The sequence below is a fragment of the Bicyclus anynana genome, chromosome 2, assembly GCF_947172395.1.
Source record: "Bicyclus anynana chromosome 2, ilBicAnyn1.1, whole genome shotgun sequence".
NCBI classification, from domain to species: Eukaryota; Metazoa; Arthropoda; class Insecta; order Lepidoptera; family Nymphalidae; genus Bicyclus; species Bicyclus anynana.
In genome coordinates this window covers 9,538,676-9,610,764 of record NC_069084.1, presented here as the reverse complement: position 1 = coordinate 9,610,764, position 72,089 = coordinate 9,538,676, and the positions used below count along the sequence as shown (strand labels likewise).

Below are 72,089 nucleotides of genomic sequence, written 5' to 3'. Positions count from 1 at the left end.
GAAAGTCTGTTTGCCTAAACCATTGAGTCGCTTTGAATGAAATTTGGTATGGAAATAAATTATTTATATATATTTTTTAAGACAAATATTTGCCATATCTTTGATATATGTCCAATATTTATCCATTCCCTTCCATCTAGTCCGGAAAGGCTCTATTAAGCGTGGGTACGACAATAGACCAACAGGGTGGGGATCGAACAACCACCCCTCGGTGATGAGTCCGACCGCTCTTGCCGTTAAGCTATGGAGGCTCTTTTTTTAAATTAGACATAAGAAGCAAGCAGACCATAGGTTACTTTTTATCCCAGAAAAACCGACGGCGGGATTTTTAAAAAAACTGATTTTACGCGAACGGATTAATGGGCGTCCGCTAGTTTCTTATAATCACTTCGTTGGAATAACGAAATGCGTTTTCTTCTGTGAATTTTGATAAGGTTTTGTTTCTAAGTAGGGTTTCAGGTAGCGTGGAATAATAAGACCAGTTATTGACATTCATTTATTTTTATGATTGTTAGTAAAAGCCTTGAATTATGTTTTTTTTTTTTGCTTTGGGCGATGATGATAAACTTGATAATGGCCATATAACTATAGTATTATTTTATGTTTTTCGCCATTCACAATTTCAGGTACGACAGACATCGTCAGAAGTATGTGATAGATCACTCCAAACTGAACGCAATAGAACCGGTAGACACTCCGTACTGCAGTGCTCATGAACTATACAGGTATGAAACCAAATTATTTAAAAACAAGTCACAGAATAATACAGAATGAGTCTTTACAATCCACGCAGCAAAGCTGATGAAACACATAAAAAAACAAACGTCACGCATACGTCTCCTTGACATCCGCTTATTGTTGCTATCTACCATTTAAACAAACTTTTTTCATAATTTGTATCTAACTAACAACAATTACGTAAATTAATATCAAAATAGACTTATAATAATTAATAACTATCTATAAAAAAATACTCCATCTTATTTTTGTAACCAGTTATTAAAATATTTAAAAACACAAGACGCCATTTTTCTTGATTTTTATATTGAAAATCACTCATGCGACGCTTTGGGTCGTACTGACTCGAGAAGTATTAGTTTTTGAATTTGTATTTGGAATGTCTGCATCATTGCCGTGCTCCGTGCGTTCTATCTGTCTATTATTCTTTAATCTGTGAAACAAGTATAATCAGCAAGTGATACGTACCTTACCACTATATTCGGATTACCTGGAATATATTGACAATAACTATACTATACTTAAGCCAAACTCGCTGTGGAATATTTATCAACAAACAAATTAAAAATGAGGGTACAAATTATTGGTCATTTTACTCCTAATAAAAGTTCCGACTAAGCAACGAAAAGAAAAAGAAGTTTTGAAATCACGCGCGAGATTATTTACGCACAATCCATTGCTAGGTGTACTAATTAACACGAATTAGCAAACTAATCATTAAGTCCCAAAACTGTTTTACACCAATTAGTTAGGTACACTAAAATAGAAGAAAATTTATGCTGTGAAAAGAGACCGACCATTTTGGGCCCAGCACGTTACAGAAAAAAAAATACATGACGGAAAATTCTTCATTTAATCATCAAAATCTCCAAAAATAATTAGAATTGATAGTTGCTTATATTTTTTGAAAATGTGTGTGTTTTTGAAATCGTGCATTTTATAATGCAGACATATCTTGATTATGCAACTTTCAATAACACTGAAATTAAACCAGTCTAAAACTGATATTATTATTTATTAAATGATACTAATTTGGAAATTTCATTAAATTTGGACCGATTAATCTCCACAAAATTGAAAATAATTTAATTTTAAATCATGTATCAGTTATGATTTTGAATTCTTTCAGGATATCCGGTTCTCAAAAAGAAAAGTCGGATCCACCTGGCACCCCTGGAAGTTTTAGCGAAAAAGTCTCTACCTTCCAGATTGAGAGAACTTCATCTTTTAAGAGAAAAGATAAAAGGATGTAAATGAAATTTTTAATTAGTTATATATTATATATTTGGGGTTGGGAAGAAAGAAAATATACTTATGTGTATCAGAAATTAAAATTTTAATATATTTTGTCAGTAAACAGTATTATTAAAGGTTAAACATAAATTTGTGTTTTATTAAAAACACTAGCGGACGCCCGCGACTTCGTCCGCGTGAAAGTCGTTGTAAACTTTCAACTACCCCTATCCTACCCTACCCTACCTCTACCCTACCCTATCCCAAATCTACCCCTACCCTACCACTACCCTACCCCTGCCCTACTCCTACCCTACACTACCCCTACCCTACCCTACCCTACCCCTACCCTACTCATTAAGGCTGCACTTCTTTATTTATTACCCCCCCGCGCGAGTCGCGTCGAGCGCGGCAACCGTTACACAAAAATAATCCATATAGCATGAATTAGTATTCACGCGCGATGGCTTAGCGTATTTCTTGTATAACTTTGGTGTTTCTTTACCGATTTTTATGATTCTTTTTTTATTGAATAGGTAATAATGTTAACTTTTTTAGTTAGGGATGAGTGATGAGTGTTATAAACATAAGAGTTGCCAAATATAATTAGAAAGCTCCGAACTGCTAAGCTATCGGGAGTTACACGTGTTATTGTGAGTCAACCATAAAAGATAGACATATATATGCTGTTGTGTTTTTATAGATTATTTTAAGGAGAACATTTTCGTCATACATGATTTCTATGTAGCTTTAACCATTAAGGCTGTACATGCGACGGAAGCTTAAAAAATTGACTAACTTCTCCCGTTTTCTCAACATTTCTCTTCACTGCTCTGCTCCTATTGATCGTAGCGTAATGAAAAGTATACTATAACCTGCCCAGGAGTATGTAGAATAATTGTACCAAGTTTCGTTGAAATCCGTCCAGTAGTTTTTGTTTCTATAAAGAACATACAGACAGACAGACAGACAGACAGACAGACAAAAATTTTACTAATTGCATTTTTGGCATCAGTATCGATCACTAATCACCCCCTGATAGTTATTTCGGAAATATATTTCATGTACAGAATTGACCTCTCTACAGATTTATTATAAGTATAGATTATGATGTATTTACCTGTTATATGGAATCAAGCTAATTTTATAGTCAATATTGGAATGAGCTATAATGAGTACTCGAAAATATTGCGATCATTAAAGTGGATGGGAATACGTAATCGTAAGTATAATAAGTGTAGAACCTACCAATATATTTTTATTTTATTTATTTTTTATTTATTATTCAACAAAAAACACATTTAAATTAAGCCTAACCATAGTGCAACACAAACATATTGTAGTATGAAAAAGGTAAAATCTATATAGTTAAATGTATATGAAATTATATAGATACAATAATAGACACTATACTATAGCCTTTCTTGATGAGTACTGTTTACCAACAAAGAAATTAGAAATGAAGGTAGAAAAGGCATGTCATTTCATAACTTATTTATTTTAAATTCTGAATGGATCGTTTATAAAACCTTATATAAAACATATTAACCATATCTAATTGTTCTAAGCTTATTAATCAGATTTATTTTCATTAATTTAAGAACAAGTTAATTATAATATAATTATTATTAGGTGTGTAATGACTAGTGATTTATACCCTCATTTTTGATTTGTTTGTTGGTAAATAGTACTCATCAAGAAAGGCTGAAGTATAGTAATATTACTAGAACATGGCTGGCAAAATCCACGCTAAACAAATAAGAAATGCGGGTATATTTGAACTCTGTGCAAACCTAGATTCTAGGCCATGGGTATTGATTGAAACGTTGCTTTATCAACAAATATTTCTTATCTTATTGGATTTAGGTGTTATCTTGACGGAACGTAGATAGCTTGACTTAGTTGTAACACGGCTCTTTGAAAATATATACCTGCGTTTAATTTTCTGTAAAGTGCTCGTAAAGAAACAATTAAAATTAACAAAACTCAAAAGTGAACGTAGTGATTAACATTAATCTACAATTGAGTTGCAATATTTGAAATCGAAATCATTGATTAGATAGTTTTGAAAAACTTCGTCGGAAGTACTCAATGTAATCTGATAATAGTAGTTTTCAATCACAGGAAATAGCAACTCCTTAAAATGAAATAAACAAAGAAACTATAAATTACGTTTTCAGTGAAAATATATCAATAATGGAAAATAGAGAATATGAAAGGAGAGGTAGTAAGCCACGAGCTTTTGAAAGATCCTTTAGCTACTCCGCAGCAATTGGCAATGGCTCTGAAAGGTCCTCTATTGAAATACCGACCATGTCAAACACTGAAGTGTACACAAATGAAGATATAAAGAAACATTACAGAATTTCGCAAACATATGTAGAAGGTAAAGAAATTGTTTTTCCCTTTATTGCGTCAAACCAAGATACAGAAGACGGTAACATAAATAAATATGACGAACAATACAGTTCACAATATTCAAGTGAAGACGAGATCACTGACGGAGGTCTGGTTATGACGATAGATGTTGAAACAGAGTCTCCTAAAAGCTCCGAAAAAAGAAATATATCAGATGCGTCAACGCAGCCTGTAGTGGATTCTGTGAATTCAACTGAAATTTATGATACAATTGAAATGATTGAAAGTATTGACAACGACACTGACACCATACCTACTACTGCCTACTATAATTATTCCTCTCCATACACTAGTAGAAGGCGTAAAAAAGGTAAAAAAGTTAGGTAAGATATAATTCAATTTAAGAAGATGATAAAAATAAATTAGCTCTTTGGCACCTATGGCTTTAGATTATCCTTTGTTTAACACGTCACCTACTAAAGTTGGATGCAGTAAATTAAATAAATATTAGGTACAATATAATTGATGAGCTAAGCAATGTTTATCATTTTGTTTTAAATGATAATCCTACCTTGAAAATTGCATTCATGTACCCTTAAAATTGTCGAATTAAATCCGAAACCATTGAAACCGAATCTCAATACTCATTCGTTACGAACAATATGTCTAACACAAATATTTTATCATAAATTTTGATAAGATAACACCCAAATAACATATTCGAGAATCACGCCAACCTTAATATTTCGCACAAATATTTAAAGATGGTTGTTTACAATCGATTCAAAGCTTTTTATAAATGTTTATGTTGGCGCAACCGTATTAAAGCAATGTGTTCTAATCTTTTGTAAAAAAAAAAATAAACAAACACGCTGAACCAATATTGAAATAATCGAAAATTGAATTAACCTAAGCTTTTAAAACTCAATAAAAACTCTATTAATTACCTTTTCACGGCTAAGCCATTAAACCGATTTGAAAGAAATTTGGTATAGAGATTAAGTGAACTATATTATAGCCCGAATAATTTACGGTTAAAAATAAAAGAAGTTGTGGGCATCCGCTAGTTTAGTATATACATATTGATGTTAGCAAATTTTATTTGTTTAAATTAAATGAAAATTAAAACAATAATTATTATAGTTTAATTTATACAGATATCAGCCTGGTCGACCGATGCGTTCACGAAGAGTGGTTTACAAAAATGGCGAAGAAAATGTTCCCGTTAGGAGCAACATACCGTCTAAATCTATCAAATACATGAGGGACATTGTTAACACTGTGGTCGGTATAAATACATATAAATACAATTTATGTGTCCATCTGTGATTTCAAAATTTCGGTTGTTTTTCATAGACTTTTCAGTTGTGTGCATTTTAAGAAATTAAATATGATGTGTCTATCATATTTAATTCTGCTTGTGATTTTAAAATTTCAGTTGTTTTTCATAGACTTTTCAGTTGTGTGCATTTTAAGAAATTAAATATGATGTGTCTATCATATTTAATTCTGCTTGTGATTTTAAAATTTCAGTTGTTTTTCATAGACTTTTCAGTTGTGTGCATTTTAAGAAATTACCTATACATTTAAAAAATACTTATCATTAATATACGAGTAAAATAACGACTAAGAAACGACTTGTTTTAGGAAAAATCGGAAACAATCAATAGATCCCGCAGATACAAACAAGACTTATAGTTATTTCCTAGTAATTTTCATAATTAAATTACCCGTATGATAAGCATAGTTATGCTAACGAGCAATTTGTTATTTGCTTCGATGTCTAACAAAAAATTGAAAATTACCTTCACTAATATACGAGTATGTTCATTCTACAATGCTTTCAATTACTATTTTTAACACGCTTGTATTAGCTTCACTTGTGCTGGTTTTCGATTAGGATGAAATTTTCATCACACGCTCTGAGTTCTGATGACAATACATAGCTAAGAAACGTCTTTACAAACCCAATACGGCGGCCTCCCCAAAATGGCGGACTGATTGTTTGAAATCCACCCCCATGATAGATATCAAACGAAAGGGTTTGAAAAGAATACGACAATAAGTGCGTGCTAAAAGCGGGTTTTTAGTTTTCAAATTCTTTTAGAACCTATTTGATGAGTTTTATTTAACTGAGCAGTTCAACGGTTTATTTAATACTGTGTTGTTAAAACTGTAGAACGAGTTGTTCTTCCTAAGCTTATCGATTTGGACGTAGTTTCCCTGAAAAAACGCAAAAGTTAGTTACACCGACTGTTGAGTCTGCTAGAGTATCCATAGAACTCTACTCATATGTATTTAAAAATGAAAAAAAAAATACGACTGACTGTCGCGGTAAAGCTATTGCATTTAATTTTTTATTAAATTATTTATTTTATTTATGCAGTATTTATTTTTCTTTAGAAAATAATAAAAAATAAAAGAATATATAAAAAAAAACAAAAAATGTCTATACGTAGAGCTGAAATCGAACTCTGGTTAAGTTTTGCTCCTTAGTTTCACACCACTTGTCCAGTTGGGTCGATATCATAACGTCGAAATGTGTTAACTTGATGCACGGCTTGGGTGTTAGGTTTATTTTCGTTACGGAATTTCTTGATTCTGACGCCGCGCTCAAAGCCCGCGATAAAAGCTATGCAATAGCTTAAAAATATCTGAATCAATTAAAAACCAAAGCCAATATGATAATCGATAATACCTTTTTGATTCAACTTCTCCAAGATGTTTCTGTAGTTTTATTTTTTTTGTTTGTATTTCAGATAAATAGCAAATGGCGGTTCATAATTTTGTTGATATTCTGCTCATATTTCATCTTCTGGTTCATGTTTGCCGGGATCTGGTACGCTGTCACCTCTTCGTACCAGGATGACATAGGTGACGGTAAGCAACATTGCGTCACGGGCACTTCTTCGTTTGCTGGGCTCCTGATGATGGCGGTGGAGACACAGGTAAAAATATTTTTGAATTTATAGTAGGCTAGTTGATTGTTCATTATCATTCTATTAGATCATAAAAATATATTGAGTTTTTTTTTTAAACTTAAATACTCTCAAATTTAAATTTTAAATTATACGAGTACTTCTGGTTAAACGTCCGAAAACTCTGCCTCTTTAAGTTATCAGTACCATTGCGTAAAGCACGTTTTGTTTACTAGTTTCACCTTTCAGTTTTGTATTAAAAACCACGATCTTTAATATTTTCACTGGAAGTATAGTGTATTCTGAGGTATAAAACTTTCAAAAATCGGACATCTTTTAGTTTGACATGTACATGTTTACTAATACTATGACGTCATTAAATGGTCGACAGTATTTTTGACGTCACCGTCGTATAATTAAAAACTCAATATTTCGTAGCCCGATCGAAATCCGAAATTATTTTGTTGACAATTACTTTATTTAATGATTTTTTTTTAAGAGAGAATTAATTTAACCTAATTTTTAGATGACGATCGGATACGGAGTAAGATATCCGAATGAAGAATGCCCTGAAGCTATTATCATTATGGTATTGGAGGTAAGAGTTATTGAATTTTTAGTAATTGTTGCAATTTTGTTTTTACCTAGATGACCATTAAAAAGTTAAAGATTCAAATCTATATGTTGTCTCGTTAAAGCTCTAAAATAGCTTGACGAATTAAGAATTTTTCTTGTATTATTTTTGTTTGTTTAATCGAAACAAGTTCTTCTAAAAGATGTCTAATTGAGCCTTATCTAAGGAATCTTGCTAGAAAAAACCCAAAGCAATAGTCACAAAAAATCATCATCATCATTATAAACCCATATGCGGCTCACTGTTGAGCTTGAGTCTCCTCTCAGAATTAGAGAGTTTACACCACGCTGGCCCAATGCGGATTAGCAGACTTCACACACGCAGAGAATTGAGCAAATTATCTAGTATGCAGGTTTTCTCACGATGTTTATCCTTCACCGTTTTGAGACACGTGATATTTAATTTCTTAAAAAGCACACAACTGAAAAGTTGGATGTGCATGCCCCGGAGCGGATTAGAGCCCACACCCTCCGGAATCGGAGGCAGAGGTTATCCTCTGGGCTATCACGGCTCTTGATAATATTGTCTGTTATTCGCAGTGCTATGAAAGTTTTAGGTGGCTCAAAACCGTCGGGCTAGTGGAATAGTAAAACACATATGATTCTCAACACACATTCTCTATTCTCATAACACATTCTCTATTGCAGATAGTAGCAGGTACAGCTTTATCTGGTGGTCTCGCTGGTTTGCTCTTCATAAAACTGGTGCGCCCTAATAGACAAGGTGTGTCTATTGGATTCAGTAAGAAAGCCACTGTGGGTATCCATGATTCTTCATTATAGACTGAGCTTATTACAGTCAAATCTTCTTGATTTTATATAAACCGAAGATCGTAAAGGGATCTTTATAAACGGCAAAAAATCAGGCCTATTGTAGGGGAGCCGTTATTATAGCGGCAATAGATCATTTTTGAAAATTTCATTTGTCTAACTATCACCGTTCATGAGATACAGCCCGGTGACAGACGGACGGACATCGGAGTCTTAGTACCGTACCGTTTTGCCCTTTGGGTTCGGGACCCTTAAAAACTTTTATTGGTATTACTCTCGGCAGAAGAGATCCCCGCTAATTTGCCTTCGTGGCAGCCCTTTAAAAACACTGTTAAAAATCCAACTTTAAGGGACTTGAACGAAGAGTTGTCACGAAGCTAAAGTGTCTGGCGTCAGGGGAAATATTTTCTCTTGATATCCTGAAGGTCATATAAAAATCTACGTTGTACCATGTTCCGGTACCATGACGTGTAGATCCAAAACGGGTATGGATTTCCATCCATTCCCTCACAAGCACCCGCTTCCATCTAAGATATGATCATCATTTACCATCAGGTGAGATTGTAGTCAAAGGCTAACTCGTACCTAAAGAATAAAAAAATAACAAAAATTGCATGTCAGAATCGCAATCAGAATCAGAATAATTTATTTGCAGGAAACATTATATTTTATCATACAAAGATGTTCTTAAAATAATAAGTAACAATGTCTCACCTTTAATATGTACTACCTATACTAGATACGTATCTTATTATGAGCTGACAAACTTGAAAGCTATTTTATAATGACGAGGGAAGGACTACACGGACTGTCAAAGAGAAGCCACAGGGTATGGTGCGGCGCCGCACCGCAAACATTTTACCGCATCACTGTACACAAGGGCTACGCGGCGCCGCAATACGGCACCGTTGCGGTGCCGTAGCATAAAATGTACCTGCGGTAAGGCGCCGGAACGCACCGCGTGGCTTCTGCCTTAAAGCGGGGACACATGATGCGTTGCGGCGCCGCAACTTTGTTATGGCGCAACGACGCTGTAGCAGCGTTGGACAGTCTATTAATAAAGTAATGTTGTAACGCATAAACAACTGAACAGTGGTGCTTTGACGTCGCAAAGCAACCTCCCTGCCTCGTGACCGGTGCGGCGCCGCAACGCATCGTGTGCCCCCGCTCTTACCATTAGCAAAGCTCGAAACTATTTGTTTTATGTATAGAATTGATTACATCCAAACATTTTCAGGTATGTCTTCGCGATGGTGAACTATGTCTTCAGTTTAGAGTATGGGATCTATTAAACGTGCATTTAATTGGAAGCACTATAACTGCATACATGCTTAAGCCTATCAGGTTAGACGATTTATTTTGTTACTTTATTATACGTCGCTAACACCGTCAACTACATTTTATATTAATTACTTTAGCATTAAGTTAACGCTTACTACCTTTTCTAGTAGCAACTATTCTTTTATCTTTTTACCTACTGCGTAGTCACTGGTAAATATCGCTTAGAAAGATAAGTGTTTCCACTTTCTTTATCCATTTTTAGCAGAATTAAAACTAAAAAAAAAACTTTAAATAAAAAAATTAAATTCTTGTTTTTGTAACTTAATTTTTTTACATTTTTGGGGTTCCGAACGTATGAAGTACTAAAACGGAACCCTTATAATCTCACTCGCGCACATTTTAATGTCTGACTGTCTTTAATTCTTGTCCTGGATTAAAAATATATATATTAACTAAACTAAAATTAAGTTATCGATACTACCGTTTAATCTCTCTGTATTTTCTATTTCAGAACATTAGAAGGTGAAAGAGTACAAAATTACATACACCAGCTTGAACTGAAAGAAGGTCGAGCATTCCTCCTCTGGCCCATTACTGTGGTGCATGTAATTAACCACGAAAGCCCTCTCTATGATCTCACAGCGCAAGATATGATGGACTTCAGGTAGGTTCTTCACCCAATAATCCAATTTTGGAATCATCATCATCATCACCATCATCATCAACATCATCATCATCATCATCATCATCATCATCATCATCATCATCATCATAGTCATCATCATCATCATCATCATCATCATCATCATCATCATCATCATCATCATCATCATCATAATCATCATCATCATCATCATCATCATCATCATCATTAATAGCCTCTTTGAAAACTCTACACTATAACTGAATTGCATGGCTTTGTATCGACCACTACCATTAATATTATTTTGCTAGTCAAGAAGCTCAACGCTCGATATTAACAATTATTGCACGGTGCTATCGATTACTATAATTATCCGTTATTTCTTTTAGATTCGAGATAGTGGTCTGTCTAACAGGCTCGTCAAAGAACATGGGGACAGTGACACAAAGCAGAACGTCTTACCTTTCCAAGGAAATCATTTGGGGATACAGATTCAAAAATGTCTTACAGTAAGTATACCAGCAAGTATATTAGGTGCGATCCCGCACTAGAAAGCACAGTGTTGGCCGACCCCCCCACCAAAATGGATTGACGACATCAAGCGAGTGACAGGGATTCGCTGGATGCAGGCGGCTTACTATAGTGATGTTTGGAAGTCCCCACAAAAGCCCTATGTCCTGCAGTGGATGTCCATCGCTTGACATGATGATGATGATGATGATGATGATGATGATGACTTTTGTTGTAAAAATGTTGTAAAAGCAACGGTTTTACATGGCAATATTATATTTTATACCAAGTCTGTTTTATTATACCCCTTGACTGCGATCTCACCATGACGATAAAGCAATGAACGCTAACTGGTTGGATATACCAGTTTATGCTACCTACACCTCTGACGGTTTCTACGCGGCATCGTACCGGAACGCTAAATCACTTGGCGGTACGTTAAGGTGGTAACCACGATGCCTACCACCAGAAAGAAAAGTTCAACATTTGGGTTGTTTTCCTTGTAGATCTATGCGCCATCAGTTTTCTGCCCTTTAGATAGAAGCTGAAGATATTCATAGATTTATTAAGCACTTGAATGTTCCTTGATGATTATAACGATAAAATTCACAGTTCATTTGTTTTCAAGATAGACTTTTATATTTTTTAATTTTAATCTTAATTTATTTTTTAAATATTAATTTAAATTTAATTTTAATCGTAACTAGTTGTGACCATTAATTAGTTATGTCCACTGCAGGACATGGGCCTCCTGAAAAGATTTCCAAACACCACGTTTTCGAACAGCCTGCATCCAGCGGATACAACTTGAAATTGCCAGTTCACCTATAGGGGTCAAATTTATTTTGAAATTATGCCACACATCACAATATTTTCAGTACAAAAGTTCACCCCGGAAAATACCCTGCAATGTGTGGCATAACCCAGAAAATGGCCCCAGCTCATAATGCTACGTGACCATTTGAATTAGGACATATAGCGCTGATTTTCAGCTAGAACAACATATCTTAGGGCTATATCGGTAACTTTAGTTCATATGCAGATCTCCTCATTTCTGATTTATAAGTTAAGTCAAAAATGGTTCGCCCATCCGTTTACGACCGTATCTAACATGTATGTAACTTTTTAGCTGGTCAAAGAAACACGAAGCATACTCCATTGATGTAGAACACCTCGACTCTGTGGAACAAGTGGAAACACCGCTATGCAGCGCCAGCCAACTGAAAGAATTCGAAGAAGACATCAAATCTTCAGCACAGTTGCTATCAACCACTCCTCCTCACTTATCTCTTACACGCATGTCTTTGACTGATGAGGATATCACTCTATCCAAGGCTGAGGAGTCAGTGCCTTCTAGTCCAACTATAAATAGAACCTCCACCCGAAGAAGTTTTGGATGGAATTTTAGAAGATTTTATCCGGAAAGATATATGGCTCGTCAGACTGAAGGGTCAGCAAAGGTGTGAATTGTAACTAGTATTTATGTAATTTTCAGTACTTATTACGATAAAGTCCGATGATTCATGGGTATTCGTACGTAGATGAGATGATAATTTGTTATTTAAATTATTGTGTATTTGTAAGTTCTAATTAGAGTGTAAGTTTAATAATGCAGGTTTTAGAAATTAAAATATTTATTTGAAATATTTTCGTGTTTTATTTATATTTATTACTAGCAGAACCTTGCAGTTTCACCCGCGTAGTTCTCTTTACCGTGGGATTACGGGGATGAAATATAGCCTATGTTATTTTCTGATAATGTAGCTTTCTATAGGTAAAAGAATTATTAAAATCTATCCAGTAGTTTTCGAGTTCATTCACCCAGTACAAAAATACAAATCCGACCTTTTTACAAAATTAGTATATACTGGCAAACTCCCGCAACTTCGCGTAATTCAATTATACATAAAATCTCGCGGAAACCATTGTTTTTAGGGGTAAAAAATAGTCTATAAGTTGCTCAAAGACCTCCTCTATCTTCCAGTAAACGTCTCACTAAAATCGGTTAAACAGTTTTTGAAATTATTCCGAACAAAGAGAAAGACAGACAAAAAAAGGTTATTTCTATTTTGGAATCGTGTAAATAAGTACTTGAGAAAACAAAAACAGACACTTCGATTTAATTTGTAATTTATTCTATTACTTAGTGATTTCTATTCATACTCCTCAGTGCTCTTATCTCTATTTCATTTTAAATCTCTTTACATCACTTAATTCATACTCATCAATGCTATAATCTCTATCTCATTTTAAACTATGCAGTAGAGATTTTATATTGCTTAAAATTCAATGCTCTCCAAAACAAAGTTCGCAGACGAGAAATGATAAAAACGCTTATGGGCATTATCCATTGATCAATGGTCGATTACTCACTTGTATGAGTAATTACCATGATAATTGCAGGGCATTACTTGTTTCCGTGTACGATGCTGCGTCAGGTGATCGTGATGTTGTAGTCTGAGAGATGACCTTTTTATTGACCTCGCGAAATATACACGTTTTTTTTTTATTCTTTCCAAGTTAGCCCTTGACTACAATCTCACCTGATGTTAAATGATGATGATGGAAGAGGCCTTACTTTTTAGGAGGATGAAATCCACACTCCTTTCGGTTTCTACACGGCATTGTACCGGAACGCTAAATCGCTTGGCGGTACGTCTTTGCCGGTAGGGTGGTAACTAGCGACGGCCGAAGCCTCCCACCAGGCAGACCTGGACCAATTAAGATAACTCAATCGGCCCAGCCGGGGATCGAACCCAGGACCTCCGTCTTGTAAATCCACCGTGCATACCACTTAAAAATAAATAAAGTATATTCTGGTCTATGAAGATTATTAAACAGTATTTTAGAAAAACGAACATTTTTTTTTTGGAAAATGCAACCATACCATCAATATTTTTTATGACGTTGTAACGTTCAACTATCGTCAGTAAACCGACTTTACAGACAACCTGACTATTTTTGCCTTAAGAATTTTTTTCGTTCATTTTTTAATTTTGTTTCACTGGTAGATAGAGGAGATTATTGAGAAATATTCCGTGTTCCCGCAGGATTTGTTAAACTCACGCGGACAAAGTCACTGACAACTGCTAGTTTTTAATAACAATCAAGTATTTTCTATAAATACTTAAGAGGAATGGAGGTCAATTAGTATTTATAACAACTTCGTAATAATGTAGTAGAGATTTTTTTAACAGTAATTTATCACAGAGCTCATGCATCGAATATCAAAGTATTTTCAAAATTTTATTACAGAAAATTTGAATACAATAACGTCATAAAAATGCCGTTGGCATTTGAAAAATTCAAGACATTCAGGACAGGATAAATTATATTTAAATAAACATGTAAATTTTTTGCCAAAATTATGCAATCAGCTTACCTAAAAAGCGAAAAATGTTGAACCTCTCATGCAGAAGAGTTCCTCGACAGTGAAAAGGTCGACAGTGTACGAGGGATTTGAAATTTTATGATTATAATCCTCAGGCTTAAAAAAACGTTATTCAAAACTTTATATTATATGTAATTGTAAATCATAGTTAAACACTCTAAATATAGCGAATTTTTATATGTTTGCTCAACAAATAACTCTTTTTGCAAATATACAAAATTTTACAATTTTACAAAACCGTAGTTGCTAAGTTTATTTCAATTTTTTATGATATATGTGATGTTTGTATGTACAACAAGTGTGTTTGGAAAAAACATTGTAGCAAAAAAATAATGTTTGGACTGTATTTTTTTTTGTATTCCATCAATCAATTTTAATTTGGATTGAAAATTTACTAGTATTCCTAGTACAAGTTAAATTAAAAAGTTTATAATTTATAAACCGGTTTAAATTTGGTGAAATGGATGACTTTGGCAGTGGCTATTTACGACTCTACCTATTAGCAAAGATACACTAACAACTATTTAAATACGGATATAGTTATTGCTATAATCAACATAAAGGGTTTTTCGAGTATTAAATAATCACTACTTTGTAATTGAACTGCCGTATAAATATAAGGAAAAATTAAATTCGGTACTTTTGGATTAAATAGGTAAAGCTTAAGTATATAAGAAAAACTGATAACTTTCAAAACTACGACGTTTACATTGCAAACATTGTCAATAGTTTATCCTATACTACTATCATTTGTATGTTTAACTTCCATCTTATTTAGTTTATTGTTATATTTGCAGGGATTAGAAATATGGTTTTTAACAACATATAATTTATTATATAAGCCTGCAAATTCTGCGAATTATAGTTTTATAATAACATAATCGTAACACACAGTTATAAATCTACCTACGTGATATTATTACAGTGCAAACATGCTCTTTGATCCTCTTAATCTTTAGCAAAAGCTTAAAATATTCATCAACTAATATTTGATTAAACTTTCTTTTCATTAAAAATTTTTACATCTACCAATTTTAATTTTTTGTAATATTTTGCTATTTTTGTTTAACACCATTGATTACGTAGAACATAAATGACTACTAATATATGTCATTACACTTTAAATAATGATTATCTTTATTAAGAACTAGTGGATGTAAGTACTCTCACTAAAACGATAGTAGATTGTTATACAAGGGGCTAAAAAGACCCATTATATACGAGGTATTTTTAGGGCCCGAGACGAAGGCGAGGGCCGCCTAAATAGAAACCGAGTTTATAATGGGTTTAGCCCCACGTGTTACACTCTGCTTTTCACTACGATTGCGAGAAAATAAAATAGTTTAGTACAATATTCAATGATTTATTTTAATACAAAGTCTACAATTTTGGATATTAAGGGAGATGCTTTTACCCAGTAACATAATTTCCGATTACTGTGAAGATGAATAATAATAAGTATGTAAGATAAACGTGGGAGATAATATATAGTTTAAAAAAATCCTTTCGTAAGTGAATCCATTCGTTGTTGTTTTCTCCACTCATAAAATTTTTCGTAGGTAAGTACCTATTTAAGTAAATGCGTCTCGACTTTGATGGTAACAGATTGAAAATTTCATCCATCTCCAAATTAGGATCACCATTCTCACTAGATAAAGACAATAATAACAATTATTGTTGAAAAATATGTAAGTTACGGTCACAAATTGACAATGAATTTCTGAAAAAAATCAAGTGTGTATTATTCACGCCAATTGTTTTTTAAATTCTCGCTTTTTAATTTTATTTTTTTCACATGAGAAAGAGGCAAAGGTATTACCGTAAAGGATGTCCCGTGTCGTCAAATCTCACTCTATTCGCAACTCAATAAAAATTAAATAAAAAAATAAACGCATTCCACAGACAAAAACGCTGCATTTCATTCCAATTTAAAGTTTTTTATTTATTTTTCAAAACAATCAGTGCCTTACCTATAATGATTCTGTTTTCGAATAAAACCTCCTTCGTTTTATAGTAGGCTAGTACTTGGCTAGTACTCGTAACAGACAAGAATTAAAAAACAAAATTACTTTAGCCCCTAGAGGCTAATATGCTTGTTTAGCCCCGCTGTGGAGTGGTAATATGACAGTGTTTTTGAGCAAGAGTAGTGAAAAGTATATTGCTATACTTACTAGTGATTTTTTTTTAATCCGTTAGTTTTACGGAACATTAATGTGAATAGATAATAATAGCATAGGACAGAAAAACGAGCTAGAAAAAATATCTATCATTCTCCTATTTATTCTTCATTGCATTTTTTAAGACTCAATCTGCATCGAACTTCAACTTCACATTGAATTGTCTCTTAGTGTTTTTGCAAAGCTTAATAATAAGCTTTTTTTCACACTTCAGTGTCTAGTTGTTTTCTTTCTTCTTTCTTTTCTTCTTCTTCTTTAAGATTTTTAATTGGTATAATTAATATAGTAGTATATGTAGATGTAGAACGTTTTGGAGTTAGGTATGCAAATTTTCCAACCCTTAATTCGATTTGGATTTTAGATTTTTTTTTATTCTTTACAAGTTAGTCCTTGACGACAATCTCACCTGATGGTAGGTGACGATGCAGTCTAAGATGGAAGCAGACTAACTTGTTAGGAGGAGGATGAAACTCCACACCCCTTTTCGGTTTCTACACGACATCAAAATGTTTTCGTTGTTAACTTATCACTACTGCAGTTGTCAGCCAATAAAATAATAGCTTACACAGCGTTAGGTGTTCCGTACATTAACCAGTGCAATCTATTAAGTGGAATATACCCATTCATTAGTATCAATTTGCCTCTTGACGACTATTCCTCTATCTAATTGTTCTGTTTACATGAGCGGTCTGTATAGTGTTGCTATTATGACATTGATTTTTATTTCTCTACATTGCGCTATTATAAGACATGAGCACTGAGCAGGAATGACAGATTTTAATGAGCGCAAATGATTGAAACAGTCTTCTAAATGAAGCCATTTATCAACTTTTGCCTTCATTACAACAAGCTGCAGATACGCCTTTGCGAAAAGCACTGGCGTAACTGCAGTTTAATTAAGTTATGTAGTGTAAAGTTAGAAAGGTTCGAATAACTGCATCTCCAATGAAACGAAGCTGAAGAAATATAAATTTAGTTTCTTCGATAAGAAAAAGCACCATGTAGCTTCGTAATCTTGTACTTAAAATATTGTAGTTTATAATGAGTTGGTCATCATTGTTCATTATTAAATTAGTATACAAATATATATTATGAATGTAATAACCCACATACAACAGCCAATTACATGGCCAAGCCGGAAACGGCTCAGAATGAAGTATGCAATAAAATAAGTTTAGTAACACAATTTTTAACAGCAATGCGGCTGAGCAGATCTAGATGGAAATGGGCGCAGAGAAGAACCAATCAATCTTCTTCTTAGTTTGGTTCTTTGGACCAATTTGCTAATTTTAAATACCATTTAGCCCTATTTTATGAAGGAAAAGGATGGAAAAATGGATGGTAAATGGATCAATGCAGGTAAAACCGCAAGTGGTAATTTTATCCTAGTTTTTTTGTGTCGTAACTGCGTTTTGGTTAGAGTAGATTAAATAGCGTACATACATTTGGTTACATACTAAAATAAACATAATCTAACTTCAAAGGACCGACCGAGTTCACTAAAAATATTCGTTAAACCTACTTAAGTAAATACTTTTGTGATTTTGTTTACATAAAATTCCTACATATTGGGCGTAACTGTTTACCTTTGAATATGTATTCGGCGTCGTTTAAAAATCGATAAAACACTTGTTAATGTTTGAAATAGATCTGAAGGGCCGCTATTACCTTCCAACAGTGTATCTTGTGATCGCAATTAAATGGTATGGAATGGTAATTAAAATTGCAGAACACTCATGAATATTAGCGTGAATTTTTCTTTTTATTCAAAAAAGTTATTAAACTTAGTTGACATTTTTAAAGTGAAACTTGTTTATAATCGTATTATAAATTTTTGCATTGGTATACATATTATAAGTAAGCGATTGACTGCAAACCCGCCTGATGGTTAGCAATGATGCAGCCTATGGTGTTTACGAGTACCAAGAAGATGCCTATCCAATGTACACTGGAAGATTCCCAGGCAGTGCATTCCATAGAGGCGAAAATGTGTGTGCCTACTGACGCGATTTGGCTGAAATTTGGAACGGAAATAGATTTTTTCTCAATTAACACATAGGCTACTTTTCATCCCTGAAAAAATCGTGGTTCTCGCGGGATTTGTTAAAAACTGAATTCCACGCGTACGATAAAATAAATTAAAAAAATTCGGTTGCCTGTAAAGTCGGTTTACTGACGATAGTTAAACGTGACAATGTCAGAAAATACTGATGGAACGATTGCATTGCGAGATATAATTAATTTTTTGTAAAAAAAAGTTGGCTACCCTAGAGCGAGGGAACGACGCATGACGTCATCTTTTTTTTAGTTTGCATCTGGCTTCATCGAATTATATGACGTTGTGACGTCAAAAGTAATTATGGAAATTATGTTTATTTTACGCATAATTCTATCCGACTCGACAAGTCTTGATATCGCCTATACACAAAGTTCTAGCAGATGTATGTATTTTGTTTCTCCTATTCTCCTTTCTCCCGATTCCCAGATATCGTAATTTTGAATTGAATTTGAATCTAAGACTAAAGATTAAATCCGTTTTAACAACTGAGATATTGAGGTTCTGTACTAAACGATGATCAAAAACATTTCGATAATGGACACCGTGTATAGAATACACAAAAATATTCATTACTATTCCACGTGTGTGCAATGCTTAAAAAGATTCATATATGATAAAAGCTCGGTACACAGTAAACATTACAGAACAAACAATTCACATCACGTAGGTAAAATGATACGCAGGCTCTTGGTGTATGAAGCCTGCACGGAGTATTTATTGCAATGCGGATAGACTGAACGTTTGTAGTCGCGGACAGCCGTGCTTACTAAACACAGCGATCGTTCGATTTTCGTAAATGGCGGGAAATTGTCGTAATTTTTCGCGATAAAACTGTAAATTTAAAAATCGTAAATTTAAAATTAATTACTTATCATAGTGGAATAATAACTGTATTGTTTAGTTGTATATTGTTTTGATGTTTAGTTATTTTTTTAATTGTTGTTGAATTTGAAAAAAAAAATGTTGTTATTTTTGTTTTTTGTTTTGGTGTGCTGTGCAGTGAAATGCGATTATGTTAGGTATGTTATTATTTTTTTTAATATTCTAAATATTTTTTTATATTACGTAGCTACATATTTATAATATAGATAGTTTAAGGTAATTTTTAATTATTACTTAAAAGCTTTTAAAGCTTTCTTGTGTAGCAGTTATAGCAGTGTAATTACTAGTGACTGTTTGTTTATTATGTCCAGTGATTCGCCTGTGTTTTCGGATCACGAGGTCCTGGGTTAGAATCCTGGGTCTTTGATTATGAGATATTGAATATTCAGCTAAAATTTTCAGCCCCTAATTTGAAAGTTAGTGGTAATAAACCCCCTACAGGTCCAATTTGAAAAATTATTTCTGTGTTAGATAGCCCGTTTATCAAGGAAGGCTATAGGCTATATTATATATAGGCTATTTTATTCGCGTATTCCTACGGGAACGGGAATCACGGGTGTGAAATCGCGCGGTTCCTAGTCTATACTAATATTATAAAAAATTTATTGTTTGTTGGTTTGTTTGCATTGAATAGGCTTCGAAACTAAAGAACCGATTTAAAAATTCTTTCACTGTTTAGAAGACCCGAGTTATCCCCGAGTGCTAAATGCTATATTTTGTATATGGATGAGAAAAGTAAGCTTTTTTGCGAAATTTTAAATATAAGCCAACGATGTGACGTCAAAAGAAATAGACAAATGTCAACGATGAGCAGCGAAACCTGAAATATCGTTATCCCTTTCATTGCGTTGGGAAGAAACTGGACTGGGACTACTCCGCCGCCATTGGTTGACATTTTGTCTATTTCTCTCCACCAGATATGCCGTTGGTCGCTTTCTAGTCATACTGAAGTTGGGGATTTGATTGTTATACCCCGTTTGTAACAACCCGTTGTTTACTCCAAATCTCTCATATAAGGAGAGCCGTGATAGCCCAGTGGGTATGTCCTCTGCCTCCGATTCCGGAGGGTGTGGGTTCGAATCCGGACCGGGGCATATGGACCTCCAACTTTTCAGTTGTGTGCATTTTAAGAAATTAAATATCACGTGTCTCAAACGGTGAAGGAAAACATCGTAAGGAAACCTGCATACCAGAGAATTTTCTTAATTATCTGCATGTGTGAAGTCGTCCAATTCCAATCCGTCCAATTGGGCCAGCGTGGTGGTGGGAGGGAGGTTCGAATCTGGTCCGGGGTCTCAGACTTTTCTGTTATGTGCATTTTAAGAAATTAAATAAGTATCGTATCTCAAACGGTGAACAAATCTGCATACCTCAGAATTTTCTTAATTCTCTGCAAGTGTGAAGTCTGCCAATCCGCATTAGGACAGCGTAGTGGACTATTGGCCTAACCCCTCTCATTGTCAGAGTAGACTCGTGCTCAGCAATGAGCTTAATATAGAATGATGATGATGATAAGGAGGCAAACCTAGCCCTGTATAGCCATTCAAATACGCTGATGATGATTATGTTACATTATATATTCTCTAATGTTGTTGTTACAACAAACGTTGTCAGTCTCGTGGGTGTCACATAACATAACATCAATATCGTTTGTCAGGAAAACAAAAAACATAGATATCACGTTTATTATGTAAGTAAATACAAGAATGTGAATAACATGGTAATGGTAGGTCAGCAGTTTTAAAAATAATGTAGTAAACGTTATAGTATATCGGCCTTATTTATAAACATGGATTAGGATTTTTACTATAAATTTCTTCAAAGTGAAGTGAATTTTAAAAAGAGCGATTTGGTCTACTTTACTTTGAAGGAAATTGAGGTTTAAATCTCAAACTTTGTTAATGAATAAGAGGTTTATGAAGCCCAGACTTTTGTCATTTATACTGATATTATAAAGAGGAAAGATTTGATTTTCTTTCTTTGTATTGCATAAGCTCTAAAACTACTAGACTAATTTAAAAAATTCTATCAAGCTTCTATCTATTTACTTTTTTATTCTCTCAGTATACATAATATTTTATATTAAATTACATTATCAGGGAGTATATTTTATACATAAGCTATACTTTATCCCCGTATTCTTTTGTCTGGTGGGAGGCTTCGGCCGTGACTAGTTACCACCCTACCGACAAAAACATACCGCCAAGTGATTTAGCGTTCCGGTATGATGTCGTATAGAAACCGAAAGGGGTATGGATTTTCATCATCCTCCTAACAAGTTAGCCCTCTTCCATCTTAGATTGCATCATCACTTACCATCAGGTGAGATTGTATTCAAGGGGTAACTTGTTATGGATTAAAAATAACCGGGAACTAACTGTTATACTTTTAGAAACGTGTCCTATTTACAAAACAAAACATTTCTCATTTTTCGCTTTGTTTGTTATCACCTATTTTCTATCCATATTTTTCCATATAAAAGAGGAATAGCATTGGTTTGAATGACAGATTTACTAATATGTAGGGCATATTAGGCCTCATCTTCACAAATATAAAAATCACGATTATAGTGTAACTAAAACTCTTGCTGAGTCATCAGATTATACAAAACCGCGGACAGACGGACGGACAGACAGACATGGCGAAATTATAAGGATTCCTTCTGAAGTACGTAACCCAAAAAAAAGAGAAGTAGTAAAAATGATACGAGTGCGTCTCGGTATGCTCGACAAAAGTGATAACTTACCTGCTGCCGTATACGTGAGAGAAAGGGAAGCCAGACAGAGTGGCGCCGTATGCGTTACGTTACGAAGTGGTGTACACACATAAGAAGTTATCACTTCAAAAGGAGGAAAAAAATTCTTTATATATTTCTTAAAAAGAGGAGTAGGAAGAAATCCTAACTACAAAATATAAGTACTACCATAAAGCAGTCAGAGAACTTTTCCGTCTAACCATGGACAAGAAGAAGTTTAAGAAGCTCACCACCGATTTTCAGTAATGGTGAAATTAAGGTTTCAAATTAAGAACAGTGGTGTAGCTAGGTAAACAAGGACCCTGGTGCAAATATAAAAATGGGACCCCACACTATCTAATCTAGTTAGGTTAGGTTAGGTTAGGTAAATACTTCAAAAAGAGGATTTTTTTCTTAAAAAGAGGAGTAGGAAGAAGTCCTGGCTACAAAATCTAGGGACTAGCATAAAGACAGTCAGAGAACTTTTCCGTCTAGCCATGGAGAAGAAGAAGTTTAGGAAGCTGGTCGCTGACTTTTAGCAATGGAGATGCTCTTTAAGAAGGAATGTACTTAGGTTACATAAAGGTTTTACTGTAAAGGTTGTGTTACTTCAATTAACAAAGTGGTATTTATTTACAACTAGCAGAAAATGAAAAAATAAAAAAATTAAAAAATCTTTATTCAACTAAGTCTTTAGTCAACTAAGTCTTACAAACAAGTAGCAAGGGCCCCTGCACTAGGTGGAAAACCCGTATTACTGGGTGCCCCGCTCATTCACCACACAGAACAACCGTAGTTAACAAATAACAGAATTATAAATTATAATATATTTAGTGTGTGTGTATGTGCGAGTGTGTGTGTTTGTGTGTGTGCGTGTGTGTGTGTGTATGTGTGTGTGTATGTGTGTGTGAGTGCGTGTGTGTATTATCAGTTTGTGTTTTATTTGAAATAATTGCGTCCGTATTTAAGAAAAGTTATCTTATCTATCTAAGTAAAAGTTCAGTTTGTTCATAGTCTAGGGCCAGCAAGGTATCAGTTACCACCCGTTTCAATTTATTACGAGTCAAAGCATTAATTTTGTGACTTTTATTAAATTTGTTATAGAGAAAGAGCAGACGCTCGCGACTTAGTCCACGTGGAATTCAGTTTTTTACAAATCCCGCGGGAACCATGATTTTTTCCGGGATGAAAAGTAGGCTATGTGTTAATCCAGAGTAAAATCTATTTCCATTCCAAATTTCAGCCAATTCGCTTCAGTAGCCGCAGCACAAACAACAAACACTCCACATTCAGCTCCACACTCCAGATTGAAGTCTGCCAATCCACATTGGGCCAGCATAGTGGACTATTGACCTAACCCTTCTCATTCCGAGAGGAGACTCGTGCTCAGCAGTGAGCCGAATATGGGTTGGTAATGATGATGAAATGAGTACCTAATAATTGTCTGTGTTAAAAATTTTCATAAAGAAATATGTTGCTGTAACTAAAAAATACGAGAAGGAATGAGTTCATAGAAGTAGGGCGACAGAAATAAATATGGACGTGCTACTCATGCGAAGCCAGGACCTACCTACCTACCTACATAATATACATACAAACTTGTTCAGAAGTTAATCTTCTATAAATAAATATTCTAGTTAAATTAACTTTCGACTTTCAAAACAAATATTTATTTATTAACTTTCATTTCTATTTATAATTTGGAAGGTCAATCATTGATGGACAGAATAACAGATTAATCTAGAATTTCTAATCATAATTTTGTTTTGTAGACACCAAAGATGTGCTCTAATAAAAACAAGATTAAATCAAGATTTCAAACATGTTAACCGTCTATAGAAAAATAAAGAACCGGGTTAGGTCACATACTAATTATGAAGAATCGACGCCAGATAATAAATCAAAATGCACTTTTTATTTTGACTCAACGTGGTTTTTTTTGGATATCTTTTTTTCTTTAAACCGAATTTGATACCAGTCTACTACTAAGAAATTCTTGGAAGCGAGTTAAATCTAACCATTCATTATAATACCAAACCAATAGGCGTCTAATGGTCCACTACACATCTCATCCTCCCTCCCTCCTTTTAGGAACAATGGGGTTTGGACCCACCACGCTGCTCGAATGCTGGTTAGTGTGATAATATTAAATAGTGAAGCGACCACGACCGTGCTCAGAGACTTGGGAGTAACACAAGCCTGCAACTTCCCAACTTCGAGCTGAGATTTTACTGAGTTTCTTATAAGAAAGAAAGGTACATCTATTTCACAGCCAGATTTTTTTTTTAAATTTTTTATTTCAATTTTTATCTATCTGCCTGTCTTTTTGTCGATTGCGCATAACGCCAAAACTACTGAATGAATTCAAATAAACCTTGACACTTTTTATCGTGAAAATAAAAATGGGTGAAGAAAGATGGGTTGAAAGTTTGAATAAAAAGTTCTTAATTTTTCAAGGTTTATATATGAAAATTGGTAAGTGTAGAGCCAGAAAAATTTTAAAAAGACTGGACAATGGTTCGTCCGTAACGTAGCAGGTCATAATGATCAATAAAAATTTAGTCAAACTATTGTTGTACTATTAACAGTTTTTGGTAGGTTTTAAAAAGTTTTCAAATAAAATAACTTTTTTATCAGAAGATTTATTCACCAAAAAAAAGTGAATTTAATGTATACAGTTTTAGTTTTTCATTTTAATGGTATAAATATGGACTTATACCAAAACAGTCAGAGGTGGTTAGTATTACTAACCACTGAACATCGGTTGTCATTACACAGTCAGCAATATAAATTCTCCACTTTTCTCAATTCGCACGAATAAGGAAGCTCCAATACAAAGGGATTCTCGGTCGTTCACTTTTGGTATAAATTATGTGCCAACAAAGAGTTGCTGGCAAGAAGTATAAATAGCTGTCTCGCAATTTTGTCATCTCTTGTCTTGTCCCTCATCTCATTGTTCCGGAAATATTTCTGTAATGCCGCCACGTATAGTTAAACATCATGTTAGAGAACTTTCGTCATATAAGATGATTAAACGAACTCCCGAAAATAGGTAAAGTTTACCTATTATTTGAGGCGCTCTATTATCCTTTCGTCAAGTCATCACCCATTTTTGTTGTGGTCGTGGTCTTTTCTTTGCTATCTCTGAGGTACCAATACCAATAGGTATATATTTATGACCTCTTTGGACCATCCCTCTATAGAGGAGTATTTACTCAGTATAAAATATTGCTGCTAAAGATGCTGGACATTATCTTATTAAAAAAAAAATGCTCGTGTTGAGAAAATCGCGTCTCTATAACTACATATATGAATTAGTTGGAATTTACATTATTCAAAATATTTTTAAGGACGACTTTTCTATAAAGTAGACTTGTACTTGCATTCAATATTACTATACAAATGAGTTAAAATTACAGGTAACACGTGCAGAATCGAACCTGGAACCTCTTATTTACTATAAAGCAATAAGAACTTTACTAGAAACTGATAAGATCACAATGCTGAGCACTCAAAGCTCGTTCATATATTCCACAATATCAGATTCCCCCGATAACCGCCGAGTACAGTCGTGCCCTATATTTGATATCAATATAAATATTTACGTTTAATACACGTGACTGTACTGCGATAAATATTTTTGTACATGCTTTTATGGGTAACTAAAATTGATAACACCTGCATATTACTCTTTTTTTTATTCTTTACAAGTTAGCCCTTGACTACAATCTCACCTATGGTAATGGATGGTAAGTGATGATGCAGTCTAAGATGGAAGCGGGCTAACTTGTTAGGAGGTGGATGGAAAATCCACACCCCTTTCGGTTTCTACACGGCATCGTACCGGAACGCTAAAATACTTGGTGGTACGTCTTTGCCGGTAGGGTGGTAGCCACCAGCCAGACCTGGACCAATTAAGAAAAGAATCTCAATCTGCCCAGCCGGGGATCGAACCTAGGACCTCCGTTTTGTAAATCCACCGCGCATACCACTGCGCCACGGAGGCCGTCAAAACTCACATATAACTATAGTATTAGTAACGTTATAACTTAACAACTCTATTAGAAAATCAACTGTGATTTACATCTAAATTATTTTTACCTTAGTACATTATCAGTGCATATTGTTTATGAATGAACGTTTATGAATGAAGATGTTATTTTCAGTCACTTTTCAGCAAAGTTCTTTATATGATATTCTTGCTTTTCTCACTATTCAATGCAAATTCACATCTTTTGGTTTATACACACTACAGAATGAGTTTATGTGCGTTGAGTTGCCACTTAGAAATAATAATTTAATTCATAAAATTAGTATTTTTTTTTAAATATTAGTAGTTACAATAAGTCATAATTTTAGGACGTTTTATACTAAAAGAGATGGTCCATTTCAGATCCACTCTTGTACCCCGTATCATTTAAATTTAAAAAATACAAGGATTTTATTAAAATCTAAATAAGTGAATAAACCTAACTAAATAAAAAGAAATAAATAAAATGAAACCCCAAGTTTTTGAGTGATATCAAGATGACGCCCATAAAGCAACTATATCATGACAATTGACAGCAAACATCAAATCGACTACTGCATTGAAAACGTCATCAATCCGCCATTATTACCCATATTAGTGTTGCATTTCTTGGTAGAGAATGAATATTATTTCGAAAGAATTAATGTAAATTCGTAGATTTGTATAATCAAAATAGTTAAAAAAATCTTTTCTTTTATTTCTTCCAGGGTACAATGACTGATCCTGGGCTCCATACAATTGTAACCAATCTTCTAACCTTAGGTACAACAGACCAGTCAGCTTTTTGGTTTCGCGGGAAAATAGATGTTTCATATGTATTGAATCACACATCTTTATTGATTGCCTGCTTATTTACGCAAAAATGTTATTGTGGTTAACTGTACTTACGCAGAAGTATGAGAAAGATGTAAATATGAACCACTTCAGTGTGAATGATATCATAGCACTTTAAAGTATATTTGTTGTATGCGTACCTATCTAACTCGTTAGTGGTGATCAAAACGGTTTTTAGGGTTCCGTAATCAACAAGGATCTCTAATAGTTTCGCCATGTCCGCCTGCCTGTCTGTCTGTCCGCGGTTTCGCTCAGAGGCTATTACCACTAAAAGATAGATAGATATCTCCTTTTGTTTGTAAGTAAGTAATAACTAAGTTTAAGCTACTACATCATATCAATTTTATTTACTTATATTTTTCAATATTTATTCATTTATTTAATTTATGGCGACGCCGAAGTTAAATGCAGTCTTGTGATTGGTAGAACCTAATAGTTTAAAAATAAATACAACTGAAACTATTAATATGATACAGCTTATTTTCTTTTAATTTTTAAGGTAGGATACGGCCACCACTAGGCCGTAGGAGCCGTGATAGCCCAGTGGATATGACCTCTGCCTCCGATTCCGGAGGGTGTGGGTTCGAATCCGGTCCGGGGCATGCACCTCCAACTTTTCAGTTGTGTGCATTTTATATCACGTGTCTCAATCGGTGAAGGAAAACATCGCGAGGAAACCTGCATACCAGAGAATTATCTTAATACTCTGCGTGTGTGAAGTCTGCCAATCCGCATTGGGCCAGCGTGGTGGACTATTGGTCTAACCCCTCTCATTCTGAGAGGAGACTCGAGCTCAGCAGTGAGCCGAATATGGGTTGATGACGACGACGGCCACCACTTCCCTCAATATTTCTTTACTTAACTAAATATTTCATAAAATTACAGAAAACAAAAACTTAATATTTCATAGTCCGACCTTGGGTCAGACTATGAAATATTGAGTTTTTATTTATGAAATTTTATGAAATATTTAGTTAGAGTCTTGACTCTAACAACAACAACAACAAGTCGAATACATAATCAATAACAACACATATTGGCAGACTTTTCACACGCAGATAATTAAGAAAATTTTCATGTATGCGGGTTTCCTCACGATGTTTTCCACCGTTTGGTACACATAACTGAAAAGTTGTAGGTAAATTCTCCGAACGGGATAAGAAACTACGACCTCCGATCGAAAGCAAAAGTCTTATCCACTGGGCTATCGGTATCTCAGCGGTATACAAACTTGTAACTCAACTTTAAGCTTAAAAGTAGAGTTTTCTATAATTCTATTCGTAAGTTTAAGAAGTACGGTCAAAAGTAGGGTTCTCTGTAAGTACTATCTTGAATTTTGAAGTTAGAAATGATATTCCATATCTGATACTCTGATACTGGTCCGATTTGAATAATTCTTTCAGTGTTAGATAGCCTATTTATCGAAGAAGGCTATAGGCTATTATATTATCCCCATATTCCTACGGGAACGAGAACCACGCGGGTGAAACCGCGCGGCGTCAGCTAGTAGATAACACAGTAACACGACCTCCGCGTTATGATGTAACGTGGTCAATGAACTTGAGTTTATTCTTGAGATAGATACAATGTCAAGGTTAGACTTGGGTACGCTGTTTATAGGCCATTGAGGCAATACACGTTTATACTTCCACTGAAATAAATATTATTGTTTATAAGGTCATTGTAACATAATATTTATTCATTACATTCTTTATTCAAATAGGTATACGCGGCATCTTTGATATGCTCATGCAATACTACATATAAATAAAATTGAAGTCTATAGCAGGGGCCCATATTTTTGACGGCCTCCGTGGCGCAGTGGTATGCGCGGTGGATTTACAAGACGGAGGCCCTGGGTTAGATCCCCGGCTGGGCAGATTGAGATTTTCTTAATTTGTCCAGGTCTGGCTGGTGGGAGGCTTCGGCCGTGGCTAGTTACCACCCTACCGGCAAAGACGTACCGCCAAGCGATTTAGCGTTCCGGTACGATGCCGTGTTGAAACCGAAAGGGGTGTGGATTTTCATCCATTTCCTAACAAGTTAGCCCGCTTCCATCTTAGAATGCATCATCACCTACCATCAGGTGAGATTGTAGTCAAGGGCTAACTTGTAAAGAATAAAAAAAAGGGTCATAGCTGCCGCCGTATCAGCCGTATCTATAGTATTATACTAGCTGACGCCGCATAGTTTAACCCGCGTGGTTCCCGTTCCCGTAGGACTACGGAGATAATATATAGCCTATAGCCTTCCTCGATAAATGGGCTATCTAACACAGAAAGAATTTTTCAAATCGGACTAGTATTTTCTGAGATTAGCGCGTTCAATCAATCAAACAAACAAACTCTTCAGCTTTATAATATTAGTATAGATAAAGCTGAAGCTGTTTGCTTGAACGCGCTACTCTCAGGAACTACTGGTCCGATTTGAAAAATTATTTCAGTGTTAGATAGCCCATTTATCGAGGAAGGCTATAGGCTATATATTATCTCCGTACTCCTACGGGAACGCGGATCCACGCGGATGAAACCGCATCAGCTAGTCAAAGATACGAGGCCCCGGATTACAGAGGCCCCTTACGTGTGAAAGCAAAAATTAGTAAAATATAGGTAGGTATAATCTCTTTATCCCTGGTTACGCGTGCGCACAAAATTTGGAAACATCTTAAATAGGTTAAGTAACTGTCATATTTATTTAAAGCGAGCATTTTTGTTTCTTTTATGAAGAATCTTTAGCCTTCATTTGGGCCCCCAACTAATTTTAATACACCCTCTAGGCCCGCTACGCCACTGGTGTATATCTATCTGTGATTTTAAAATAACGATGTGTTTTCTCAAGCGCTAGTAGTAGTAGGGTGTAGGTTTATTTATATGACACTACTATCAAACTAATTTATAATTTTTCCTGTCCATCCTAATCTTTGATACGGCTGGACCCTTTTTAATGGGACTTTCAATAGAAGATAGAGGAGGTCATTGAGCAAAATATAGGCTACTTTTTAATCCGGATAATCTATGGGACTTTCACTGAAATCAAGTCATTGAACAACATATGGACTTTACGCGAATGAAGTCGAGGGCGTTGCTCTACAAAGTTTATGTTACACTTAATGCAGTGATCGATGGACTTTGTAATATAGAACGTTTACTAAGCAATAGTTATTTTTTTATTGACAAACATAAATAATAATATTATAGATTATTTATTTTTGTAAAAGAGCTATGTATTGTAAAGTAGTATTACTGATCTGGATATTTCTGATGCCTATATCTTTATAAATAAATAAATATACTTTATAAACATCTTTACCTACTATGCAGTGTAGAAACCGAAAGGAGTGGGGATTTCATCCTACTCCTAACAAGTTAGTCCGCTTCCATCTTAGATTGCATCATCACTTACCATCAGGTCAGATTGTAGTAAAGGGCTAACTTGTAAATAATAGTAAAAAAAAATAGGTACCTACTCGTAATACTTGTCGACCACCGCGGTTTCAAATAATTATACAAATAAACGGAAATAAATGGTCATAGGTTTGAATCCGATCAGGGACATGCACCTCCAGCATTTTAAGAAATTAAATATCACTAAACACCTGCACACTTGAGAATTTTCTGAATTCTCTACGTGTGTCAAGTCTGCCAGTCTATCAATGGGCCAGCATGGTGGACTATTAACTTAACCCTTATTATTCTGAGAGGAAACTCGTACTCAACAGTGAGCCAAATAAGGTTAAGGTGGAAGGGTGATGATGATTACGGAAATAATACGTAGTCTATTTTATTCGCTGATAATGTAACTAGGGCAGGGTAGGCGAACCTTTATGCATCAACGTGCCATTTTTTCTAAAAAATGTTTAATGGGGTCATTGGCGTGCCATCAAATAATTTTGACTTTCTGATTATTTGGAGAATAACAATAATAAATACTATCAAAACTCTTTATGAAATAAAGTAAACAAAAGAGGTACATTTTGGAATGTTTTTATTACACGCATAAATTAAATTATTGTAAAATTAGTGTGACTTCTGTTGCTGCAGGTTAGATGACAAATAATTTATGTCAAATACCTACTTTACACATGTTTTATGATCGGCGACGTGCCCAAAATATTGTGTCGCGTGCCATCAATGGCACGCGTGCCATTGGTTCGCCTACCCTGAACTAGGGTATATTTATAAAATATACCTACTTAGGTACATTTATTAGTTTTATTAATCATATAATTAATTTATCAATAATTTTTAAAATCGGTTGTGAAAGCGTAACAGACGTCTTTTTAAACAGTAGGCAAAATCATTGAATTTACAACCATTTAAATTATTTGTAGTATCGATACTTATTGTAGCAGTCTCTAAGAAATAACAGAAAAAAAAAATATCATGCCAAAAGCCAATAACTACTATGGTAAAAGAACTACCGGCTACATGGTGCCCAAAATATATAATAAAATTGAGTGGCTCAAAAAAGAAAGGGAGATCAGTGAAGGAGTCCTCAAGAAGAAATTAAAGAAAGTTTTCCTTGGGGACCCCATCACTGACAGATTTACTTTATAGAAATTGTTTTGCACCTTTTGTAATTTTTTTTTATTATTTAATTTTATAATATTAAATTCTTAGGTTACCTTAGTGTAATTATCTTATTAAAATTAGATTTAGCAATTACTTTTAAATAATAACTAGAATGATGAGCGTCAACTCGCCAACAAACTGCCTGTACAGTTTGGCGAGATGTTAAATAATTGTTATATCTTATCTGCCTTTTTCACAAGATTTTTGTGGACAAGAAAAAGTCCAAAAAAACATTTTACAACTTAAGAAAAGTCACGCAATATTTTCATTTGTTTTCAGCAACAACTACTACATCATCGAAATGCCAGAGGAGGAAGTTGCAAGAGACTACAACACTCCTTTCAAAGTGTACTGGAACGTGCCATCCAGACAATGTTTATCCAGGAACGTCGTATTTAACTTGACCAAATTCGGAATAATCCAAAACGATAATGACACATTCGAAGGAGGCAGAATCACAATAATGTACGACCCTGGCGTGTTTCCGGCAATATTTCAGAGTGACAGTGGGTCTTATAGATATAGAAATGGCGGCGTACCTCAACAGGGGAATTTGGAGTTACACTTGACCGTGTTTCGAGAGAGTCTCAATAAATCTATACCGAATCCAGATTTCAGCGGTAAGTCCAATTTCACATGTCTAAATAAACTAGCTGACGCGTTTTCCCTGTTCTCTTAGGAATATAGCCTTTCTCGATAAATGGGCTATCTAACACTGGAAGAATTTTTCAAATCGGACCAGTAGTTCCTGAGATTAGCGCGTTCAATCAAACAAACAATCTCTTCAGCTTTATAATATTAAATATTAGTATAGATAACGATAGTCACAAAATAAAGTGCTGTTGTGGTGACCTCGCAAACGCAGCGTTGACCCCCTACGACGTCAAAATGGTACACAGCCGGAGCTGCTGAATGAAGTAAGGTTAGAGATCGTGGTGTTTATAAGGGGTCTGTGTTCAGTATAGGCTGATATTGATGATAACAAAGTTATATTCCATTGTGATAGAATGGTAAGTACGCTAAAAACTCAGCATTCTCCTCCAACGAAGACATTACACGCAAACAAAAAGCAAGATATGGTGCACCGAAGAAATTTTTCACACTAGGTGTTTGTCTATGATAAGGATAAATACGCTGAAAGGAAATGGAGGAAGTATGTACCTCGAGTAAGATGAAAATTATAAGAGTCAATTAAAAAGAAACTATGTTCTTCCATTCAAAATGAAAAGCCCATACATGGTTCAATCCATGAAATCCAATTAATACAATTTTGAGTTTGTTTAATTATAAATATTTTGTTTCAGGTGTCGGTATAATTGATTTCGAGTCATGGCGTCCAATATTTCGGCAACAATTCGGCACTTTGACACCGTACATTGATTTATCAATGAATATCGAGAAGAGGAGACATTGGTGGTGGCCCACGTCCTGGCAAAAAATGGAGGTATGTACTACTACTATGTTTTTTTTATTCTCTACAAGTTAGCCCTTGACTACAAGAAGCGGCTGGTAGCGGGCTAACTTGTTAGGCGGAGGATGAAAATCCACACCCCTTTCGGTTTCTACACGACGTCGTACCGGAACGCTAATTCGCTTTTGTACTTCGTTTGAGCAAGTTTTTATAACATGATCCTAATTTTACACAACAACTTTTGGTAAACTACCCTCCTCCCAACTTGTATCGATAACGAGGTTATTAAAAGTTGTTACTAACCAGCTATTTTTTACTGTTGCTTAATAAATAAATAAAGAACCAACAATAAACTCAGCAGTAGCTCTTTTTAAAAAAAAATTGCAATTATTGTATATAGATATATAGACATTTTTTTTACGTCTACTTCCTGTGTGAGGGTGGTAGCTGATCCAATGGCATTCAAGCATCTTTATCATATGTAATACTCTATTTGGTAAATGATATTTAACTATAGGTATACATAACAGGCGAGTAGGATAATAATGTAAAATTACCCATTGATTATTATTTTTTCAAAACTGCATCTAAGTTTCATACAGATTCTTTAGCTTGTAATCTTTTAGCTCCGGTAGTCTCTTCAAAGCTTGTTTTTTCGAAGGTACTTTATTTTGTCTCTGTAATTTAAAACGTAAATCGTGTTTTTTCCTTTTTTGCGTCTTAGAATCTGGTTAAATTAAACCGCAAGCCACATAAGGAGCACTTGTTTTAATTAAAACAAATTCTTCGTGTGATTGCACGTAAATGCTCGGCATCGTTACCCTAATTACACAGATTGCATAATTAGGGACAACCACAGTTTATACTGTGACAGATAAACAGGACAAATAAACATACCTACTTATTGTGAAGTAGTATAACTCAACAGCAGGCTTCACACGCGTAGAGAACTAAGAAAATTCTCAGATATGCAGGTTTCTTCACGATGTTTTTCTTTCTCCGTTTGAGACACACAATAGTCAATTTCTTAAAATGCACATAATTGACTGAAACGATGGAGACGTTATAGCTGTGATCCATGACAATCCATAATATTATTAAAAAAAAAATCCAAAAGTATAATGATGAAAATGGGATCTCAATGGAACCAATTGTTGCCAACTGTAGGTATATTGTATAGATACTTATTTGCAAAACATAAATAGAATTTTGACAGCGCGGTGGTATGCGCGGTGGATTTACAAGACGGAGGTCCTGGGTTCGATCCTCGACTGGACCTATTGAGGTTTTCTTAATTGGTCCAGGTCTGGCATGTGGGAGGCTTCAGTCGTGGCTAGTTACCAGCCCACCGGCAAAGACGTACCGGCAAGCGATTTGGCGTTGCAGTACGGTGTCGTGTGAGAACCGTAAGGAGTGTAGATTTCCATCCTACTTCTAACAAGTTACCCCGCTTCCATCTTAGATTGCATCATCACTTACCATTAGTTGAGATTGTTGTCAAGGGAACTTGTAGAGTGTAAAAAAAGATAGCTGAGCTTATATCACTGATGCAACTCGGCTTATCTTACCGTTCTTTACGGCATATCAGTGCATCCAGGAATTTCATATTTGGATGTATACGATAAGATACTTAAGCTAACTTATCTGAATCGCTATGATGGTTAGGTGGAAAAGTGGCAAGAATAATGGCAGCATTTCCGCGTTATACAGCCTGGCTAATCCAGAGGACTGGTACGTGGCGTCGGGATGACTTGCGCGAGTAGAGCAGTAATGCATATAGCCTAGTTAAATTGAAAAAAAAAAAACAATTTTTTCATACAGAATCTAGGAAACCATGAATCTAGATATAGCCTAGTTAAATTGCGACCAGACCCATTTTTTCATACAAAATCTAGAAAACCATAAATCTAGTTTAAAGGCGACTTCGTCATTATCAACCCACTAGCTGACGCCGCGCGGTTTCACCCGCGTGGTTCCCGTTCACGTAAGAGTACGGGGATAAAATATATGTAATAGCCTATAGTATTCCTCAATAAATGGGCTATCTAACACTGAAATAAATTTTTAAATAAGACCAGTAGGTCCTGAGATTTGACGGCCTCCGTGACGCAGTAGTATGCGCGGTGGATATACAAGACGGAGGTCCTGGGTTCGACCCCCGCCTGGGCAGACTGAGATTTTCTTAATTTGTCCAGGTCTGGCTGGTGGGAGGCTTCGGCCGTGGCTAGTTACCACCATACCGGCAAAGACGTACCGCCAAGCGGTTTAGCGTTCCGGTACGATGCTGTGTAGAAACCGAAATTGGTGTGGATTTTCATCCTCCTCCTAACAAGTTAGCCCGCTTCCATCTTAGACTGCATCATCACTTACCATCAGGCGAGATTGTAGTCAAGGGCTAACTTGTAAAGAATAAAAAAAAGAGATTAGCGCGTTCAATAAAACAAACAAACACCGGTGGTCAAACACGCCGTACAATACGTCATGAAGACCGCTCGCTCTCCCAAGAAAGATACCGTATTTCGAATGACTTGATTGAGTAAAAAAACATATTTCATTATATTTCCAGGCAACTAAACGCTTCGAAGACGCCGCACGAGTGTTTATGCAGACGACCCTGTCCATAGCGAAGCAGATGCGCCCGCGAGCGATCTGGGGCTACTACGCGTTCCCCTACTGCTTCAATATGGGCACTAACAACTTGGTAGAGAATTGCACCGATCAGATCAAAGGCGAAAATGATAAGTGAGTTGAAACTTGTTGTTACTTTCTATTGGCATTTTGAAAACTTTTAAACATTTTCAATATAGTACACAAACTTTCCAGAGAGCTCGTGATAGCCCAGTGAATATGACTTTTGCCTCCGATTCCGGAGAGTCCGGGGCATGCACCTCCAACTTTTCAGTTGTGTGCATTTTATCTCAAACGGTGAAGGAAAACATCGTGAGGAAACCTGCATACCAGAGAATTTTCTTAATTCTCTGCGTGTGTGCAGTCTGCCAATCCGCATTGGGCCAGCGTGGTGGACTAGTGGCTTAACCCCTGTTATTCTGAAAGGAGACTCAAGCTCTGCAATGAGCCGAGTTTGCGTTGTTAATGATGATGTCACAAACTTTCAACACAGTCTTTCAATTGGTACTTTAAAAAGCTTACAGCATTTCTAGCCATGTTTATTAAAATTTTATGGTTTACAAGTACCTTTATGGATTATACAATCCTTAGGTACTTCCATACTTCCTAACCTAATATTATGAACCGAATGTGAACTGAACAGTCGACTTCTTCGAGTTCAAACTAAGAATTTATTGGAAGAGAGATCTAATAGTCTTGTTTTAGGTATTACGCTAAGTCTGGACCGGATCCCTTGACCTCACGATCCATAAACAAATTGGACCAACAAGGCATTTCTACAAGAAACTAGTTATCATTATTGACCCACTAAAAGGTCAGAACTTGCTCCTTATAGGAGAAGGATGTAGAACTTTTACCCAGCACGCTGTACCAATGCATGCTGGGGCTTACGATGATAATGTTACCGACACCAACGGCTTAACATGCTTTCTGAGGCACGTGAGTTAACACCAGCAACCACCCTTTCCGGACTGAAATTTTTTGCTGAAAATATCTTAGAAGATTCGAAACCAGGAACTCGTGATCCAAAAACCACGTAGGCTAATGAACAACAAATGGATCATCAAGGCAGTTACCTACAACACCATTTTACCCAAAAGGTTTCTCAACCATGATAACATCTATTTCAGAATCTACTGGCTCTGGGCGGAAAGCACTGCTTTGTATCCCTCAGTGTACAGCTCTGTGAGCCTCTCGACGGCTCAGCTGGCGGCGCTGGTTCGAGGACGGGTCACTGAGGCCAACAGAGTGAAGAAACCCGGGACCCTTGTGCTGCCTTACTTCTGGTTTAGATATCGCGATGGCAGCTATATGAGCAAGGTAATGAGATATAAAAACTATTGTACTCTTTTTTTTAAACTGTGTATCTACTTAACTGATGTTAAAAAATCTTTTACCAATAGAAAACCACGTGATATGTGAGAGTTTTATGGTATATTTTATCCCCGTCTCCCAACTGGAACAGAAACTACGCAGATGAAACCACGGAACGGAACTTCTAGTCACATATTATAAAGGCGAAAGTTTGTGTGTAAGTTTGTAAATGTGAAAGTGTGTAAGTGTGTAAGTATGTTTGTTCCTCTTTTACGCTGCGGCTACTGAAGCGATTTGGCCAAGCTCAAAGCCAAGGCTCACGAAATATCGAACGTCACTTGACGTACGTGGTCGTCGGCGACGTCTTACTGCAGTCAACGGCAGTCGACTGCAGTCGTCGGTAGCAGTTGCTGCTCGTGTAAATGAACACTTAGTAGACGTCTACTAAGAGAGGGCCATCAAAGTCGTCAGAGAGTGACTAATAATTTCTAGCGACAACTCACTCCGGAAGTCCTTGATTCCATTCTAACTCAAATCATTTATGAAATGTGTCTTCTAGGCTCAGGTTTAATCAAGTGACCTTCCACTTGACCTTATCTACTATGCTTACACATTATCGATTGTGCATATGTGTGTAGTGAATAGGTGAATAAAATACCGTGTGTCAATAGTATGCCTGTAATTCACAATCATTTGAAATTGAATGGTGTTAGTCATAAGGAGGCCTAGCCCTGTATTTATACAATGTTAGGGTTAAACCAAGCAGCACCAATGTAGGTTATCGGGTTAAATCTAATAGAGTGACGTTTGACACTGTAATGATTTCGTTGTAGTCGTGAAATAACTCCGGGTTGTTACTAAGAACTTTTTGAAAGGAAGAACACCTCAGTATTTCATACTCCGATCAAGAACTCGAATCCTAGACCGACCATAGATTCGATATCACATAGGCTAATCACTTAGGTACTGGACCAAAGAGGCACTTTCGAGGAATGAACTAATTAATATTACCCCCTCTCCTCTCAAACGGTGAAGGAAAAACATTGTGAGGAAACCTGCATCCCAGAGAATTTTCTTAATTATCTGCGTGTGTGAAGTCTGCCTATATAATCCCTCTCATTCTGAGAGTAGACTCGAGCTCAGCAGTGAGCCGAATATGGGTTGATAATGATGACACCCTCTCCTGTCTGGCCTGTTAACTATATTGCTAACTCTTAAAAAATAGTAACTACAATAATTGGATAATAAAAGGAACCTACGTTAAGCATTTCGTACAACACAATATTTCATAGTAGACCTTCAATGGGCATACTAAAATCAACTCAATAGCTTTAATTGAATAATTTGAAATCCACAATCAAATTAGGACACTTCCTTCCAAGAATGTATAATTTAGTGACGTCATGTATTAAGAAGGTATTGTCAAAAAATAGGATTCCCCTCTCCATCGTAAATAAGCATAACGGTTATTGTTTGCACTTGAAAACGAATATAGTTATTAGTTAGTTCAATGTTGTCACCACATCATTCTAGATTCGTTATGGTTGACTCGGTTCAATGTTTAGTCGTTACACGTGTAGAAATATTATCTTCTATTTTTATTATAAAGAAATATCAATAGTATTTAATTAATATCCAATATAAGTACTTAATGCTGTTTACACATCCACGGACAATCCACGGTTTGTTGAGGAAATGACTACTTACTCGTAATAAGATTGACGGCCTCCGTGGCGCAGTGGTGTGCGCGGTGGATTTACAAAACGGAGGTCCTGGGTTCGAACCCTGGCTGGGCAGATTGAAATTTTCTTAATTTGTCCAGGTCTGGCTGGTGGGAGGCTTCGGCCGTGGCTAGTTACCACCCTACCGACAAAGACGTACCGCCAAGCGATTTAGCGTTCCGGTACGATGCCGTGTAGAAACCGAAAGGGGTGTGGATTTTCATCCTCCTCCTAACAAGTTAGCCCGCTTCCATCTTAGACTGCATCATCACTTACCATCAGGTGAGATTGTAGTCAAGGGCTAACTTGTAAAGAATAAAAAAAAAGATTAATATCTGCCAATGCATTTAAACGAGTATAGTTTTTCGCGATCTTTTAATCGTCTTAACTGATTTACCTTTTAAGAAATAATATTTTATTCTTGAGTTATATCTTTTTTAACCCCGACGCAAAAATCTTTGTTATAAGTTTCACGTCGATGTCTGTCTGTGTTTACAGCAGATATATCATATTTTTTGGTTCAATAGATTAGTATCAGTATAGGTCATCTTGCAATACGATCTCGTTGACCTGGTGCTGCAATTACGATGGTCGCCAGAATTACCGACTCTTAAAAAACCTCAAACCAACTTTTTAAGGGCTGTTATACTCTAAGCATTTTTAGCGTAGGGGGTTTTTTGAATTAAATAGTCATCATCATTATCAACCCATATATTCGGCTCACTGCTGAGCTCGAGTCTCCTCTCAGAATGAGAGGGGTTAGGCCAATAGTCCACCACGCTGGCCCAACTCGGATTGGCAGGCTTCACACACGCAGAGAATTAAGAAATCTCTCTGGTGTTCAGATTTCCTCACGATGTTTTTCTTGACCGTTTGAGACACGTGATATTTTAATTTCCTAAAATGCATACAACTGAAAAGTTGGAGGTGCATGCCCCGGACCGGATTTGAACCTACGCCCTCCGGAATCGGAGGCAGAGGCCTCATATAGGCCTTATATCCACTGGGCTATCACGGCTCCCTATATATCTTTTACCCCGACGCAAAAGGGGTGTTATAAGGTTGACGTCGATGTCTGTCTATGTGTGTGTCTGTATGTGATGATGTGTGTCATCGTAGCCCTCAAATAGGTAGAATGGTCTCTAGAGAACCCAATTCTTCAGACAGCAGACATATCATATATTTTGGTTCAATAGATTAGTTTCTATGAGTAGGTAACTTGCTAATTGTAGGTAATCTTGCAATACGGTAAACTTGACGTGATGGTGGTGCTGCAACCAGGATGGTCGCCAGAAAACCCAATTCTTCCAAAAACCCAACCCAACGTTTTAAAGGTTGCTGCACAATAAGTATTTTTTGCGTAGGGAATTTTTCAATTTTGACTATCAATATTGCTTGTTATTTGTATAGTAAGCAGCAATAAATAAATAAAAATCTATACTAATATTATAAAGAGGTAAAGTTTGTAAGTTTGTAAGTTTGTAAGTTTGTAAGTTTGTAAGTTTGTAAGTTTGTAACAATTTTTTGAAATGGGGTAATCTTCGGAACTACTGGTCCGATTTTAAAAATTCTTTCACCAATAGAATGCTACGTTATCGGGGAGTGCTATAGGCTATATGTTATATTTATATCATATATAACTACTGAGATATCGCGGGTTTTCTCTTACAGGTCAGACCGAAAAACTTACTTATTCGCATGCTCAACCATTGCGTATAACTGAAATAAATGTATGGAGGCTTTTTGAACCTTTAAAAGTTCTACAAAAAAGTCCGCGACACCATATATCTATCTTTTATATTTTAGCAGATATAGTACCTTTAGTACTTTAATAAATTATTTAAATTTTAAACTAATGTTTACGTCATTATTTACACAACTAAACTTAAATCCTTATCAAAATAAATTATTTAATAATCACAAGGATATTATAGAGATAAGATTTGCCCTTTACAGTATGTTAATTAGTTATATAGTTTCGGAGATAATACAAAATTTCTGAAAGTCGCAGAAATGCCGCTATTTGACGCCCCGCGGTTTCAATTACGTGGTTCCCGTTCCCGTATGAATATGAGGACCAAACATAGCCTATGACACTCGCAAATAATGTAGCTTTCTATTGGTAAAAGAATTTTCCAAATCGGTCCAGTAGATCCAGAGATTACCCCCGACAACCACACAAACTTTACCTCTTTATAGTATTAGCATAGAAGTCGCTTGGGAAATTATAGTCTTTTTGTCATTGCACCACGCACAAAAGGCTGGACCAATTTTGCTGAGGGTAGGGATAGGATAGAGGTAGGGAAGGGGTAGGATAGAGGTAGGGTAGGGGTAATTTAGGGAAAGTGTAGAGTAGGGTAGGGTAGGGGAAAGGTAGAGGTAGGGGTAGTGTAGGGTAGGGGAAAGGTAGAGGTAGGGGAAGGATATGGAACGTATAGGGTAGGGGAGGAGTAGGATAGGGGTAGGGTAGGGTAGGGGTAGGGTACGGGTAGGGTAGGGTTAGGGTAGGGATAAGGTAGGGGTAGGGAAGGGTTAGGGTTAGCGGTAGGGTAGGAATAAGGTAGGGGTAGGGTAGGGGTAGATTAGGGGTAGGGTAGGATAGTGTATGGATAGGTTACGGGTAGGGTTAGGGTAGGGTAAGGTGGGGGGAAGGAAGGGTTAGCGTTAGCGGTAGGGTAGGAGTAAGATAGGGGTAGGGTAGGGTAGGGTTGGGTAGGTTTACGAGCAGGATAAGGTAGAGGTAGAGAAGTTTACATCAATTTTTACGCGGACGAAGTCGCGGGCGTCCGCTAGTAATGTATATACATAAAAAACCTCGGTATTGGTCCCTCGGGCTTTAAATGAAAAATTAATGTTTTATGTATTAACATGCGGACGTCCGCGACTTTGTCTACGTGGAATTCAGCTATTTACAAATCCTGCGAGAACCATGGATTTTACCGGGATGAAAAGTAGCCTATGTGTTGATCCAGAATAAAATATATTTCCCTTCCAAATTTTAGCCAAATCGTTTCAGTAGCCGCAGCACAAAGAGGAACAAATACACACACACAAACTTTCGCCTGTATAATATTACTGTGATAGTGTGATCTGATAACGAGACGAATATCTTAGCATTCCATGGATTCACCGTGCAGGTGCCGGGTCCATCTCGTGGTAGAGAGAAAAACACCGAGCAAATTCCAGGACTTGTGACTATTGGATGTAGGGTTAAGGAATTCCTTGACGATCGATCAACACTCCCATTCTCTCCTCGTGTTGTTCTCCCTACCTATCCAAATTTGGTAAGATCCTATTAGAGCAGCTTTGGATACTCGTTCTAATATAGAACTAGCTGCACTTCTAGAGAGGCCAAGGTCTTTAAGCAAGTTATAGAGAGATTTTGCTGGTAATCCTCTCACACCTACTTCTCCGGCGTACAGACTAACTACATAGCCATTTTTAGTTAGTTCATTTGTTAGGTCATAATAATTATTCACTTTTAAACTGTGGTCCTTCGGAATGTTAGTCTCCCAATAAACAATTCAATAATTATGTAAATAATATATGTATTTATGTATATGACGTAATTGACAAACGAATGTTAATAATAATATTTGTTTTCTTTTATTTCAGGAAGACGTAACTGCGGTGATGGATGCGTTAAAGAAAACAAATGCTTCTGGTCTTATAATATGGGGGAGTTCAAGTGATGTTAATCAAGTTGACAATTGTAATGGTCTATATAACTACGTCGAAAACACATTGGGGCCGATTATTAAGTCATATATACAACAAATTAACAGAGTATATGACGACCCAGAACAGAATGATGCTGAAAATGACGACGATTATAATGATACTTTTACTACAACGGATGCAACTACAACAGATCAGACAACAACTTTAAATGGAAACCTAGAAACTACTACAAATAACTTCTTGAAAATGGGCGTCGATCAAGATTCCAGTGTGTTATCCAACAGTTATTCAAAAAGTACATCACAGAATAACTCAACTTATTGGGATATTGTTCAAAAGGCTATTAAGAAGGAAACTACTAACTTAAATGGGAATGATAACTCTTCCTCTATAGAAAATTCAAGTACAGAAACAACTACAAAAGAAAATGTTTTAGTTAATTCGTTAGACGACTTTTTATTTACAATTAAAAGTACAACATACCCAAGTAATGACTCTGAAGATAGCGAAGAAAATGATAATTTTAGCGAAGATTTGGCTTCATCAACGGTTGATTTGGACTCATCGAGAAATACGAATGAGGATTTTTCAACAGTATACACTACACAAACATCAACAGAGAGCTTAGAGAACTTTATCATTATTAATGACGACAAAAAGACAACTCGATAACTTCAGCGATTAACGTGACTTAAATAAAAATAAAATAAAAGTGATTGACACTTATATTATGGATGGAATTGCTAACGAAATAAACCTGATTCCGAAGTTGAATAGTAGGTTTATGGCTTGAGAAGCTACTTAATGCAAATATTATACCAATCAAAGGCTACTGGTATAACTGTACTTATGTTGATTAGAAAGTCTATAATGAAAGAAACTATAGTGTTAAACGGCAACTTGGTTTCTAGTGATTGCTGAGTGAATTTTATTTTGTTTATTAAAAAAAAACTATCCATCTTGCTCCCATAGGTGCCCCAGATATTCAAATTTTATCTATTCATGTTACACCTCTGCGTTTGGGTCAAAGAAGTTTATATGTTTGGGTCAAAGAAGTAAAATTCAACTTAATTGGTCCAGTAGATTCGGAGAAAAATAACTGTGACAGATGGACATACAGACACGCGAGTGATCTTCTAAGTGATCTTATAATACATTAATAATATGATCTTATAAGGGTTTCGTTTTTATACCCTACAAATAAAATATGACGGCAGTATACATTACAGTGATATTAAAATGCAAAGTAGTAAATTATTCTCGAGAAAAAAGTCTTTCTCATTTTTTTACATTTTATATTTATATGTATTTTACTTTATTTATTATTATGTTCATAGAATAATTACACTTGAAAAGTTGAAGAAATTGTTCTAACTTAAATTATATTTCATTTAAAAAACCAAATATATCCGTTAAAATAATTTTAACCTGGCCGAATAGGAATATTTTCAGAAAATGCAGATTCTATGCAAAATGTGTAACGTAATGCTACCAGCATGCAATACGACAAACTACTTGTTGTTGTTGTGAAATGTTGTAAAAACGATACGATTTCATAAGATTTTTGTAGGTTAAAGCAAAGCAGTGTTAGAAATATTCGATAAACCCTATTTCCTAAGTTGAAACCTGTAATTTAAGAAAGCCTAAGTGAAATGTTATCGCCATGTAGCAACGACTTACGGTACGGACGGCTTCAGTGTGCTCGCGGCGTTCGAGGCGTCCACATCTCTTTTTGTGTAATTCGTTACTTATGATAGGCGGGGAGAGTGACTTGAGTGGAAAAGGGGCGTGTTAGTCGACTGTCAAAGGATCCTTTAACCCTACAAACATCGTTCACAAGTACGTGACTTCACTCAAGGTCTTTCTCTGCCATTCTAGGGTCTTATTTTGGTTACAGTTTGATTTGTTAATAAAGTTGTCCTTGAGTGTTGTGAACCTTTGTTCGACATTAGTTTTATTATATTTGTAATCTCTTTTGAGTCCTATAATAGAACTGAAAACTTTTTTTAAATATTATTCGCATAGTTGTGACGCATAGTTACGCGTACATATTATGTACCTTAGTCTTAGTGTATACTATGGATATGGTACCAAATATAATTACTTGTAAGACCAAAAGTAGGGTTAGTAAGATAGGGATCCTATACTTTTGTCTTATAGTTCACACCCACCGATCATTTTCATGTTACATATAAGTTATGACTCTTTTCTTTGAACCTCTTTGCACGCGCTATAAAAGTTCTCATATTTTACTAGAAACCCGGCTTCAATATTAATAATAATAATAATATGCTCCCGACCGACTTTTTCGATCACGGCGGCTAATCACATGGTGAGATTAACCATGTACGCAGGAGATATTATAGTGCACAAGTGTATGCGCAAGCACAGGTGCACTCTCTCTTCCCTCACTCTCGAAATCCGATGGGACGGCAGACCGACACGACCGGTGAGAGATCAGGCGCAGGACCGACGGCTTTACGTGCTCTCCGAGGCACGGGGGTGTATTAACACCGCCAACTTCCCAACTCCAGGCTGCTATTAAGATTTTCCTTCTAAGAAAAATCCCAATAACCTATTTTTGTTTTTGTTGGCCTGACCCGGGATTCGAACCCTGGACCTCATTGTCCGTAGCTGAACCAGCTACGGACAATGATTTCAATATTAGCTGTTAATTTGAAATATGTTTTATTTAAAAGCTTTCATAGATTTAAATCTATCACAGAGACAATAAATCTTCAATGAAAGCCTGTACGTATAAAGATGTAGAGCTGTTTTTTTTTATATGTTCAAGCAAATCCACTTGATTTCAAATAAAAATATATGAACAAAAAGAAGATTTATATGAAAATTAGTGCTAAAAAGGTTCAAAGAAATGCAAATATAATATAATATAATGTAAGTAGGAATTTAAATAAGAAAAAGATTAATATAATTAAGAAAAAATAAATAATTTATCACAAGTTTTAATTGTTTTATTCTTGTAACCTAAATCTTAATAGAATTTAAAACCATTTGACTCCGTTACGTGACATGTAAAAAAAATATAAAGTAAACCCACTAAGGGCAATAGGCGAGCACAGTATCATGCTCCACGCGATAGAGGAATATAAAGATTTTTTAAATGGCTCACAACGGTAGATTAAAACCGCATTCCCTGACTGTCTAATCGATCGACGATTTCGTCATCATGGTCTAGTTATATATGTGTATTTTTAGATCTGAAAGAGTTTCAACATTAATAATTGTTAAAAAACCTTACAGTCCTTGGACCCAACAAAATATTTATTCAGGACCAGCACAGGAATATTTATTGTTTAAACTTTGTCTCTGTGTGATTCATGATGCGTCGAATAAAACTATAAACGAAGCCAACCATGTCGGTGGGGCGGTTGTAATATTATTTTTAACCCCCGACGCAAAAAAGAGGGGTGCTATAAGTTTGACGTGTGTCTGTCTGTGACACCATAGCTCCCGAACGGATAATGCAATTTCAATTTAATTTTTTTTGTATGAAAAGTGATTTACGGGCGAGTGTTCTTAGACATGTTTGATGCAAATCGGTTAAGCCGTTTAAAAGTTGTGAGGGGTGAAAGTGGGGAAGAATAACCGAAAGTCTGCAATTATTCTCTAATGGGATCTCAAATGAAAGCACACTGAAAGATAATATTGATGACTTGATTATAGTGTGATTATTAATTTCATGATCTTCGGGGGTTTTTTAAAATTTTCAATTTTATACCCTATATTCCCACAGACATGTACTATATTGACATAAAACAATAAATTGTAGTTTCATAGGCATGGGTAGGTTAGTAGTATCAGTATTTTAATAATATTTAATTAGTTTGCTCATTAAAATTATATCTGAACTAAAACTACTACTATCGTTACTACCTACTCGTATTATTACACTAACTATTATTGTTATCTAGTAATATATTATATAAGTTACAAAGTTACAATAATATGTTTATCTATTTATTTATCTTCTATCTATCCTCTTACTATAATAAAAGAGTAGAAATCGAGTGTCTGAACTTTGACCAAATTTAACTAAAATAAAGTTAGGGCGATTAGAAATGAGCAATAGGATACAAAAATATTTTTTTTAATTTTCTTGTCTGTCTCTCTGTCTGTATATTCGCGCTATTCTCTGGTTCTTCTGAACGGATTCTGATGCGGTTTTCACAAAGAGATTAGGCAAAGTCCGGGGCAACATAATTATAGGCTTTGTTTCATTAGGATTGTACATATAGAAAAAAAGTTATCTTGAAAAAACAAAATTGCTCAAATTCATTCACAGGAGTTATTTAAAGAAACGAGTTTTCCACTATACTGACTATTTTGTTTGTTTATTTGGTTGAACGCGCCAAGCTAATCTCAGGAACTACTTGAAAGTTCAGGTTTTAATTGAATAATTCTTTTTGTGTTTATATAGTCACATTGTCTACTTTTTTATCGTATGGTATGCATAACATATAGGCTTTGTTTCATTAAGATTAAGATCGGATATATAGAAAAAAAAGTTATCTTGAAAAAACCGAATTGCTCAAATTGATTCACAGGCGTTATTTGGAGAAACGAGTTTTTCACTATAATTGTGTAATATCTATATTAAGGCACATATTCTATACTCAACAGCTGAATAATTTGTTTGTTTATTTGGTTGAACGCGCCAAGCTAATCCTAGGAACTACTTGAAAGCTCAGGTTCAAATTTAATAATTCTTTTTGTGTTTAAATAGTCACATTGTCTGCTTTTTTATCGTATAATGGTATGCAGGTTTTATTACTATTTCAAGCAATAACTACTTATTAGATTGACCTAAAAGGAGATCATTCATTTTTGGCCTTTATGAAAATGCCAAAAATTCAAAAAAAAAAAATTCAAAAATTCAAAATTCATTTATTTCAAGTAGGCTCAGTTTACAAGCACTTTTGACACGTCAGTTGACTATTTGTAAAGATTCTACCACCGGTTCGGAAGGCAGGTTCTGCTGAGAAGATACCGGCAAGAAACTCAACAGTTGCTCTTTTGAAAAAAGTCATACAGTATTACAATTTACATTTGATAACAATTAAATTACAATTTCTTATAGTTTTATTTCCTGTGTGAAGGTGGAAGCTGATCCAACGGCCTCCAAGCACCTTTGTCGTTAAGGAACTCATCAATAGTGTAGTAACCTCGACTAAGTAAATGTTTTTTAACACATTGCTTAAAGTTGTGCATTGGCAAGTCCATCACAGTCTTGGGGATCTTGTTATAGAAGAGTACACCCAAACCCACAAAAGATTTTTTAACTCTTTGGAGACGATATGCAGAAATAACTAACTTATGCCCGTGTCTAGTAAGACGTGGGTTTAGATCTCCTTTTCGTTTGTACAAATTAATATTTTGTCTCACATAAACTATACTGTTATATATATACTGACAGGCTACTGTTAAAATGCCTATTTCTTTAAACTTTTGACGAAGGGACTCGCGTGATTTTAGTTGATATATTGCTCGAATTGCTCTTTTTTGAAGTACAAATATAGAATGTATATCAGCAGCCTTGCCCCACAACAAAATACCGTAAGACATTACGCTGTGAAAGTACGCAAAATAAACAAGTCTAGCTGTATCAACATCAGTAAACTGTCTTATTTTTCTCACTGCAAAAGCAGCTGAGCTGAGTTTACCTGACAGTTTTTCTATATGAGCACCCCACTGAAGTTTAGAATCCAAGGTCACTCCCAGGAAAACTGTGGAATTCTCTATTTCTAGTGTTTCACCATTGATCATTATAGACTTATCTAATTTTATAACATTTGGTAATGAAAACTCAATACATTTAGTTTTCTTTGCATTTAAAAGTAAGTTGTTAACAGTGAACCAATGCGACACATGCGATATGGCACGGTTTACATCGTCGGAATTATCTTTACTTCTGTCACTCTTAAAAATTAGGGATGTGTCGTCAGCAAACAGTACTATCTCACAGATGCCGCTAACATGGTGTGGTAAATCGTTTATGTACACTAGGAATAGAAAAGGACCCAGAATTGAACCCTGTGGGACGCCCATTGTGTTAGAAAAACCGCGAGACTTTGAATCATTTATGCATACCTTTTGTGTTCTATCACTAAGATAAGAGGCGATGAGATCAAGTGCAACACTTTTTATGCCATAGTGGCTTAACTTAAGTAAAAGAATGTTATGGTCAACACAATCGAATGCTTTGGACAAATCACAAAATACACCAATAGCATTCTTAGCATTTTCCCATGCATCATATATATGTTTTAAAAGTTTAGCACCTGCATCAGTTGTACTGCGACCTTTAGTAAAACCATACTGTTCAGGGTGAAATAAATTATTTAAATTAAAATGACTTAAAAGTTGATTTAAAATGATTTTTTCAAAAACCTTACTAAGTGTTGGCAGTATTGTAATTGGTCTATAATTATTAACATCAGTTTTGTCACCTGATTTAAAAAGTGGTAACAGTTTGCCATGTTTCATTAGGTTCGGAAAGATACCCAAATCCACGCATTCATTAAAAATAATGGCTAAGTGGGGAGCAATTACATCAATTATATTAGATATTACTTTCACTGACATGCCCCACAGATCTCCGGTTCTTTTTAATTTTAACAAATTGAAAGATTTTTTAATGTCTGATACAGTTATGTGGTGAAATTCAAAAAGAACGTTGCACTCTTTAACATTGCCTCTTAATAGTCTCTGGGCTTCCGTAACAGACGAATCTAGTGAATCAGTTAACAAGATAGGAACATTCTGGAAAAAATCTTCAAAGGCATTAACAACCTCGATATCAGTGTTTACCTTTTTGTCATTGACAATTAATTCAAAACTGATATCCCGCGGTTTGATTTTTCCTGATTCTCTATTAATTATATTCCAGGTGGTTTGTATCTTGTTCTCAGACTCAATTATTTTCTGTTTGATGTGTAACGATTTCGCAAGAATACAAACACGTTTGAAAATTTTTGAGTAACTTTTGACATAATCTAAATAAGTTCGCGTTTGAGTATATTGTTTTTGCTCGTACAACTCGTACAGTTTGTCTCTACTTTTGTAAATGCCTACAGTAGCCCATTCGCTAAACTTTAATTTTTGGCTAGCATTAATGCGTTTAAAGTTAAAAATTTTACTAAACTCTCTGTCTATTGTCTTGAAAAGTGTACCAAAGAGCATGTCTGGATGATTATTTTCAAATGCAAGACTTGGAATTTTAGAAATAATTGTGTTTTTGAATCGCTTTAATTTACTTTCAGTTATTGGCCTACACTTTACCCATTGATTGCTATTGGTTTTATTATTTAAGATAGTAATTATTTGACCACTATGATCAGAGCTTAATTTATTTATTATCTTCTTTCTCTCAAGCACACAATTATAAAATATATTATCCAGACAGGTACCTGAAGTTGCGGTTATCCTAGTAGGTTCGTTAAAAGCATGCATCAAATCAAAACATTTAAATAAGTTAAGAAATCTAACAGATTTTGAGTTTTCTGTTAGAATATCAACATTAAAATCGCCGCAAATCAGTATTTGTTTGGAAGATGTGCACAATCGCCTCATTACATCTTCCATTACCTCTTCAAATTGATCAAAGTCAGCAGGAGGGGGTCTGTACACGCATACTATAATAATTTGTTCCAACTCCACACAAGAAAGTTCAACAATGCATTCCACAGAAAGACGAACTATATCTTTTCTATCCTTACATTTTAAGTTATTATGTAAGAAAATTAAGGAGCCACCATGACCAGCCCTTCTGAAGAACACACTTGACAATGAATAATTATTAATATTAAGAACTGACAGCTGTGAGTTAGTGAGCCAATGCTCCGTAATACATAATATGTGTATATTGAATTTTTCTACAAATAGTTCAACTTCTAACTCCTTGCCGTTGATGCTCTGTATGTTTTGGTGTACAAGGTTAATGTTACAGTGCATCTCCGTTGTCGTATCTTCTAGTTTAAAAAATTTTCAATTGTAACAGTACCAGGATTGGTACTGCGGTCAGGTATAGAAATATTTGTACTATTAGTACAGGTTGTAAAAATGTCAAAAGACTGCGTTACAATACTTGTAACTGGATCGGTTAAATTACAATTAACAATTGAGACAGTACTATCATTCGTACTCTGGTCAATGCCGGCCAACAAACAAAAATAGCACGAATTTGGCGCAATAGCTAATCTATACTTCTGTGAAATTCTGTACATAGAAGATATTTTGAAAATTTTTATTGGAGGGCATTATACAATCGATACAAAATATTTTTTTTTTTACAAAATATTTTCTTGTTTGTCTGTTTGTCCGTATTTTTTGTTGACCAGGCATCACGCTGAAACTACTGAATGAATTCAAATGAAACTTAGCACGGTATGAGAACATAATACGGAGCAGGTTAAAGGTAACTTTTATATCAAAAATAAAATCAGAAGGCGGTGAAATAGGGATTGAAAGTTTGTATGAAAAGTCCTCCATTTTTAGAGTTACAGTTATAAAAATTTGACCATAAACCATGGGAAAAATGCGAAATGTAATGTAATTCAAGAATTTTAAAAATTCAACCTCCTTAGGGCTAACAAGGGTTGAAGTTTGTGAAAAAATAAAAATCAGTCATTTATCAACTAATATTTGTAAAATTGGTCTTCATAGGACCTCCGATCGTGGTTATCGCTGGGCATTTTACCCAAGCACAAAAAACTTGGGCCGGGGGCTTATAATGGGGTTTCCGACCGTTACTACGGCTGAGCACTTTACCCAAGAGAAAAAACGCGGGCCTTCGGCCGCGCACTTCATTTTACACCGGCCTTCGGCCGGGGGTTTGTAATGGGGCTTCCGACTGTGACTATGGCTGGGCATTTTAACCAAGCGACCATTTTATTCTCGTTCAGAATCTTCCCGTCGGTGCGAGTAATTCATCATCACTTGCACTTACTGTTTTATTCTGTAGATTTTTAACCTACGGCTGTACTGTAATGAAATGGTAATGGACATTACAATATGAAATTGTAAATAAAATGATGATTTATTTTCGGTTTCCTGAAAAATTGTTTTTTTCTAATTACATATTTATTTTCCCGGAACCGCGATATGCTTGTGCAAACACTTGTGCACTATATTTATTTGTAACGCCGTATCAACTAAACCGATTTTAAAAATTCTTACACACAAAATACCTACACTACATTATATCCTACGAAAACTATCGTCGAGTGAAACCGCAGGTGGTCCTCTAGTATTAAATATATGCTGAACTATTATCTACGTGCTGAACTTTTAACTACCACAATTACATGCAAAAAAATAATGTCTTATCATATTAATTAATTCTGGATAATGGAACGGGAAAACTATATAAACCGACGTAGCCACTGGCTCTTTGTATCAGAAGTAATTGTTATTAACACCATTATTGAAGTTGCTACTTACATATTACAAGTTTGTTTGAGTGACTGATTTGTTAAACATTTTCAAGTTACGAGTACTTTACTATTGTCATGTTATTGTTAACGGTGTTCGTTTTGGTGTTTTGTTCAGTAAGATGCGGCTATGTTGGGTATGTTACACTTATTTGTCGATATTGAGTTTTGAATTTAGAACCTATTTATTGCAGGCGTCCACAGATCTGCAACGTACGTATTGGACGCATTATTCGATAGTGACTTTTGAATTTAGAACCGTTGTATTGCAGGCGTCCACAGATCTGCATCGTACGTATCGGACGCATTAGTCGATAGTGACCTTTGAATTTAGAACGGTTGTATTGCAGGCGTCCACCGATCTGCATCGTACGTATCGGACGCATTAGTCGATAGTGACTTTTGAATTTAGAACCGTTATATTGCAGACGTCCACAGATCTGCATCGTATGTATCGGACGCATTAGTCGATAGTGACTTTTGAATTTAGAACCGTTGTATTGCAGGCGTCCACAGATCTGCATCGTACGTATCGGACGCATCAGTCGATAGTGACTTTTGAATTTAGAACCGTTGTATTGCAGGCGTCCACAGATCTGCATCGTACGTATCGGACGCATCAGTCGATAGTGACTTTTGAATTTAGAACCGTTATATTGCAGACTTCTACAGATCTGCATCGTACGTATCGGACGCATTAGTCGATAGTGACTTTTGAATTTAGAACCGTTGTATTGCAGGCGTCCACAGATCTGCATCGTACGTATCGAACGCATTAGTCGATAGTGACTTTTGAATTTAGAACCTATTTATTGCAGGCGTCCATAGATCTGCATCATAGGTATCGGACGCATCGCATTAAACTACCTACCTACCATACGTCGGTATTGACTTTTGAATCTCTTAGAACCGTTTTATTAGACGTTCAGAAAGAAAAGAAAAGAAAGAAATATCTTTATTTTTAGGTAGTGCCACACATTACAATATTAAATTCTAAATATATAGCTTATAGCTAGAGCAATAAAAGAAGAACGCCCTGCAATATGTGGCATAATCTAGAAAAAGGCCCCAACTCAGCATTTTCCTATACAAAAAAAGTATGCACCCAGTTAGGACCCAGTTCAGGTGCCGCCACGTACACAGTTCAACATCCTATGTAAACCAACGACCTTTTAATAATGTAAATTATTATTAATTAGGAACAAAATTAAAACTAAATAGGTAGGTAGGTAGGTAGGTAAAAAAACATCGATGAAAAAATAATAATAATAATAATAACAATAAAAAATCACATTCAATATAGTTACGTAACTACGTATATTTTTCTTTATTGGAAACTCTTTTTTTAATGGAGATAACTAAATACTTGTTATTTAATATTAAAAACATTTATAGTTATTATACAACAACATACGAATTCGTTATTCGTTCCTCATTATCGAACTTGAAGTTCAAGTAACTTGAGATAGTGCTGTGATTCTTATTTATATGTTTATATGTTAAGGACTGACTGACTTACTCAATATCAGTGTTGAGTTTTCATGTAGGTACGTGCACTTGAGTTGAGTAACGTCAATTAATACGGACCATAGTGATGGTCAGCTTTCAGATTCAGTACAGTAAAGCTTTTGCGACATAGGGAAAAAAAATATCATTAGCGGTAATTTTTAATGGGTATACAGCATTTCAGTATACAGAATATAGTATCAAATGAAAAAATATCATTAAAATCCATTATTTTTTACTTCTATTACAGAGAAAATTATATTATCGATAAGCCAGACTACGATGCCCCGACAGCTGAAGACACACCCTTCAAAGTATACTGGAACGTTCCAACGAAACAGTGCAGATCCCGAGGAATACCTTTCGATAACTTGTTGAAAAAATTCACGATAACTTATAACAAAAACGATAGATTCGAAGGCGAAACTATTACAATTATTTATAACGTGGGCATTGTACCATCTATTTTAAAAAGTAACGGTGCAAAGTTCTCCGTTTTGAACGGAGGAGTGCCACAGGAGGGAAATTTAGAGGAACATCTGGCTGCATTTAGAGAAACTGTGGTTAGATTAATTCCTGATCCAGATTTTAAAGGTTAGAACTTTTGTTAATTTCTTATTGTGTCATCATTATCAACCCATATTCGGTTCACTGCTGAGCTCGGCTCGAGTCTCCTCTCAGAATGAGAGGGGTTTGGCCTTAGTCAACCACGCTGGCCCAATGTGGATTGGCAGTCTTCACAATTACACAGAGAATTCAGAAAATTCTCAGATATGCAGGTTTCCTCACGATGTTTTTTCTTCACCGTTTGAGACACGTGATTTTTTTTTATTATTTATTTATTTTTATTTTATTTTATATCGATGATAAATACAATGAATTACACACGAAATGCGTATGTTGAGGTGGATGTAGGTAGGTGTGACAAAAATGGATAAAATAAGGAATGAGTATATAAGAGGAAGTCTAAAGGTTGGAAGGAAGGAAGGAATGTTGAAATTCCAAGTGGAAGGACACAAAAGGAGAGGAAGACCGAAGAAGAGATGGTTGTGAAAGAGGATGGAGATTTATATTCATGTAAAGGGAGTGAGTGATTGAAGAGTCATCATCATCATCATATCAGCCGATGAACGTACACTGCAGGACATAGGCCTTTTGTAGGGACTTCCAAACATCACGATACTGAGCCACCTGCATCCAGCAAATCCCTCGACTCGCTTGATGTCGTCAGTCCACCTGGTGGGGGGTCGACCAACACTTCGCTTTCTAGTGCGGAGTCGCCATTCCAGCACTTCGGGACCCCAAAACGTCCATCGGCTCTTCAAACTATGTGCCCCGCCCATTGCCACTTCAGCTTCGCAACTCGTTGAAGAAGTGAATGGAGGAGATTGACATATTTTGCGGACTTAAGTACTTAAGGATAAGGTACCTGTATTTATTTACCATCATCATCTCAGAATTAATTTATAAAGATGTCTATATATATTTTTCTTGTTTCGAACTCAAATTTGAAGTTCAAAGTTCGATGATCCATAGTCCAAGTTAGTTTAGACTGAGTCGTACCAGTGTATGTTATAGCATGCAAATGCTAAGTAGCTTATATTGATTTGATAGGCTGAACTGGTTTATTCTATCGCTAACAAGATAACTAACTTTGGCCTAGGCCCTTGGCTTTACTGGTTAGTCCACTCGTGTGTTGTTAGATAAGGTTGGTCTAGGCGAAACTAATTCATCCTAAAATCGGGTTTGCTCAGTAACATAATATCCATAACTAACATGAGATTTTTTAGTTGGTTATGTGGAAAGGAAAAGAAACTTTGGTTTTGTACGCTATTCATCGTGAATACAAAATTGTTGAATTCTGTTTTCAAGTGTACTTGATTTTCAGGTATCGGTGTACTAGATCTAGAACAGTGGCGTCCAATATACCGCCAGCATTGGGGTACACAGGCATCTAACATAGATTTGTCATTGAGTATTGAAATGAGGAAATATTGGTGGTGGCCCACGAAATGGCAAAAGTTGGAGGTATTGATTTGATTTAACCTCATTCTTGCTGCATCAAACTGACCTTCTTGCTGTTAACAACATTAATTGTTGATAATATTTTAACAAAGCCCATGATTTGAGAGTACATTTAATGCTACATTTAGGAGAAGATCTGAATTAGAAACGACCTTCACCCATCTGTTTATTGGATGAAAAGTGGTGACGACACTTTGCAGAAAGGGCTACTTGCACTCCCTGCAAAATGTTCGTTTTTTTTTTCTGGGAGGAAAATATCCCTAAAAAATCAATAATACTAGCTTAAAATATGACTATGTCTTTAAACTACGAATATGTAGAATGTTTCCAAATTTTGAGCGCACATAACCCGGAAAAAATAGAGATTGCTCTTTTTACTTTTGTAATTTTTGACGTTAATCTCTATATCATGCAGTTTTTTCATATGGCTTTATTTTTGGAAGCACCAGATTAAGTGACATTGTGCATTTCTTTTACTAATTTTGTCTTTCACACATAAGGAGCCACTGTAGTCCGGGCCCCCGTATCATTGATACGGCTAATAAGGCGGTAGCTTCTGTCTGCTTGGTCTTTCAATCATATATCATTTTAATGTATATAGTAACGTCGTTTACTGTTCAAGCATTTTTTTTTTAATTTACAGGCAGAAAAACGTTTTGAAGATGCTGCAAGAAAATTTATGGAGACAACACTATACACCGCAAAGCAAATGCGACCAAAAGCGGCCTGGGGTTATTATGGATTTCCATATTGTTTTAATATGGATAAGAATAATAGGAATGAGCAATGTGCAAAATATGTTAATGCTGAAAACGACAGGTTGTAGTGCTCAATAAACTGTCATAACCACGAGTGACCATTTATACGAGTACCATATTTTTCTGCTTATTGATATTTTATCCCAAAAATAGCTTTATAATTAAAACAGGTTATGCTCGACGCTCACTTTAATCTTAGGCAACATGATCTTGGTTTATTAAAACTTTTAAGCCTAAGACTAAGATAAAAAGGCTGCCTTCCTCAATAATTGATTAACAAATGTAGAAAAAAAATTTCAACCAGTAGGGGATCAAACAAACAACTCTTTAGTTATCAGTTTATATATAGTTTTATATAGGCCGGTCCATATCCCAAACATCTTTTTGTTTTGTTATGAATAAAATTGTTTATATTAATAAAGTGTAATCATTTTTTATTGCAGAATTTACTGGCTATGGGCAGAAAGCACCGCTCTCTATCCTTCATTATACTCTGAATCCTGTTTGACAACATCCGAGCTTGAAAAGCTAGTGTCAGGCCGACTCACCGAAGCCAATAGAGTTAAGGGATCAGATGACCTGGTACTACCTTACTTTGCGCTTACTTACAGAGATGGACCGTTTATTAAAGAGGTAATTGTATGAACAAGTTTTAAGTCGAATGCTGGCTGTTCCCGTCATGTACTCGATTTTTTATAATTTTCATAAGTCCAACTATCTACGATGAAACATTACTGATACTACAACCTACAACTACGATGATACTACAGCCTTTCTTGAAAATAATGATATCAACTGCAACTTTTAAAAGTAGCATGAAAATCCTTTGAAAATTTTCATAGATTAGCGTGACTAACAATAACCTTTTCCTTTGCCAAACTTTACTTATTTTGTTTAATTTCAGAGTGACGTGGTCGCGACGTTTAATGTTTTACAGAAAAAAAACGCTTCAGGCATTGTTATTTGGGGAGCTTCAAACGACGTTAATACTGCCGACAAGTGCAACCACTTATACGAATATGTAGAAACAATTTTCGGCCCTATCGCTCAGAAATATATACAGAGAATTAATAAAAAGCGTCAGGACGAATCAAATAAACGTCAACTAAATACCGATAACTACAAATCTGATAATACATCTAAAAGTGCCAACGTAACTTTTAACCATTTGACATCATCAAATAATACTAATAATACAAATGTACTGTTTACTGAAAACAGTACACAAAATAATAATGAAAGCCTTTCTATACAATCTACAACAAATTCGGCTTATCCTGCCACAACTACCAGTTATCAACAACGTAACAAATATTATTACGAGGTGGATGGCAATAAAACAGAGTTTAACAGCTTCAATGAAAGTGACTTTTGGAGTATAATACCATTTAATAAAACTGATACTGGTAAAGTGAATCCTACCGTCGATAATTCAACTCATGATAAAGACGCTCTGATAACTTTCGAAATTGTAGAAAATACTAGCAGTCCAAAATATGAAACAAAAAATAATGTTACAGAAGATAATTCACAACTCGTTAAGCAAGAAAAATCTACTCAAATCACTATGACTCTTAAAACTCAAGCAATAAATCGTAGAGAAAACGTTTCTGAGAACTTCATGACATTATCTGCAAACCTTACTAGATCTCATACGTTACTAAATGAAAGTCATGAAGAAAACGATAAAACAGTAATTTATAAAAATGTAACAGGAAAATATATTGAAACTTTAAAATCTCCGAGCAGCTTGGAATTCTCGTTATTATCATCAACCACAGGTTCAAAAGATATTTCGCCAGATAAAATAACTACCAACTCTACAAATCTTAGTACAGAAACTAAAGAAAATGGTGTAGAAAACTATTTGATAACATCAGCAGTAGATTTTACTACTCCTAATTATCGTTTACTGAATAGTAATGACAGTAAAATCAGTGTTTTACAAGATCTTAACGAAGACAATTTATTCACTAGAAATTCTACATATTTTAGCACTGAAAAATCAATAACTAAAGAAAATAATGAGAACGACTATTTGATAACATTAAAAATAGATATTACTAGTTCTAACAATACTTCTACAAATGAGTATGACACTAAAATCAATGTAGAAAATATAAAACCTGCAGGCAATTTGGATTTTATGTTCATACTACCAAACCATACTTTAAATGATATACAAGATGTTAAACAAGAAGCTCAAAACACTACGTATCCTAACGTAAATACGATAGATAGAGTAGAAAGTGATGATTCCGACAATTTAATAGTATTAGCAAACTTTAAACCTAACAAAACAGAAATGAACAGTAAAGAGCATGACACAGAAATAGATATTGAAAATATAAAATCTGGTAGCGATTTACAATTCATATCACCGTCAACAACCAATGAGCCAAAAGATAGTTCCCAATATGAAAATGAAGACGAATTAATGACTACAAACTTTACTTATACTAGTAATGAGGCATTGGAAAGGGAAAAAAATGCTATAGAAGACTATTTAGTAAAAAATACAGAAGATTTTACTACACCTTTTAATACTTCACTGGTATTTACAAAACCCAAACCACCACCACCAAACAATGTTTCGATTGATTTACAAAAACTTATACAGGAAGATAAGACCATACAAAATACATCGGATATAAACACAAATTCTATTGATACTAGAGAAAGTAATATTCCCGACAACTTCATTACGATAAACTTTACTTGTTCTGCTAGTGTACTAACGAAAGACAATGGCACAGAAATAGATGTTGATACAACAAAATCTGCAAGCAGTCTAGAAGTTTCTTTACTGCCACCAAACAACAACTCAAATGATATTTCAAAAGATATTTCACAATATGAAAATGAAGACGAATTAAGGACTTCAAATTTTACTTACACTAGTACTGAGGCATTGGAAAGGGAAGAAAATGCTATAGTAGACTATTTGGTAACGAACACAGAAGATTTTACTACACCTTTTAATACTTCACTTAAAACTAATGAAAGTGAAATTAATTTTAAATATATAGCGGGCAATCTAGAATTTACAGGACTACCATCAAACAACGTTTCGATTGATTTACAAAAACTTATACAGGAAGATAAGACCATACAAAATACATCGTATATAAACAAAAATTCCATTGATACTAGAGAAAGTAATATTTCCGATAACTTAAGTACAATAGACTTTACTAGTTTTGATAACGTACTGACGAAAGAAAACGACACAGAAATAGATGTTGATACAACAAACTCTGCGAGCAGTCTAGAATTTTCTTCACTGCCAACAAACAACAATTCGAGTGATATTTCACAATATATTAAGCAACATAACTCTTCGTATTTTAGTATTGAAGCTTCAGAAAATAGGGAAAATGGTGAACACGACAATTTAATAACATTCGCAGCTGACTTAACTAATATTAAGAATAAAACACTAAATAAGAATGACACAGAAATAAACTTTGAAAATGTAGAATCTTCGAGTACACTACAGTTTTTGCTACAAAACTTAACTCCAGATGAATTATTTACTACATATCCTACCGCAGATGAAATAAAAAGTGAAAAAAGTGATGCTCACAATGTACTACTGCAGCATAACACAGAAATAGATTTAACTTTGCAGCCGGAACAAAAACTAAAGAACTATTATTATGACGCTGATTACAACAAAGCAGAGCACAAGAGTTCGAATAACAATGACTACTGGAATATAATACCTTTTGAAGAAACTACTGCCGAAGACGTAGGGTATAACATAAATGCATCAAGTAATGACAATGACACTAAAACAACTTACGAAGTTCAACAACAGTGAGTAGTCCCACATCAGGACAATATTTTAGAAGTTAATTTCCAAAATGTCAAGGAAAACGAAAGATTCATTTAAGATACTATTTGTCTTAACATTGAAGCAATAGAAAGTAAAAGAAACGGTATTATTTCTTAAAATTTTACCATATAATAGACTTAAGTTAGTCTTAATCATACATTGCGGACAGCATTAAGTCATTATATTGTTTATTTTTAATATTAAACAAACATATTATATTTAGGATCTTTTATTAAACTAACAAGTAGTTCCTGAGAATAGCACGTTCAATCAAACAAACAAACAAACTCTTCAGCTTTATAATATTAGTATAGATTACAAATGAAAAAAAGAATACTTCAATGGGTCATTTTGGGTCCAGATTTCTTTGGAGATAAGAGCCAGACGCATCGCGTTACTCCAATGCGCGTTGGAGAACTTGCTTTTTATTATTATGTATTACAAGCGGACGCCCGCGACTTCGGCCGCGTAAAAATCGGTGTAAACTTTCTTTTTCTATTTAACCCCAAAATGTTTTGTATGTATTAACATTAACATTTATTAACTATAAATATATTAGTCCGTAAGTTAACATATAAAAATATGACATAAGACATGAACGATTTATATTAAAAAATCTTGTAACCCCTTTTTAACCCTATAGGGGTAGAATTTTGAAATTTATCGAATCACATAATTTTAAGCATGTTTCTAGTAATACACGCACCAATTTTTAAAATGTGTTATTTACCCTATTTCACTCCCTTCTATTTTTATTGTGTGGTAATTATATGAAATCAATATATTCATTTAGCCGAACCGCTTTTTAACTCAGTGGTAAAATTTTAAAAATACTTAAATCGCATTATCTTTATAATTTTTCTGGCAGTACACATAGCAATTTTTATAAATGTAACATAATAATTGAGGGACTTTTCTTTCTTCTGTTATTATTTTCACAATAGATACTGTTAAGGTTAATTTAAATTCATTCAGTCGACAAAATAATCGGCAGATAAGCCGACCGACAAAAATTAAAAGAAATATTTAAATATTTGTGATATAACCTCCTCCTTTTCAATAAATACACAGTGACCGTAACATACATATTTCGCAAAATTAATTGTTGTTTCCATCTAGTGAGAATGGTGACCCTAATTTGGAGATGGAACAAAAAAGGAAAATAATTTTTTAATCTGTTGCCATCAAAGTAGATACGTTTATCTGCACAGCAGTCGAAAATTAAGTAACCGGGTAAAAGCATCTCCCTTAACTTCCAAACTTGTAGCATTTTAAACATTTAATTTTTAAATAAAATATAACGTATAATAAATACTGTATTGAATTATTTTATTTTCTCGCAACCGTAGGGAAAAGTATAGTGTAACACGCGGGGCTAACTAAACCCATTATAAACTCGGTTTCTATTTAGCGGTCCTCGTCTTACGGCTCGTGCCCTAAAAATTCCTCGTAAATAATGGGTCTTTTTAGCCCCCTGTATATTTTATTTTTTGGAACAACCAGAAAGTATGGTGATCTATTATTTCATATTCGCTACGTCGATTAAAACAATAATATAATTGAAGTATAACACACATCCATAAATGAGTTTTCTTTTCATCTTTCTTTCTTTTCAACTTCTAATTCATCATCTCGTTATTTTGTAGTTATATTTCTACATTTGAAAGTAGGTCATAATAAAACAAGTTAAATTATTTAAAGATACATTTATTGTGAAAAGTTTTTTTTGTTTCACTTGGATTTAAGAGGTACAAAACTACAAATCGTAATCTAAATTTAAAGTAGGCACCACACAGGTTAAAGGGTACCACACAGGATACAAAAGCAATAATTTTTAAAAAGAAACGGAATTTCATGGTCTGTGATAAAATTCCTGTCAGGTCTTACACTACCAAAAGGATTATGTTTAATTTCAGTTACTATGTTAAAATCGAAGTTTGCGCACTCTCTTATTTTTCCTAGATCCCTCCTTAATTCTTCTATGGAATAGGAAGTGACGACAAATGGTACTCGTTGTTTTAAAATGCAGCTTATTGTAGAGGGCCATATTATTTCTGGATCTTGTAAAGATGATCTATGTATATTTGGGTTGAAAGCACATACTGAAAAAAACGTTAAGATGAAATTTAAGCGAACGTCGAAGAACTTTAACGCTGATTGAAAATCCAATCCAACCAGAAAGTAAAGCCAATCGAAAGACAAATTAACCTTGTTTTTGTACCATAATTAATTTTCGTTGTTTTTAGTTAGTACAATTATATATTTAAAAATGAATTCATATATTATCTCTTGGTCACGGGTGAACTGCAGGACCGATTTCAATAAATTTGTGTTTATTATTGTCAGGAGACGGTTCTTATGACAGAAAAAATTTAAGAAATTGGTAGGGTAGGGTAGGGGTAGAGTAGTGTAGAGTAGGGACAGGGAAGAAGTGCACATAAGTCAAAGCGAAGCTTGACCGGGGCCGTTAGTTACATAAAAAATCATTATTTTGACATTGTAGTGCACAAAATAACAAACCAAACACAAACTAAATAAAATATGTTCTAACAAACATTACCAAAAATTAAAGGCTTATTTTACTTTTTAAATTTTACGAGTTTAATAAGTAAAATAAGCTTTTATGTTGCTTTTATGTTTAGGTACGAATGCTGGTTTTTTCTTACCTATGTCAGGTGTAACAAAACCGTTGCTTAAATAATATTCGTTGTAATTTTCATTTTCATGAAAATCAAATAACACACGTCGATTGTTCGTTTCACAGTTTTCACAAACCCTGAAAATATTAAAAAAATATATATATATTTGGTTTACTTTACTAATTAGCCCTTTACTACAATCTCAACTGATGGTAAGCGATGATGCAATGTAAGATGGGAGCGGGCTAATTTGTTAGGAGGAGGATGAAAATATACACCCCTTTCTGTATCTACACGATATTGTACCGGAACGCTAAATCGCATGGCGGCACGTCTGTAGATAGGGTGGTAACTAGCCACGGCCAAAGCCTTCCACCAGCCAGACCTGGACCAATTAAGAAAACCTCAATCGGCCCAGCCGGGTATCGAACCGAGGACCTGCGTCTTGTAAATCCAGCGTTCATATCACTGCGCCACGGAGGTCGTCAAAATAAGACGGTTGTGTTAGTTTCCTGGCTGAGTTTGCTGTGGGCTCTTCTCGGATAGTCGGTTTTTTTATAATAATGAAAAAAAAAACAATATCAAATATAATTGACGGCCTCCGTGGCGCAGTGGTATGCGCAGTGGTATGGCCGATTGAGGTTTTCTTAATTTGTCCAGGTCTGGCTGGTGGGAGGCTTGGGCTGTGGCTGGTTACCACCCTACCGACAAAGACTAACCGCAAAGCGATTTAGCGTTCCGGTACGATGTCGTGTAGAAACCGAAAGGAGTGTAGATGTCATCCTACTTCTAACAAGTTAGCCCGCTTCCATCTAAGATTGCATCATCACTTAACATCAGGTGAGATTGTAGTCAAGGGCTAACTTATAGAGAATAAAAAATAACAAAAAAAAAAATAAAATACAAATAGAACATCAGTTCATAATAAAAAATTGATTATTGACTTGACTTGACTTTACACTTACTTAATTTTTGCAAGCAAATCTAGTGGCAACTTAGATGAGTTAATATCCGGACCAATCATCACCACCCTCAAATCTTGCACATCAGACCTCAGATGCAAGAAGAATTTCTCCCATTTGTTGAGGGAATCTGCTTCGAATGGAATCTCAGCGCCGATCATGTGGATGGTGAAAATGGAATTCTGGATATAAAGAGTCATAATAAGAACATATATTTATATATATACGTCCTAATTATGCTTGCAACAGTATAATAAACAGTATACTAGTAAAGTACGTTTGACAATTAGTTGCCTCTCATATTCCCTTATAGTGCAAGTGTATTATAACATAACCATACACATCACGGACATTTAATTAAGTAGAGAACGCCGTGTCTAAATAAACGGAATCTTGTCGAGTGGTTAGCTTTGAATGACTTTCTGGGTTCGAGTCCTAAAGTTGGACTATAAAATACAAAACTTTATTTCTTCTAAAAAAATTTAATCAAGAATTATTAGCTGATAGACATTTCAAAAGCTACACGCTTGTGTATCTTTATCATAAGCAACGTGATCATAACATAAACTCAAAGCTATAATAGGAAATTATCTACAACAAAGAGGCGATAAGTACTAATCATTCAGACACCCTTGGACGGTTTCTAGTTAAAGATAAGTCCTTTTGTATATTACTAGTTTTTATATTTACCTTTTTTGTCCCATTAACGCATATAGCGTTTATTTTGCTAAAATAAAGTTGATGGCTATAAGCTGCGGTCAATGGAGCTGTTGTGATCTGCGTAAGAGCTGCATACTGAATGTCGTCGATATCTAAATAACAAAAGTTTTATTTGGAACAATAGTTATAACATGGACACAAACAATGGAACATAATGATCCCGCAAAAGTTAAGATGATTAAAAATTTTAATAAAATTTAGATACATCAGCTTTACAACAGGATGATCATATCATATCAACTTCCAAATATTTCTCACCAATTTTCTCTTCATACAGTGATCCTAAAACGTCATTTATCTTCTCTGGAATTTTGTAGTGATGCAAGACCTTCGTCGGAAGTGGAGGTTCCAACCGTCCTTTCGTCAGCTGATATTTCACAAGCTTTTGATACAGAGCATACGATTTACACCAACGCTGATGTGACGACGGCAGATGCTCAGGATTATCAATGCAGAATGATATCTGTAATAAATCAATTCAGATATTGAAAGTCAAGCAAATACAAACAGAAAAATTTTCGGAAATTAGATGTACAAGCGGGTGCCCAAGTCGTTTGCATGAAATTCTGTTTTTTTTTATAGAACACCACAGGAACCATTGATTTTCTGAGTAGCCTATGTTCAGCTCCAAGGTCCATTTTATTTTATTCATCCAAATCAGTTTAGTGGTTTAACTCTTAAACTGACAGACAGACAGACTTAGTTTCGCAATTATATGGTATATGATGACAATGATTATATATCATATGAGTATGAAGTATTTATTACCTGACCACATCCAGAACAGTCCTTTAATTGTTCTTGTTTCCATTGTCTGCAATTCGCATCAGAACATATTCTGGGATATAGAAGTGTCTCCTGCTCCCATGGTACCAGCTTTCTATTTAAAATCTTCTCACATGATAATATGGTCTGCATTCTCAATATGCGATAATTATGATTCGATATGTTATTGGCGTCCGCGTAAATATGTTTTTGTTCTGAAAATATAAAGTTTCATATCTTATGATAATCATTACATAACTAAGCTGATATTATATACGTATATATTATTATTACCTTTCAAATGTGCTATAGTAGACACCGCAAAGCATAGTGACTGGTGGTTTGACCAGTCTTCATCCTTATGTTTTTGGCTGCAGTAAAACACTAATGAACAGAATTTACAAGGAAATCTGTGGTCTAGATTTTTCTGACATACATTGCACGTATTCTGAAGAAACACTTTACGAAAACTATATTTATAGATTAAATCTTCATTTGTTTTCATGAGGCAAGTAGTATGAGCTGTGTTAGATTCTTTTATTAATCCTGTTTTGCTTTCAGTTTGCAATTTATTATTTGTAGGTTTTTCAATTTCAACCGAATCTTTGATCTTTACCTTGGCTTGTATTAAATTTGGTGGGGTAAATTTTTCATTTTTAATTTCATTTTTATTCGATGATGCAGGAATATTTGGGTGGCCTAATAAGTTTTTTGGACGTGTAATAGGATTTTGCCTGCTATCTTGTTTATTTTCTTCTTCAGTGTCTTCGACTGGTGAAATTATGTTTATTTTTGGATTGTTATGGTATTCTGTTGAATCAACGGATTGGGTAGCATCTTTGGCTATTATTTCAAAAGTTTTGTTGACGTCATCTACACTTGAAGTTAAAGCGTCTTCGAAATTTTCAATAGGTTCAAAAGATACATCTAAATTTGTTGAATCATTTTCATTACTTAATGCTTGTTGTTTCCCTTTTTCTTTAGTTGTTTTTGATTTTGACTTGGATTTTTCTGAAGTTTGGTTACTGACTTTTTCAACATTTGGCGTTTGAGTTTCAGAAGTGTTGGGGGTGTTAGATTTAACTGTTGCAACTTCTTCTCTACCCTTCTTTTTTGATTTAGTTTTGTTTTTGTCTCTTCTAGCTGGACAGGTCGGTGGAACGTTTAGTACTTCAGCAACGGTATTTTCTGTTGGTTTATCGTCAGTTACTGAAGCTACTTTTAAAGATTCCACTCCACAAGATATACCACTGTTTTTATGTTTTATATTTTCCTCGGATTTTGTTGATTCTATTGTCTTAGATGCAACATTCAGATCACTTTTCTCAGTTTCTTTAATATTTTCAACATCTTTAATGACATTTGTTTCCGTTTCTTTTATTTGTTTGGCATCATTTACCTTGTCCGTTATCACTTCTTCCACGGATTGACTTAGAAATAATTGTTCAAATTCTTTTTCTACTTCAGTATCACTTTTTTCAATAGAAGATAGGTTACCTAATGATCTTTCGATAGACCGCCTTAATTCCTCCATATCACGATTAACTTCAATCATTTTAGATTTAATATCAGTCTTTTCTGATAAATTCCTTACTTCTGCTGATATAAGGTCAACTCTGTCACTACATGGTTGAGAAATAATTTCTGTTACATCTATAACAGGATTATTATTTGTATTTATATCTGGTGATTCCCCTGACCCTTGAATGATAGGTGTTGGTATATCGTGAGGTACTTCTAATTTAACTTCTTCCGTTTGAGTTATCTCTTGAATCAAAGTATTATTATTGCTGTCAACACATAATTGGCTCGTAGACCGTGGATATTCAATCAAATCTGGAGTTATATATTTATGTGGATTCACTTGTTCAGATATAATTGTATTTTTGTCTTCAATATCTATATTTTGAGTATTTTCACCTGAATCTTGTGTAATATCAATTGGCTTGGATGGAACAGGACTTATTGCATTTTTGATACGTTTTTTCTTACTTTTTGTCGTCTTTACTTCAACGAACTCTAAAGCTTCGTCACTGTTACACAATGTATCTGGATCTTTAGATTCTATAATTTCTCCTTCTTTATTCGATATTTCTAGAATAGGTGAGATTGGTTTTAATATTTCGTTATTAACGTTTTCTTCGGAAGTTGTGTCAAAATCCACTAACGGCTTTTGAGCTTCACTTTTTGACTTCTGCTGACTTTTCTTTTGTACAGGTTTAATAATTTTAGCTTTAGGTTTAGAGATGTTATCTTTTGTAACTATTTCACCTTCTAAACTTTCCAACGGTAAATTTTCATCGTTTAAAATTATTGATTCTGTTGTTTCTACAGATGCATGTTTTTCAGGCGGATCTTTTTCTTGGTTTTTATATTTAATCGACGAATCTAAAGGTATTACATCCACACAAACTTGATCTTTTTTATCGCCTGGCGTATTTGTTAACTCAATTACATTTTTCATTGCAATATCTTTTGTTCCATGAGTGCATGCGCTATCAATACCTTTATCGACTTCACTTGGCAGTTCAATTAATTTTTGAAAAGATGTACCCAGATCGTACTTGTCTGATTTCTCTGACTCATGTCGATTTTTCTTTTTTTTCTTTTTCTTGGGTGTATCATCTTTATGCTTAGCATCAACATTTTCAGATAAATTTTCGATATCAAGTGGAACGCTTTCATCATTTTTCAGTTTCAAAGATTTATCTTCAGTATCGGTTTCTGCTGTGTTAAGTTTTACGATATTGTCACATTCTAATTTTTCATCTAGTTTTTTTGCCTTTTTTTTCTTTTTTCTTGCACATGGTATTATTTGAGTGCTTTCTTCTAAATTTTCTTTCGTAATTTCAATACTGTCTAATATTTCCTTAACATCTGATGTGTTTTCATCTTTTTCTTCTGTGTTTTTGACATCTTCCAGAAGAACTTCTTTTTTCTTCTTACCTTTGCTTCGTTTGGGTTTTTTAGGAGTAATATTTGCAGATGGGTCATTTTCTGCCATAGTAGTTGGCGCAACTTCTATGTCTGGCACTCGAACTTCATCTGAGTTTAAGTTGTCTGATTTAACAGTTTCAATTTCACTTAACTTTTCTATCATAGGTACTGTTTCCTGTGTCGATTTAACAGGATTACTGCGATTTTTACTTTTATTTTTCTTGTTATTCATTTTATATTGCACTTTATACACTTTACTTTAAGAAACTCGCGATTAATATTGTTTAAAAGTACGGGCAAATTTAGATACCACAATCGACTATCCAATTGTAACTTCTGAGTTCATCTGATCGAATTGTGTGTCACTTGTTTATTCTTGTCCCAAAACTTCAACTGGCATACCATAAAATGTCACTCATTAATCTTTGTATTGCAATAAACATCCAATGCCGCTGTACTTAAGATCTAATATTGACGCGCTAATGAGAAATTTCCGACATATAGTGAGCAACGAGGAAGAGTGGCCTGCCAAAACTGCATTTGCTCTATTAATCTAAAAATACATGAGATATACTAATTACATAGTCGCCTATGTAATTAGGTATGTTGAAAATACATTTTCTTTATTTCTAATCTAATTATGATAATTGCAACAAAATGGTGAAGTTGAACACAATGCGCGTTTTTTAGAACTTTTTTGAGTTATTTGATAAGTGTAACCAATTTTTCACTATACAAGTTTTATGGCCCATATCAAAGTTATCAATACTTTGAAAGAATTACGACTCTTAACGTTTTAACAATGGGCTTCAACTGTTAAAATTTTTGACAATAGGAAGCTTTATCCGACACAATCTGTCTTGTAAATAAAATTGAAATGACCTGAATTCAATAAATCTTTCATAAAAACGTGTCCAAATGCAGCCCTCGCCCTATCGGTAAAAACGATTTCCACTGCTGTTTTTGTGATAAAGAATAATGGGTCTTATGATACCGGCTAAAAGAAGGATTGTTCCATTAATTTATAGAATAGTGCGTCGTTTGGTGGAGTAGTCCCCGTTTTAAAATGCTAATGAAGAAGGGTTGGCCACCCTAAAAGTATAGTCCAGGAGAATACAGAAGTTTTTATTTCAGAATCAGAATCATTTATTTGCAATAAACATTAAATTTTGTTTTGTTTAGAAGTAGTACATCTAAGTACCTCCTCTTTATTAGGTATAACTAATAGGTATTATATGCAAGGGATAGTTTTCTAAATAATTTTTCTTAACAGTTACAATTTGAATAGTTAATATTTAAACAACATAAAAGTGATTTTTCATCAATCTATAGTTTAAAATAGTTTATAGTACATTTGACATTTACCTTTGTTTCGGAATCAATATTATTATATTGGAATTGCAATATATTTAAATCGTAAAACGAATACTGCAAGTAGGCAGCAATTTTCAGTTTAAATTATGTCTAAGTATACTAAAGCCAAGCTCGATGTGTAATGTTTATCAACAAACAATAAAATGAAGGTTGAAAACCCATGTCATTTCATACCTAGTTTACTTTAAATTATGTATTGTTATTTTTATGAAATATTATTCAAGAGATATTAACTATATCTATTTGATCTAAGCTTATATTATATGTTTTTTTATTATTTTTGTAATTAAAATGATTTAGGTGAAATGACTAGCGATTTATATTCTCATCTTTAATTTGTTTGGCGACCTTATCACTATTAGTAATAAGGTCGCCTCTTGCACTGCATTTTAGTCCTAAGATTTTGTATGTTTATATATACGTTTGTTGCAATAGCAAAAAAGTTACATTAAAATTAAATTAATTAAATTATTTGTTTATAAACATTGCACAGCAAGTTTGGCTTTAGAATTGTGTGATCTCTTAGACTACAAAAGTGATAGGGCAAAACCACGTCCCCTTCTCTACGGGGGGAGATAAAAGACAACGCGTAAACTAATTATAACTGCGCGCACGCATTCGGACATGCGGTGTATATGTAGAAAAGGCTTTTTTTACTTGTTAATAAAAGTTAAAAAAAAAAAAAAATCATAACACTAGTCAAGCTCACTAAAATCACATTACACCAGGACCAGTAAAATCAGAGCATTCATAGGTCAGAACCAAAATCTTTGTCTCAAATAAACACCTTACGAGAAAATTGTTTTTTTGTTACATCTAATATCAATGAAAAGAGCATCAAGTCCCTCCAAGTTTAGATCAATGTATCTTTAACCTACATAAACATCGCTCTATCAGCTTTTTGTTAATTCGAAATTAAAATTTAATTTTAAATAGGTAATCAAGCACATAGTCAATATAACTCATGTTCAATAAAATCTAAGTCTGAGATTCAAAGTGGCAAGGTAAATGGCGTAACTTGAAAACAACATACACTAACGGTTTGCGTTCGGTTACTTCGCTCATGTGGAAAACTTTAAAATGAAAATTCCGATATACATACTTTTCGCAGCGCACGCAACGTAAGTTTCCAAAAGGAATATTTTCCCGTTTTACCACATTTTTATTGACACTGCGCTTCTATTGATCTTTGTGTGATATTATCCAACATAAAAGATTTTTTCAATTCGAGCCAATTTTTGAGCAGGTGTAGCGTGTTCAACCAAACAAACTTTCAGCTTTATAATATTAGTAATCTATATTTTATCTACAGTTGCACACACAAGTAAAATGACGCTGACGCATGACGGCGGTGGTATTAATTATACTTTAAGAGGTATAATAATACTTTATGAGGTGGCAAATAATGACGTTTTATCGTCTACCTACATAGTGATGCGGATTGATCATAGTTGCATGAAAAGGCTAATTTTAAAGTAAGCGTCATTCAAACAAATCACGTTTTGCCTCACTATTAGGTTAGCTTGTGAAATCCATCTCCATGTTAGTGAGCTAGTCGTGATACGAAATCCGCACATGTTTGGCGCGTGCTCTGCCTTGGGAAATGCCACAGAGCATTGAACAACGATGTACGGTATGATTATAACCTACTTAAAATAAAATATTCATATTGTAATTTGTAGTTTTGTATATACTTTTCTCTATTGAACTTGTAAGAAGAGCCTTTTATTTGTAGTACTATACTTTTTAAAAATTAGTATGTAACTATTTTTATGGTATTTATTTAATTAATCTATATTTTGCTGGAACCCCCCTCAGGTGAAGGTCCCCTCCAAAGTTGTATGTATTGATCGTATAATCAATTATCATCAATACATATAAATAAAATAGAAGTCTTCTTTCATTTTTTCTTCTATCTGTTTGTTATCTCTGTTTATTATATTATGGGGCTAACCCTGAAACGGGTAAACCTATTTTTATGGGACTTTCACTAAAAGATAGAAAGGTTATTAAGGAACATATACGCTACTTCCTCCTGGATAATCCGTGATTCTCGCGAGATTTGCGAAAAAATTAATTGAAGTTGCGGGCGTCCGCTAGACTATAATTTAATAATTGTTAAAGCTAATTACACAATACAATGATTGTTCTTTAACCAAAATATAATACCATATACGCAAAGTAATATGAGTGCCTGCTCTGTGCCTGTATGCAAATGGGGGACACGAAATATTAATGCCCTGTTGAATAATTCCTCGCATAAAAACGTAACATTACGGGTACATTGCGTGACTATCGACTAATACGTGGCCTTAGTTCGGTTTCCGTCCGTATAAACTGGGAACAGCTGACCGGTGGTTTTTAAACATTTTATAATACACTAATGATAGAACAACTGCAGCTAGCTGCAGCATTATGCCGAGTAAGCTTTTTTATTCTCTGTAATTTCCTTTTTAGTAGCTTAGCTTTAATGACCGCATAAAAATAATTTTCATTCTTTCTCTCTTACTAGCGGACGCCCGCTACTTCTTTCGCATGGATCTTAATTACCATAAAAAAGGTTATATTACACAATACACTGCCCAGTTGTACCTA

The 72,089-nt window shown here is 34.8% G+C and overlaps 5 protein-coding genes across 5 annotated transcripts in view; 4 read left to right on the top strand and 1 right to left on the bottom strand.

Annotated features, from left to right (window-relative positions):
• The window catches only part of LOC112054773 (ATP-sensitive inward rectifier potassium channel 11-like), a 9,258-nt gene extending 7,137 nt beyond the window's left edge, over positions 1-2,121 (top strand). Inside the window, exons 9-10 of the mRNA XM_052886505.1 lie at positions 627-725; positions 1,868-2,121. Of these exons, the coding sequence (XP_052742465.1) occupies positions 627-725; positions 1,868-1,991 (223 nt within the window). The 3' untranslated portion in view covers positions 1,992-2,121. The remainder of the gene's footprint in view (positions 1-626; positions 726-1,867) is intronic.
• Positions 2,122-4,100: 1,979 nt separating this feature from the next.
• LOC112054778 (G protein-activated inward rectifier potassium channel 3-like) lies at positions 4,101-12,701 on the top strand. The gene is made up of 9 exons (XM_024094676.2): positions 4,101-4,712; positions 5,487-5,613; positions 7,089-7,277; positions 7,774-7,845; positions 8,529-8,636; positions 9,889-9,995; positions 10,444-10,596; positions 10,965-11,084; positions 12,215-12,701. Exons 1-9 carry the CDS (start codon positions 4,168-4,170, stop codon positions 12,549-12,551), a joined length of 1,758 nt encoding a protein of 585 aa, XP_023950444.2. The 5' UTR covers positions 4,101-4,167; the 3' UTR covers positions 12,552-12,701.
• A 6,755-nt stretch (positions 12,702-19,456) lies between these two features.
• Positions 19,457-45,482, top strand: LOC112054776 (hyaluronidase A). The gene is made up of 6 exons (XM_024094674.2): positions 19,457-19,731; positions 32,043-32,383; positions 33,068-33,207; positions 35,741-35,916; positions 36,933-37,122; positions 42,453-45,482. The coding sequence occupies exons 1-6, from the start codon at positions 19,673-19,675 to the stop codon at positions 43,188-43,190; spliced, it is 1,644 nt and encodes a 547-aa protein (XP_023950442.2). The 5' UTR covers positions 19,457-19,672; the 3' UTR covers positions 43,191-45,482.
• A 6,468-nt stretch (positions 45,483-51,950) lies between these two features.
• Positions 51,951-61,605, top strand: LOC112054777 (putative uncharacterized protein DDB_G0282133). The gene is made up of 6 exons (XM_024094675.2): positions 51,951-52,107; positions 53,727-54,070; positions 55,365-55,504; positions 56,145-56,320; positions 56,703-56,892; positions 57,164-61,605. The coding sequence occupies exons 1-6, from the start codon at positions 52,049-52,051 to the stop codon at positions 60,080-60,082; spliced, it is 3,828 nt and encodes a 1,275-aa protein (XP_023950443.2). The 5' UTR covers positions 51,951-52,048; the 3' UTR covers positions 60,083-61,605.
• Positions 61,606-61,788: 183 nt separating this feature from the next.
• Positions 61,789-68,486, bottom strand: LOC112054088 (restin homolog). The gene is made up of 7 exons (XM_024093744.2): positions 65,478-68,486; positions 65,187-65,398; positions 64,677-64,881; positions 64,389-64,510; positions 63,702-63,880; positions 62,764-62,873; positions 61,789-62,199 (listed from the first exon to the last, which is right to left on the bottom strand). Exons 1-7 carry the CDS (start codon positions 68,350-68,352, stop codon positions 61,895-61,897), a joined length of 4,008 nt encoding a protein of 1,335 aa, XP_023949512.2. The 5' UTR covers positions 68,353-68,486; the 3' UTR covers positions 61,789-61,894.
• Between the last annotated feature and the right edge of the window lie 3,603 nt (positions 68,487-72,089).

What these genes read in the sequence shown, in the direction of transcription:
- LOC112054778 (XM_024094676.2), top strand. Translation starts at nt 4,168, where the DNA reads ATGGAAAATAGAGAATATGAAAGGAGAGGTAGTAAGCCACGAGCTTTT. An exon ending in TGATGGCGGTGGAGACACAG is followed by an intron (nt 7,278 to 7,773) that starts GTAAAAATATTT and finishes CCTAATTTTTAG; the next exon opens with ATGACGATCGGATACGGAGT. An exon ending in CAAGATATGATGGACTTCAG is followed by an intron (nt 10,597 to 10,964) that starts GTAGGTTCTTCA and finishes TATTTCTTTTAG; the next exon opens with ATTCGAGATAGTGGTCTGTC.
- LOC112054776 (XM_024094674.2), top strand. Translation starts at nt 19,673, where the DNA reads ATGTTGTTATTTTTGTTTTTTGTTTTGGTGTGCTGTGCAGTGAAATGC. An exon ending in ACCGAATCCAGATTTCAGCG is followed by an intron (nt 32,384 to 33,067) that starts GTAAGTCCAATT and finishes ATTTTGTTTCAG; the next exon opens with GTGTCGGTATAATTGATTTC. An exon ending in CGTCCTGGCAAAAAATGGAG is followed by an intron (nt 33,208 to 35,740) that starts GTATGTACTACT and finishes TTATATTTCCAG; the next exon opens with GCAACTAAACGCTTCGAAGA.
- LOC112054777 (XM_024094675.2), top strand. Translation starts at nt 52,049, where the DNA reads ATGTTATTGTTAACGGTGTTCGTTTTGGTGTTTTGTTCAGTAAGATGC. An exon ending in CGAAATGGCAAAAGTTGGAG is followed by an intron (nt 55,505 to 56,144) that starts GTATTGATTTGA and finishes TTTAATTTACAG; the next exon opens with GCAGAAAAACGTTTTGAAGA. An exon ending in GTTAATGCTGAAAACGACAG is followed by an intron (nt 56,321 to 56,702) that starts GTTGTAGTGCTC and finishes TTTTTATTGCAG; the next exon opens with AATTTACTGGCTATGGGCAG.
- LOC112054088 (XM_024093744.2), bottom strand. Translation starts at nt 68,352, where the DNA reads ATGAATAACAAGAAAAATAAAAGTAAAAATCGCAGTAATCCTGTTAAA. An exon ending in TACTATAGCACATTTGAAAG is followed by an intron (nt 65,399 to 65,477) that starts GTAATAATAATA and finishes TTATATTTTCAG; the next exon opens with AACAAAAACATATTTACGCG. An exon ending in ACTGTATGAAGAGAAAATTG is followed by an intron (nt 64,511 to 64,676) that starts GTGAGAAATATT and finishes TTTGTTATTTAG; the next exon opens with ATATCGACGACATTCAGTAT.